The following is a 72,089-nucleotide window of genomic DNA, read 5'->3' on the forward strand; positions in this document are numbered from 1 at the left end:
TTTTATATACGTGTTAAAACTAATACATTTCACAAGGATAACCAACTTTTTAGTATACATCTTTTACATTACATTTCGGACCGGTAACCAACTTTTAGGAAAATATGGGATTTTCCTGGGAAACCAATTGTACATAACTAGAATCGTGTAACAAAACAGTAACTAAACTTTACATATAAGAAAATATGGGATTTTCTTGGGTCGTAACTTTTTCAGAAACCAAAAGGAAACATGTACACTTTCAGAAAACAAAACCGCTTATGAACTCACCAGCTCTATGCTGGTTTTTAAAATGCTTGTATTCTCAGGTCCGCATTAGACAGGTACCCGATGATCCTTTTGACGAAGACGGAGTGCGTTGAAGACACGTCTTAACTTTTGATCATATATACTTATATATAACACTTATACAACTTTACTTTTAAACAATTGTAAATTTCATATGTAATATAACGGTTGTTTACTTTGCTTACTATGTACATTGGTTATGATATTCAACATGAAGTTACCTCCGCCCCGGAACGTTTCCGCCTTGGGTTTCGGGGTGTGACAGATTGGTATCAGAGCCCTTGTTTATAGTGAATAGAGTATACCAAACCTTACATGGTATATGACTATAAACACTAAGGGGCCTAAGTGCTCTGAACTAAAAGTATACTTCAAATTATAAGTATTTTCAAAAGTATACAAGTATACCTAACCCCCGAGATCCGTAACTACAAGTAGAACAAAACATAAGTAAATGGGTGTTGTACGCTGCGGTTAAACCTGAGCAGTTATGTAGTCGTGTCTAGGATCAATATGGCCTAGACAACTATATTCATTCGAGACACGGCCAACATGTGCTTGGGAGTGATTGTGGTGTTCAGCATGCCTAGAAACTTACCTTAATACCACAAACATCGAACCATGGTTGTAGTAAATAATGAAATACTACGGGTATTTCTCGAGCCAATCCTTTGTAGAAATCCTCATACAGACGTTACTCCTTGAACATTCCTCTAGCGATAAATTGTCTGCTTTGATAACTTTTTCCTGCCTTATCGCTTATTCGGAATATATATATATATATATATATATATATATATATATATATATGTCATATCTCTTGATTCAATTTAGAGGACTTACGATCCTTTCTTTCCTGATCTTATTAGATCAAGATGCCTCCAAGAAAGAGACCCAGCTCAAAGACCAACAACCCTCCGCCATCACCTCCTCCTGAATTTGACCCTGTGATATTTCAGGCAGTTGTTACTGCCGTGGTGGTAGCTGCTATGTCTCAAAGGAACTCCGATGGTTCTGGTGGTTCGGGAGGTGGTACCCAAACCCAAAACCAAGAAGGCAGCCAGGGATACCGAAAGGAGGGTTCCTATAAAGATTTCATGAACGCAAAACCCACATCCTTTGATGGCACTGGAGGTGTCATTTCCCTCACCCGATGGTTCAAGAAAATCGAATCTATCTTTGAAATCTGTGCTTGTACGGAGTCCGACAAAGTAAAGTTTGTTGTCTGCAACTTTATCAATAAAGCGCTGACTTGGTGGAACGGCCGAGTCAAATCCTTGACTCTACCTGTAGCCAATGCTATGGGATGGGAAGCCATGAAAGAACTTCTTCTAGCTGAGTACTGCCCTCATGGCGAAATACAGAAATTAGAGCACGGGCTCTGGAACCTGAAGATGAAGGGTTCCGATATTGCCGCATACACCTCGATATTTGATGACCTGGCGCTGCTCTGTCCGGGATTGGTTACCCCGGAGAGTAAGAAGATAGAAAGATTTATTTGGGGGCTGACCCAACCGACAAAAGGAAATGTCTTATCTACGAGGCCGGATACATATGACAGTGCCAAAAGTTTATCCTAGACCCTGATTGACCACAGTGATGATGTTGAGGAAACAACCACCACTCCTAAACCGACCAAGAGGAGTGGTGAGAAAAGAAAGTTTTGGAAGAAGAAGAAATGTCAGCCTTCTCAAGGATCCTTAAAGAAATAGCAGACTGTAGCTGTCCATGCTGCTACTACCCCTGTTGCTGCTGCTTCTGCTGTGGGTAGGGGTGCAAACGAGCCGAGCCAAGCCCAAGCCTGGTAAGTTATATGAGGCTCGAGCTCGAGCTCGGCTCGATTCAAGCTTTCTTATACTGAGCTCGGCTCGAGCTTGTAAAGAGTTATACAAGCTCGACTCGGCTCGGGCTCGACTCGTTTTTATCGGGCGTGCCTAAATAAGCTTAAGCTCAGCTCGAGCTCGTTAAAAAGCTCGTTTACTATTTACCGAAATTCATAATTCCTCTAATATGTTTTTATTTTAATATATATAAATAATAATAAATAATATGATATAAAGGCTCGTTTAGGCTCGCAAGCCTAATCGAGCTTTGTGACATAGGCTTGAGCTCGAGCTCGTTTAATAAACAAGCTTAATATTAAGCTCGAGCTCCGCTCGAGCTTGTTTAAAATCGGTTTCGAGTCGAGCTTTTAACAATCCAATCTCGAGTAGCTTGGCTCGTTTGCACCCCTAGTTGTGGGATCCACAACCCAAGCACCTACTAGTAGGTATGCTGGTAACCTTCCTCCGTGTGAAAAGTGTAAATACCACCATAACCCCGACCCCTGCCGTGAGCTATCATGCACCAACTGTGGTAAAAAGGGGCATACGGTCCGATTCTGCAAAGCACCAGCCCAATCTGCAAATCAATCTTCTGGAGTAGGTGTTGGTCAAGCCTGCTATAATTGTGGAGAAGTTGAGCATTTCAAGAGGAACTGCCCCAAGAAGACGACAACTGATAATACCGGGGGAGTCCTAGCCATGGGACGGGAGGAGGCAGTCACAGATCCCACCGTTGTTTCGGGTACGTTCCTTCTCGACAACTCTTATGTTAGTATTCTTTTCGATTCGGGTGTTGAAAGAAGCTTTGTTAGTCATTCGTTCAAACATAATCTTAAACCTAATCCCCAACCATTAACCGAAATGTTTACCGTCGAGATGGCTAATGGCAAGAAAGAAAGCGCTCGCGATATATTCATAGGTTGTACTCTTACCCTGAACGATCATTCATTTCCCATCGATCTTATGCTAGTCTCCATAAAGAGCTTTGATGTTATCATTGGAATGGATTGGTTGAGTCCCAATCATGCTGATATCCTTTGCTACGAAAAAGCCATCCGTCTCAATCTTCCTGCGGGTCAAACTCTAATGATCTATGGCGATAAGCTTAGTTCCAACCTCCGCATCATTTCCTGCATCAAAGCTCAAAAGCTTCTGCGGAAGGAGTGCCAAGAATTCCTAGCCCATGTCATTAACGAGAAACAGGAAGTTAAAGACCTCGCGAGCATCCACGAAGTCTGCAACTTTCCTAATGTCTTTCTCGAAGAGCTCCCAAGAATTCCTGCCGAACATCAGGTCGAATTTCGCATTGACCTAATTCCTGGAGCTACCCCCATAGCCAAGTCTCCATATCGTTTAGCTCCATCAGAAATGCAGGAGTTATCTAGCCAACTCAATGAGATACTCAGCAAAGGGTTCATCAGACCGAGTTTCTCACCCTGGGGAGCTCCGGTTTTGTTTGTAAAGAAGAAATATGGATCCTTCCGGATGTGTATCGACTATCGTGAGCTGAACAAGTTAACCGTCAAAAACCGATATCCTCTTCCGCGAATAGATGACCTCTTCGATTAACTTCAAGGAGCCAACTATTTCTCGAAGATAAACCTTAGATCAGGGTACCATCAGCTACGAGTTCATGAGAGTGATGTTTCCAAAACAACTTTCAGGACTCGGTATGGACACTACGAATTCATAATGATGCCCTTCGGTCTAACCAATGCACCGGCAGTGTTCATGGACCTGATGAACCGGGTGTGTCGCCCTTTTCTGGATAAGTTCGTCATTGTGTTCATCGATGACATACTTGTTTACTCCATAAGCGAAGAAGATCATAAACAACACTTGAGGTCAGTGTTGGAAACCCTTAGATCTGAAAAGTTGTACGCAAAATTTTCCAAGTGTGAATTCTGGATCCGGAAGGTGACTTTCCTCAGTCACGTGGTAAGCGAGGAGGGTATTCATGTGGATCCTTCCAAGATTAAAGCGATAGAGAATTGGTCGGCACCAAAGACACCCACAGAAATCCGTCAATTCTTGGGTCTCGCCGGCTGTTATCGGAGATTCATCCAGAATTTTTCCAAAATCACCAAACCCCTAACCACTCTAATACAGAAAGGTGTACCCTTTTATTGGAGTGAAAAGCAAGAAGCAGCGTTCCAAACATTAAAGCAAGCTTTGTGCAGCGCGCCTGTTGTGTCTCTACCCGAAGGGACAGAAGACTTCGTTGTCTATTGTGATGCGTCTAATCAGGGCTTAGGCTGTGTGCTTATGCAAAGAGGAAAAGTAATTGCTTATGCCTCAAGACAGATGAAGGCACACGAGGTCAACTATACCACCCATGACTTGGAGTTAGGAGCCGTAGTCTTTGCATTGAAAATTTGGAGACATTATCTCTACGGAACCAAGTGTACGATATTCACTGACCATAAGAGTCTGCAGTACATCCTCAATCAGAAGGACTTAAACATGAGACAACAGCGATGGGTAGAGCTGCTCAGCGATTATGAGTGCGAGATTCGCTACCATCCCGGCAAGGCCAATGTGGTAGCAGATGCCCTTAGCGGAAAGGAAAGTTCAAGCCGTAAATTGAGGACACTGACGATGACTATCCATTCCCATTTATCCATGCAAATCCGAGACGCCCAGTTAAAAGCCCTCAAACCAGAGAACGTGTCAAGCGAAGCCTTGAGGGGAATGGATAAGAAACTTGAGATCAGAAGTGATGGGGTCTACTGTTTCATGGACCGAATCTGGATTCCAAAGTCCGGAGGATTCATGGAAATTGTCATGGAGGAAGCACACAAGACCAGCTACTCTGTTCACCCGGGTTTTGATAAGATGTACTTGGATCTCAAGAAACAATACTTGTGGCCCAACATGAAAGCCGTGATCACTACATTCATGGGTAAGTGCCTGACTTGCGCCAAGGTGAAAGTTGAGTACCAGAAACCCTTGGGTCTGCTTCAACAACCCGAGATACTCGAGTGGAAATGGGAGATGATTACCATGGATTTCATCACCAAGTTACCCAAGTATCCGAGTGGGTACGATACCATTTGGGTAATTGTCGATCGTTTGACCAAGTCCGCTCACTTCATCCCGATTAAAGAATCGTTCAAAATGGAAAGACTCGTGCGGATCTACATCCAGGAGGTAGTTCGACTGCACGGTGTACCTGCGTCCATTATCTCTGATCGAGATAGCAGGTTTACCTCCATATTTTGGCAGTCTCTTTAGAAGGCTCTTGGAACTAAACTAGACATGAGCACGACTATCATCCCCAGACCGACGGACAGAGTGAGAGAACTATCCAAACCTTGGAAGACATGTTTAGAGCATGTGTCATTGATTTCGGAAAATCGTGGGACACACATCTATCTTTGATAGAGCTCTCGTATAACAACAGTTACCACACCAGTATCAAGGCTGCTTCGTTTGAGGCCCTCTATGGTCGCAAGTGCAGATCCCCTCTGTGCTGGGCCGAGGTAGAGGACACACAACTAGCCAAGAATCGATTCCCCGACAGTGCTCTCACCGGTCCTAAAATTATCCGCCAAACTACCGAAAAGATCATCCAAATCCGGGAACAATTGAAAGCTTCACGAGATAGCCAAAAGAGTTACGCTGATATACGATGGAAACCTTTGGAGTTCCAGGTTGGAGACCGTGTCCTGTTGAAGGTCTCGCCCTGGAAAGGCATGGTACGTTTCGGAAAATGTAGGAAACTTAACCTGAGGTACATTGGACCTTTCGAGATCCTCGCCAGGATCTGTATGGTAGCCTATAAACTCCAATTACCTCAAGAGCTTAGTAACATCCACCCCGTCTTTCATATCTCGAACCTTAAAAAGTGTTTATTCAATGAAAACCTCGTGATCCCTCTAGACGAGATCAAGATCAATGAAAACCTAAACTTTGTGGAGGAACCGATCGAAATCATGGATCGAGAGATCAAACGCATGAAGCAAAGCCGCATCCCGATAGTGAAGGTTCGCTGGAATGCCAAACGGGGACTGGAATTCACTTGGGAGCGTGAAGACTTGATGAAATAGAAGTATCCACATCTATTTCCAGATCCATGATTTGTATCTTAATCTTGAATTTTGGGACGAAATTTCCTCTAATGGGGGGATAATGTGAAAACCCGAAATTCTTTCCGTTATTGTAACCCATTCCGTTAATAAATTCGTCGTTTTTGAATTCGTTTCCGTTTAGGTTATTAAATTAAGTCATAAATTTGAGATTTCTATTATGACTTAATGGGTGTCCAAACGTGTTTAGAACTCATAATAACACTCCATATCAATAATCAGAAATTTTTTAGAATCGACCATATCGGGTTACGACAACTTAATCGGGTGCAACCAAAAACCACGTCTAACGTCGGTATCGGGTAGAATTTCACTGTGTCCCGAAATTAGGACATATTTAAAGCCCAAAAGACTTCATTTTGAAGCTTTTGCACTCTCTCACTACTATCTCTCTAACCTCTCTCCTCAAATCCAAGCTTTAGGTCCAAAATCATCAAATTTAAGCTCCAAATCATCAAGGTAACTATCCTAGCTCCTAGTATAACATCTTAGGCCTTCAACTTCGTGGTCAAACTATGGAATAGGACCATTAACATGAGTTTACAGCCCTAGAACAGTCCTAGGCCGTGAACTCACATAAAATGGGTTTTGGAGCCCAAAAACCCTTCCAAACCACCTTTGGAGCTTAGATATGGCTAAATGGCTTAATGGAACGGACTTAGAACACCTTAAACTTAACTTTTGGGGAGTAAACATGAGTTTACTGCCCTAGAACATGCTTGGGCCGTAAACTCATTACCATGGGTAGTAAACTCAATTTCAAGTGTTTAAATGCCACTTAAACACACCAATAGCCTTGGATTAAAGTATAGAACCAACCACAATCGATTTAGGGGCCTTAAACATGATGAAAACCCTCCCTTTAGGAGTTCACAACCATAAACCCCCCATTAATGGGTTTCTGGGCCGTAAACTCACATACACAAGTCAAATGATGCCCTAAATTCATTCTAAGGCTTGTAAAATTTGTTTGAATCACATATGATTAATCTAGGGCCACCAAATCATTAAAACAAGGAGTGTATAGGAGCTTACGGCCATAAACTCCTAGTTCACGGCCGTAAACTCCCTTTGATGGTACTTTTGGTGGTTTAACTCATTCCTATGCCTTAGATTAAATCATATCAACCTTCCCCAAAGTTTTAATTGACCATTTAGCATCATAAAACCCTCATCCATGAATTCACGACCATCAACTCATGTGGAGTTGGTCATAGGGCCGAAAAATCCATAGGGAGTTTACTCTTGAAGAGTAAACACATTATCCAAAGCCCTATACGTCCGTAGATGTCACCCGAGTCACTCCAAACACTTGATTTGAAGTGTTTTCTCATATTAGAGTGTATAGTCATATATAATTAGTGATTTAAAGTCTAATTAGATACATTTGTACATCATTTACATTACATAGGAACCTCGCGTGTTATCAAGCCCCGAACTGACACTTATCATCCAAATCGTCACGTTTTCTCGTCTGGTGAGTTCATACCCCTACCCCTTTTCAATGTTTTTCACTGTTTTCAGGGGGAATACAAGCAAAGTACAAGGGATACTTGTACTCAAAACTTGTTTTATATGTGTTGTGTTTCATATTACATATGCTTTTAACACTGACAATCATAATAGATAACTGTTTGAACTTGCAGAACACATTATCATATTATTTGTGAAAAACATTATAAATTGTTGTACTTTATATTTTTCACAAATGGTTTTCCACATTATAATAGTTAAAAGCATAAAATTTGAACTTTGAACATGAAACTTAGTACATAGTTTTGTCCTCGGTAACACTCCTCAGAAATACGCGAGTGGAGGATCGTCATTTGTAATAGGATCTTTTTGTATAATTACTAGTAAATTTGTTATTCCTATAAATTGGAGACACGTCCTCGGAGAACACTCCACAGAGATACGCGAGTGGAGGATGACCACTATAACCATAATCTCTTAGATAGGGATTGTGACTTGAGTGTATAGATCTATACAGGGCTGACTACCCCACACCTGGCTGCTAGCTACAGCCGAACCAAAAGGTTCAAGGGTGACGCAAGTCATAAAGTGTGATGGACTACTTATTGCCATATCTAATCTATCGTATGGTTATGGAACTCGCAATTTGGATAACAGGGATTTACTTGTTAGTAATAATAGATTCAGTAACTAGTTTACTTTGAACTTATTAGTTTTATATACGTGTTAAAACTAATACATTTCACAAGGATAACCAGGTTTTCAGTATACATCTTTTACATTACATTTCGGATCGGTAACCAACTTTTAGGAAAACAATTGTACATAACTAGAATCGTGTAACAAAACAGTAACTAAACTTTACATATAAGAAAATATGGGATTTTCTTGGGTCGTAACTTTTTCAGAAACCGAAAGGAAACTTGTACACTTTCAGAAAACAAAACCGCTTATGAACTCACCAGCTTTATGTTGATTTTTAAATTGCTTGTATTCTCAGGTCCGCATTAGACAGGTACCCGATGATCCTTTTGACGAAGACGGAGTGCATTGAAGACACGTCTTAACTTTTGATCATATACACTTATGTATAACACTTGTACAACTTTACTTTTAAACAATTGTAAATTTCATATGTAATGTAATGGTTGTTTACTTTGCTTACTATAGACATTGGTTATGATATTCAACATGAAGTCACCTCCGCCCCGGAACGTTTCCGCCTTGGGTTTATGGGTGTGACAAGTATCATCACAACGCCCTAACAATATACATAAATATAGCAAGTGCTTAAATCCTCACTCCTAGAGGAATGCTAAACATCTCATAATTGGCCTCCCGGCCTCTCACTACCCACCTAATCCATGAAACTTCCACCGACCCTGCAGCATTAGTGTATACTAGCCACACATAATGTTGGACCCGATAGACTTTCGAATATCCAATTCTACCCAAGGGTTGAATCACACATTCTCAGGATATAAGATCTTGATTATGCACATCCGTGATGCATACACTAAACAACTACAGTAAGGATGTCAATTTCATATAAGGAAAACCCTAGGCTAATAGGCATCATGAAATCAGGCAATTCTATCATGCAATTCCTGAAGATCCCTAGCCTAGTACTAGCATGTTGTTCTAACATATCACATAATCAAATAACTTGTGTGATATTTTGGTGTCTATATACTGGCTCCGGCTGATTGTACCCTCTCTGTCCTCTTTTACTTATTTTGAAAACCATTTGAAAACCACTTTTGAAAATCTCTCCTTGATTTGAGGCTGGATTCACACAAATGTTCCTCCAATTCGCTCAAACCAAGGCTCTGATACCAACTTGTAATGACCATAAAATTCGAGCCAAATTAAAGCATTTAATTCATTCAAAACCATTAAGTTCATACATTTGTTTTCAAAATAGTTTAAATGTCAGAGTATTTCCCCACAACCATATCACATAGTTCATAAAACATGAGGAGCGGTACGATCACGCCTTCACCTTGCCATGATCTCCTGAATCACCTGAAACAATAAACCACAACTGTAAGCCCGAAAGCTTAGTGAGTTACCCCCAAAATACCAACCACATATAACCATACTCATATCATATCACAATACAGAACAACCATGCACATCGGGTCTACTATGTGACTGGTCCGCCCGCACCAGGCCTTCAGTCCACCTGGTCCACCCTCCGAGTCTACAGTATGACTGGACCGCCTGCACCGGGCCTTCATTCTATCTGGATCTATCTGATCCTTCGATATGACTCGACCGCCACACGGGCCTACAATCTGTCCAGACTGCTCGTAGGGTATGTTGGCCTTCAGCACAAAGCAGGACCACCTCAACCCAAACATCAAGCAAATAACCATGTGTACATATAACAGGTAATCACATAACAGTCCATAGGAAAACATATCGATCTAACATATCATAAAGCATAGCAACATCCTAACCAGGATATCGACCTAACCGGCCACTGACATAGCATCAACCTATATACCAGGATACCGACCTAAACCAGGTCACTTTACATAATATTGTCCTATATACCAGGATGCCAATCTAAACAGATCAATAAGCATATCAAACAGTACACGTACAAATATCAGATATAACTATCTCACGAATTCCTCGATCATAGTAATCTCTCATAACCAAAACACCGACCTAACCAGGTCACTAACATACCAATTCTAACGGATCATAAGAGCATGACAACATACTGCCTATCCGGATACCGATCTAACATATCATAACCACATGTAGCATACTGTAACCATGATAACAACTAAAAGGGCCGCCCTTGGTGCCTTAGACCCTATTAATATAGTGAGGATAACTCACCTATAATTGTCGACCGAAGAGATAAGACTGAGCTGCTTCGACCACCGACACGAACTTCACCACAGAACACTACCAAAGAACCAATTCCATAAATACCAAAATTACCAAAATACCCTTGGAAGTCAAACTGGTCAATTCTTGGTCAAAGTCAAGGTCCTCAGTCAAAGTCAACCTTCCTGGTTGATTCTACTCGTCGAGGCAACCCGTCGACTCGTCGAGTCCCTATACTCAGAAACTTCCATAACACGACTCAACTCGCCGAGTCGCCCCAAGACTCGTCGAGTCCAACGATCTCGGAATTCCATCCTGACCAACTCACTGAGTCGGCAACCGACTCACTAATCCAAATCTTTAACCAAAAGGGGTTGGGTTCTACGATCAGACTTGCCGAGTCCAAGGCAATCTTCAACTGACTCGCTGAGTTGTTCTTCCAACTCGCCGAGTCCATGTTTATGTTCATACAACTCGCCGAGTACACCCATGTGACTCGCCGAGTCTCTTCAGTTCCTAATCCATACAGTGGCTTTTCGAGCCATGCAGGGGCTCAAATCCCTAGATCCATTCCTCTAGAGACTAACCCCCACATAAAGTGGCAAACTTTACGTGTAACCAAGGAGTTATAAGCCCAAAACACACTAGGGCTTGGGTTTTGGACAAAAGGGCTTCACCTACAATTCAATAACTAATGCTTTATGACTTTTTGGACCAATACAAATCTAGATCTGAAGTAGCAACCTCAGATCTGGACTCCAAACCCGAAGTGGATCCCAATCATACCAAAATGGCCCCAAATCTCATTCAAGAATAAATCTAGGAGCAACAAAGGAAAGGTAACAACTCATTACCTCCAAGATGTGCCCAACACTGTAGTAGATTCTGGATCTACACTATTTTGTTGATGCAAACCCTTTTGATCTTCAAGTTTCTTCCACTAAAACACCTCTCAAAGCTTCAATCTCCCTCCAATGGCCTTATACACACGAGCTAGGGTTTACTGGATCTCAAAGGGGGCTAAGGGAGCTGAGGGGAGGACATTAAGTCCTTTAAATAGGGTGCAAACCCTAAGATTAGGGTTTTTCTCATCCCAACACCAACTCATCGAGTCCAGCTTCCGATTCGGCAAGTTGGTCACTTAATTCGCGACCCAAACCCGCTCCGACTCAGCGAGTAAGCATACCTACTCGTCGAGTCCCTTCTTCAAAATTACACTTTAAACTCTTAAGTCGTACTCCTGAAACTCGGGATGTTACAGCTAAACCCTTTTGTGTGTGTACATTAGCAACTAGACGCTCTACAAAAATTCCTATAGACATAAAATAGTTATTAAATGCTTGTTAAGTAAATTCACAAACATTATCAAGTCTAACTCTTTTGTTAGTATAATCAGGGAAATGTGCCCTTAATTTAATAATTCGAGCAAGAAGCTTTGCAAATGTCGTATTACGAGTTGATAATAGGAAAACATGAGACCATTTGTTGGATGCATCCATTAGGACTATAAAGTATCTAAATGATCTAAATGGTGAATCAGTCCACATATATCACTTGAATTCTTCCAAGAAATCTAGGCGATTCTCTTTCAACTTTCATTGTAGAATGTTTTATAATTAACTTTCCAAGGGGACAATATGTACATGGTCATATGTTACTATATTGATGGAAATTCTGGTCCTTCAATGGATGCCCATGCGTATTCTCAAATAACTTCTATAATACATTACTTATGAATAAAGAAATAGACACATGCCACTTGATCATTGGTTCCAGCATACGTTGCCATAGTTATGCATTTTATATTTAACCTACTTATATATATATATATATATATATATATATATATATATATATATATATATATATATGGTGTCTGTGTGTGTGTGTGTTTGTGTCTGTGTGTGATATATAGACCAAAATCGCATGTTGGTAGTTTTTCTAGGACATGGTTTTCATTTGTTTATAATATACATATATTTCTTATATTCAATGGTCACAGTTTTTATGTCATGTCATTTGAAATATATGTCAATCCTTTGAAATATATGTCATTGAAACTCAATAAGTTTATATTAGACTTTGGAGAAAATAATGTATTTTTCTATACAAAAGCTTGTACCATTTGGTAATGTAAAACGATCTTTCCCAATTCACTCTATCAAGTCTCTAGGACCTGATATTATGTGTATGACTGTTTTTATTGGTACTAATTTTGAAAAATATTTCTTCGATTTCAGACTAGTGTGTATAGTGCCACTATTTACTATACAAAGATCTTTAATATTTTGTGCTCCAATTGGACACATATTAAACTTTACATATGAAAGAAATAATGAGCCTATAAATATAATCATAATAATTATTATGAAGAAAGTTCATTTATTGTAGGAAAGATATTACATGAAAAAAAAAAGAATGAAAAAAAAGGTTACATGAAAACAACAGAAGTCTTTAGTTTATGTCTTCCATATCATTGCAGAAATCATCAATAGTTAGTGGGATGATTTAAACTATATCAAATAGGTTTGCTTATTTTCCCTTTTCTTTAATGGACTCTTGATAAAGTTAAGAAAATTGTGCAGGTGTGCGATAGGCCCTTGACCAATGGTTTGTGCTGCAACATCTATAACATGAACCATCCACTTTTTGTGATGTCCAAACATCATGCCTTTTTTGCTTTTGCCTTGTCTTATGGTTAGACATTGTTTCTTTGCGAGAACGGTAATTATTCATTTTCTGGCTATGACCTCGATTATTACCTTGTCCGCGACCATAATTATGGTTCTGATTATGGCTTTGGTTTCAATTAAAAATAGCGACGTCTTCTTCCCCAATCACAACCACATCCTCGTCCACACGTATTGTTTCGATAACCATCAATATTGGTAGCATTTGCTTCAGGAAGTGCTATTGAGCTTGTTGACGAGATATCATGGTTTTTCATCAAGAGCTCATTATTTTGTTATGCAACAAGCTGACTTGCATTAATTCAAAATATTTTGTGAAATTTTGCAATCGATATTGTTGCATCAATGTAATGTTTGTTACATGAAACGTAGAGTAAGTTTTCTCTAACATATCATCATCAGTAACTTAATGTCCATAATACTTGAGTTGTGAATATATTCTGAACAAATTTGAGTTGTATTCATTTACTTTCTTGAAGTATTGAAATCTCAGTTTTCTTCATTCATCTCTAGCATTTGAAAGTATAACTTTCTTTTAATTATCAAATCTTTCTTTCAAGCAATTCCATAGAAGGCTTGTATCAATAATATTTATATATTCAAATCTCAACATTTCATTAATATGCTTACGAAGGAATACTTGTGCTTTCGTTTTTTCTTGTGTCGAGCACTCATTAAATTCATATATAACATTTAGGATTCTCATGGACTCAAGATGCATTTTTACATCTATCATCCATGGAATATCGTTTTTCCTACTAATTTCAAGTGTTTTAAAATCGAGCTTTACAATGATACGTGCTATAGTTAATATAGTTGGGAGAACTAAAACTGGATGAATTATTTTGATCTTGATAACCTTCAAAAGTGAGAGAAGTTATTTGGTGGTAGAAAGAAATATGATAATGGTGTCATTTATAGTAGAAAATATAGCTGTTATTTTTACCGTTAATAATTGTTATATATTCATAGATGTTGTGTGTGTACACACACACACACACACACACATATATATATATATATATATATATATATATATATATATATATATATATATTACACACACATATATGTATACGTATTTTGTAAATCATTCATATAATGTATAATCTTTATCTTTATAAATCTCATAAAGAGGTTATTCAAATCAATAAAATTCAAGATAAATCATCTATCGTTAACCATATTAATTTGAAACTCCCATATAAGAATATTATTTCATCTTTGGTTACTCACAATAAAAGAAAGAGTTTGAATGATGAAATATGTAGAGAGAAGTAATGCAAATATGATAATCAAGCTTTTGAAAGCGTAAAATGTATTTGGATGATTTTCTAGGTTTCAATTTATATTCACATATTTTTCGTTATACTTTATTTACATTTCAAGAAAATATTTATGGTTGTATATTTGGAGCCAAAAGAAAAAGATGGGGGTATCTTTTCAAGGACAAAAGAACTTTTGGGAAAAGTTCCAAAAAGTCACGTTTCCGTGACTTTTCTAAAAAGTCAGTTTTCCTTCTTAAAAAAATCCAAAAGAAGCTTTTAAGGAGCTTTTTCCAAACATCTTTTCTCTATTATCTTTTTCCAAAAGTCATTTTGTCCTCTCAAAAGATATCCCAAACACCCCTTAAATTTATATGCTACACTTAATTGAAGATGTATTCTCTTAGTTTCCAAAATCTTATATTTTTTTATTCGGTTCCATCGTCATATATGTACCTAATATAATTATAAAAGTGTAATTATATTATCAATGAATATTTACTCGAATGTATATGATTAGAAAATTTTGACAACATGAGGAGTTATTCAATATCAATGTAAAAATCGCAAAAAAATGAATATAAATTTTAGTTATATCCTTATTACTTTGTATTTTTTTTGTTATTTTTTAAGCATTTGTTATTAATATAAGTATGCATGATTCATATTTTGATGACGACTTATGTAAATAAGGGAAGATGCAAGCTATTTACAATGTCAAAACTTATATAACAAAACAAAAAGAGCATAAACTTAAAAATAGTGTATAACAAAAAAACACAACTGATGTGTATATATAACAACTTAAAATTTGTATTTCTCAAGTACTTTGAATCATAAACAAACAAAAACTTTTCATGAATATGTTAATCTAAATCAATAACAAATACTCCCGTACCATAATTATTGTCCATCTTTGATTTTTAAAATCTTTATTTATCAATTTTGATCTTAAATATTTTATTTGTGTTATGTATTACTTGACGAAACTTATAATGAAAAAACATTTTAAACACATTTTATTCATATATTTTGCATCAAGTATTATGTATTTAAAACAAAAATATTTAAAATCAAAGTTGAAGAGTAAAGACTTTAAAAATTAAAAGTAGACAATAAATATGCGACGGAGATAATAAATATACACTTATAAATATCATAACTATGACTATAATGATGGATTTTTAGTTTTTTGATGTAATCTTTTGATTTTATGCTTATTTAAAAATTATATAATATTTTCAAAATTTTGTTGATGTGTTAATACTACTAAATAAGGATAAACATTTTTCCTACAATGAAATACATTAAACACTCACCAATTGCCTATGTTCAAATCACTTTTCATCGATTCATTAAATTTTATATTTCTAAAACACATAAAGACTATATGAAATCAAATATACAAAAATAAGTAGTAACTAAAAATACAAAATGATATAAATAACATATCATTAATTTTCTTGATGTAAGAAATGATTCATTATCACATAATACTAATACTAGACATTGAATGTTCATGTCATTCATTTAAATAACTAACCACGTCTAAAAACTTAAATTCTATTTGTATATATATTTGTGTGAATGAATGAAAAAAATATGATAACATACAAGGCATAAAATTTCAATATAATAAAAAGACAATGAAAAAAATAAGTGATTTTTAAAAGTTTTATGTAAATTAAATCTTTAATAATGATAATAGAATTTTGAAAGTAGTTAACAATAATAATAATGTATAACCACATAAAATTATAAATTATATTATATTACATTAAAATCAATAGTTGATATTTTATATAATCATGGTGTTCGAAATTAAATGATCAACCAAATAATATTTAAATTTATTAATCATAGCACTATTGTTAATATCAGTAACATTAAAATCAATAGTTGATATATATATATACATATATATATATATATATATATATATATATATATATATATATATATATATATATATATATATATATATATATATATATATATATATATATTCATCTTTTATAAACTACACTTGGATATATATAAAACTTGACCAACTAAATTTGACACATGAACACTATTTTGATGTGAAAGAATGTCATAATATTTCAATTAGTAATATAATATTTTGTAAGTTGTACACCTTTTTGATGCGAAAGAATTGTATAACTTCAAATTTGGTATTATAATATTTCAATACATCAAAATAATAGTAAGATATAATATTTCAATACATCAAAATAATAGTAAGATATAATATTTCAATACATCAAAATAATAGTAAGAAATAAAGTGGAGTTGGAGATGCATATTAAAAATACCTATGAATAAAAGAATTTGTTCATGTGTCAACTTAAGGGATTGTTTCCTTATATTACAATACATATACTTAACCACGCACTCAGGGGATGTTTGGTTTTAGAGCATTTTAAAAGATTTTAATGGATTGGAATTTAAAACGATATAAAATGCATCTGTTGGTTTACAAGATTGATAGGTTTATAAAATCCGTAGTCATTAAATAATACCATATTTATCAGATTTTAAAACCCTCTTATTTCCTATCTTTTTAAAATCCAAATACTTTGGGATAGAGATCAGATTTGTATTTTACTTTGTTGCCCTTACATATATAATATATCACGTCCGCCTTCTGCCTCTCTACGTCTCACGATCCAAGCTCTTTTTCTCAGCCTTCAAGCCTGTGAGCATGTTTTATTTCTTTCTTCTTCTTCTGTTTTGCCGGCTACAAAGGTGATGAGGGAAGGTGTTATTGCTTCTGCGTTTTGTTTCTTTTGCGATGATAGTGTTTCATCGATGTGTTAGTGTGAGAGAGAGAGAGAGAGAGAGAGAGAGAGAGAGAGAGACTCTGTTTTATTTCATGCAACCTGTCTTTTTCTCGACTGTAGATGAGAGCAAAGAGGAAAATTTTGGATCGTATATATATACACACATGTGTAGGTTGTATGTGTTTTTTTGTTTGCTTTGATTGTTAGACTTTAATTTAAATAAAGTTTAAATCATTTTTATAATTATTTGTAAACTATTAATATAAAGTATATAATTACTTTTAAGAAAACAATCTAAGGTCATTTATGTCACTTAACATAGATACACTATCTAAATTCTTTGCAAAACAAACAAGATTGTAACATATATATATTATAATCTCAACCAAACATATATACAATAGCACTTAAATCCTGCAAAATCAAAATTTATCTAAATCCAAATCATTCGACACATTCCAAATTATAAAAGAATCCAACAAGAAAATTACAAACATCCTCAAGGGATACATTTTATTAAGATACAACATCCTGAAGGAAACAAGTTTATAAAGATACAACATCTTGAAGGAAACACAATACTTTTGCACCAAAAGTACATAACACGATAAAGAAACTGCAAACAACATCCCGAAGGGAACACATTATTAAGATACAACATGAGCAAATTACTCCTCAACAGAAACCTACAAACCAACTCATGTTATTACAAACAGTAAGTGTTTGTTTCAACTTAAAGCTCAAGCTTTAAGAGAAGGTTACGCCATCTTGGAGTTTCTTCATCGAAAATGTAGGTCAAAGGGGACACCAAAACTCCACTGCCTCCAATCTACACAGTTTTCCAATAAGCTATGTATCAGTGTCTCCCTTTTACTAATTGATACAAAAAACAAAACTTATGAAGGAATTAAGGAAAAGCAAAGTTTCACTTTAAGATCAAACTTTTCACAAATTTTCCTTTTTACTTTTTTATGACCTTTATTTTCTCAAATATCTTTTAAACAATATTTATGGAGACAACATGTCTTTATCAAATTATAATTGTTCATAACAATAAAAAAGATATGCATATAAAAATACGTGGAACAAGATTAGGGTTACTTACAGCTCTTAGCTGCTGAACTGATTTGTACAGCAAATTTTTGGGTACACAAATGACTATAGCATAATAATTTGTGTACCCAAAAACCGGACTTATAGTTGGACCCTGAAAATATACAAAAAACACATTTGTTTGTAAGTTTGTTAGCTAATGCAAGAATCAGCAGCAACTTTCATTGATTTGTTTATTATCACATCCTACTTTTATTTCCTCATGTCACAACATTGTACTTTGAAAAATCACCCGATTATAGCAATATCCAAATAAAAAGTAATTTTCACTGAAGTAGAATGTGCTAACAAAAATTTTTAACAGTACAATGCTATAATCCAGTTGGTTTTCTGAGTACAATGCTTTAATATGAAAAAGAAAATTGAGTACAATGTTGTAATAAAAAAAAAATGAATGTAGGATGCTATAATGTATAGATAATGAAATTAGTACATTAGTATTTCTTGCATTTAGTATACTTAAAACATTCGAGGAGAAAATTTTACCTGAAGGCCAGATAATAATGGTAGAGTCAGAAGTCTCTCAGCTATTTCCTTTTCGTTGTATCCCCTCATGTTAGCCACTACCTGAGATGTATTATATTTAATGGACATGTGGAAAGTAAAGTAGCAATGTACACTTCCCTACCCCAAAAAAATACTAGCTACCTCTATCTAAAAAAATTGCAACTTTTAATTTGTCATATGATCTAATAATGTATCTGACTATTGATTAATGGTTCAAATGGCCCTTAATATATAAGGTTAAAAAAAATTCGAGGACCACAATCAAAGTTGCTGATTTCAAGTAACAATTACAAGGAGATAAAAAAAAAAGAAAAATAAAGCAGGTTTTAGAGACTTGCCAAAAACGGAAATGTAGGGTTTTTCAGAGATAACCCAAAATCATAAGTATATAAGGATTTCAAGTAATAATTACTAGGGAGGAAAAAGTAATGAATTTTTAGAAACTTACCATAAAATGGAAATGTAGGGTTTAATTTCCAGACACAAGCAATAATTACAAGGAGATAAAAAAGTAAAACAGTAGGGTTTTTCAAAAACACTGGAGTATTGCATTGATTTCAAATCTAGGGTTTTTCCAAAACAACCCAAAATCATAAGTACTCATTTTTTTGTGAAGGATGAATATTTAAACTTTGTTTGATTGTATGGAATGCAACAAGGATGATCTTGAAATTGTAATGTAATAAACAAGGTAATGGAATAGTGACATAATTATATTATATATATATATATATATATATATATATATATATATATATATATATATATATATATATATATATATATATATATATATAATTATAGCAAAATAAAATTTTATTTATTAAAAGCAAAAAAATTCAGCATCATATGAGATCATTAACCCCAAATACTTACATTAAAAAATATATTTTCTAATTACTTCTAAAATTCAAATTTAATTAATATTGTGAATATATAGAAAAAATTGTGTCATCAAAATTAACAAAATGGAGGGAATAGTGACATAATTATATTTTATATAAATATAATTATAACAAAATAAGATTTTATTTATTGAAAGCAAAAAAACTTCAGCATCATATGAGATCATTAACCCCAAATAATTACAATAAATATATTTTCTAATTACTTCTAAAATTCAAATTTAATTAATAATATTGTGAATATATAGTAAAAATTGTGTCATCAAAATTAACAAAATGGAGGGAATCACATTCCTTCAAATATGATTCACATTCCATTCCATTAGGAAAAACAAACACTTTTTTTATTCCATTCCAACACCTCTACCACACAATTCCATCATACCAAACCATACCTTTCACTTTTGAGTTAATACTCTTCACTTACATAAAAATGGCAATTTTAAAATTTGTACACCATAAATTTTCTATATTATAATATAAGCTAAAATGTCAATATTTGTGTGTTTGTATGTGTATTGTGGTGATGGTGGGGGAGGGGGGAGGATTCTCAACTATTTAAATAATACTTACCAATTTCAAATTCAAAAATATTTATTATAAAAGACAATAAACAAACACATATATACTTACTGTATATTGATCAAGCGCGCTTATATGAGCCTCAAATCTTTCAAGCATTTCATGGGTTATGTCTAGCAAACCTTTACGCTGAAGCAACGACCTCTTGCTAGCAACCATAACCGCCTGAAAAATATGTTATTCAGGTAAATCAGAAAATTCAAAAAGATATGAAAAGCTTATAATTTTGGAGTGAAAACTTCACCTGACTTCTTAATAGCACCCCCCCTTCAATTTCTTTCATGTTGTTTTCCTTCAATGTGGTTCCACTACTAACAAGATCCACAATGACATCCGAAATTCCCATCTAAGCAAATGAAAATGCATGGACATTAGAACAATACAATGTGTACTATAGCAGCCTACATTCATTTCCTTCTATTACATCATTATATTTTCATTTTTTTCATGGTTTTTTAACTTCAAGAACCGAATTAACGCAAAAGAAGGTCAAATTTAATATATACATGTTTTTTTCAATCTTTTTTTTCATGTTAAAGCATTACTTTAAAAAATTTACCCAATTATAACATGATTACACTTTAACTTTTTTTTAGTAGGACATGATACTTTGAAACATCTACCCAGTGTTATGCATGTGAAAATTGCTTTGTCTTTGGATGACATTGCTATAAGTGGGTAAAATTTTCAAAGTACAATGTTGTAATAAGAAGGAATGAAAGTAGGATACTATAATAACCAAATCAGCCAAGCTTCTTTATGATTTCTTCCAATTAACCCTAAATCCATGGGAGTAACCCTTGACAGAAGTCAGAGTTAGGAAGACTCACGGCAGGAGCTGCCTCCAGTGCTCCATCAGCAGTTGAAAAGGAGACATGGTGAATACCATTTTCTTTCAGAAATTTTGGACTTAACTGCCAAGAGAAAAAAAAAATAACAATTAATTAATGCAAATAACAACTTGAACTTTTAACTAGGTGAAACTACTAAAAAGACAACTTCAGTATTACATGAGTAAAACCAGTAGCAACTCGTAGAGGCTTCTCAGCAGTCCAATTAGGCATTTGTGCTAGCTCCTCAATAGAATTGATGTCCTTGAAGATCCCATGTTTTGGAACCTAAAAAATGAAGAAAAGATGTCAAAAATTATAGTTTTGAAATTTAAATGATCAGTTAATGTTATTAAGGCACTTTATTATATATAGAAAAGCCGACTTACAGCAAGAGATAAACGGCATTCTCCGTATGCGAGTGCATCATGAACAACGATTAGATCTTCATTACCCTGTAAAACAATCAAAACACTTAGACCTTAAGATACATTTATTAATCAGAGATTGCATGTAGTAACTATGTGTTCCTTTTTTACTTGGGGTCACTTTAGTGTTTCTTTTTTACATAATGAGCATAATATGTGAAGATCCGATCATATATGAGTGTTTCTTTTTTTACTTAATAAATAAAACTTGGCTTAATGAGCCAATTGGGAAAGGTTGTCTTCTTAACTCGACTACCCTTTACCCTAAATTTCAAATCTATAACACAACTTAACGTCCTATATCGTATCGTATCGTTTCTCTCCAAATTTTGAAGATCTTATTTGTTGCATGTTTTCTACTTCTCAAGGTACTTTCTCCATTTTTTGAAGATCTCATTTGTTGCATGTTTTCTCCTTGTCAAGGTAATTTGTTAATTGTTTCGTCCTCTTCATGAATTACCAACCTACTAATATTACTTTATAAATCTACAAAATATTATTATATAAACTTTTTCAATATTATGTTCAATTTAAGTTACTAATCATGCATGTTGTTATTATTATTTTTTGTAATGTGGTCATTTAGAATTTTATTATTATTTTTTGTAATGTGGTCATTTACTAATCATGCATGTTGTTATTATTATTTTTTGTAATGTGGTCATTTACTAATCATGCATGTTGTTATTATTATTTTTTGTAATGTGGTCATTTAGAATTTTAATTTAAAATGGTTCTAGAATAAAGAGTCATTTGTTTTTGAAATCATTTGTTATTTATCAGTTATAAACAAGAGGGTAAATGGTCATATACACAGTTTATGTGTTTCAAAAAAGAATGGTCTTTATATATAAAAAACTATATATGGACATAGATCTATACCGTTCTACCACTTTAACCATACCTCATAGTTGCAAAAAACTCCACAGTCCAAAAATGAACCAAGATTATGTGAAATTTCAAATGCATGTTTGTGTTTTTAACATTAAGTTATAGTATATTACAATTTTAGTGACTTATATGTTAATTAAGCTACTGAAATAGTAGCTATGATGAATTGTGCAGATGCATTACTATTATATTACAATGATTTTACAGATCTGAAGGTAGTTCATTTAAAATTGTTTTTTAAGTATCAATTAAAACTGTCCAGAACAAGTGCAAAATTAGATGTATCACATAGTTAAACAGAAATAAATAAAGAAAATAGGCTGCATGTTGTTCCTTTTAAGGTTACAGTGTGTTATATATATACCTCTCCATATTCGCTTACTGTGTCAAGACCAACAATGCCGATGTCTAGATCTCCTGAAACCAGCTTTCGTACAATGTCTTTTGGACGCTGAAACCAGACCTCTAAATTTGCGAGCTGCAAATCGACATTGTAAAATTATTTAAATCGAAAAGTTCTTGAAGAAAATTAACTAGATTGTACTAATGCAAGCTTCAATAGACATTGTAACCTGAGTTATAGCAGCTACGTATTGCCTAGGGTTTGGATGTCTCACGGGTAATTGACAGTTCTGCAAAAAAAAACACAAAAAAACTTACATGCAGACAGAAAAAACACTAAATCCAAAAAAAAAAAAAAAACATAATTTATGAAGAGATTGAGAGTATACGTTAAGGAGATTCAGCGTATCAGTTGCCATTCGACCTTTACTCGGCAAACCTAGCCTAATCTCACTCCTCTCGGTAGATGTCGTATCAGCATTTCCGTTAACATGGGTCATCGGAGATGGGAGGGTGCAACATGAGATATGGAATTTGACGGAAACTTTAGTAGAAGAAAGAAATGACGATTGAGTGAAACCACCACCGATGATGGGGCATTGTTGGAGAGATGTTGGGAAGAGAGACATGGTTGAGTTCTCCGTTGAATATTAGTCGGCGACGAGATTTCAGGTGGAGGAAGGAGGGGAATGCAACGCCGCCGTGAAGGAAATGGTGTGGAGGGAGGATCCCTTTGGGGGTTTATATATACACGCGGCGGAGAAAAGCAAGTATCTGGTGGTCCCGGTATCTTATACGGATAATCTTGTGTTGTTATCAGAATACATGTAAATATGTTCGTAATGAATGAATATTACAAACATAAATTGTGCCATCTAATTTTAACCTGAAGTAAATCTAATAATTAGATGGGTAAATTACAAATTTATCCCCTTGTTTTGGTGTAATTTTGCATGAAGGGTATAATGCCAAGTTGATCCTCTTTTGGGTTTTGAACGTCCACGACATCAAAAGTATTGTTTCTAATGGTTTCGTTACCCATTTGGCTTTAACGTTTGGAGTACAATTAAATTATATATATATATATATATATATATATATATATATATATATATATATATATATATATATATATATAGGGAAAAGTGAATATACCTAACAACCTTATATAAGCTTAGGTACCTAACTCCATAATACCACATCGGTTTGTATGATATTTATATTGTAATTGCCTAAGGTTCTTAAACTTCAACCCCATAACTTAATTGCTTCCAAAATCTTTGGACTTTCACCAATATTTTTCTTTTACATCACGTCTTTCTATCGAATACCATCTGATGGGCTTTATATCCTATCGCTACAAACGAAAGGATGCAGGAGAAATATAATGATGAATTTCCAATTCTTTTTGAAGTAAATCAAGTTTAGGGATGAAGTTTAAGAACCTTGGATGATTGCAATGAAAATTTAATGCAAAATGACGTAGTTTGATGAGGTTAGGTACCTAAGCTTATATAAGGTTGTTAGGTATATTCACTTTACCCATATATATATATATAAAAGAAATAATTATTTGGAAAACAAAAAAACCCTAAAAATCATAAAAAATGTATAAAAAAAATACCAAGACATTACAAAACTGTTTTTTGTAATTTTTTTTTATCAAAAAATCGCAGTATTTTTTTACAATTTCGCTGAAAAAAAATAAAAAATCAAAATTTTTTTATAAAAAAAACATAATAAATCAATTTTTTTTATAAAAAAAAATTCAAAAATTTCTTTCAGCAATTTTGTTCTAAAAGTTGCGATTTTTTGATAAAAAAATTCAAAAAAAAGTTTTGTGATATTTAAGTAAATTTTTATGCATTTTAATGATTTTTAGGGTTTTTTGTTTTCCATAGAACCTAACCTTTTATATATATATATATATATATATATATATATATATATATATATATATATATATATATATATATATATATATATATATATATATATATCCAGGTTTTAGTGTTTTTATGGATTTTAATATTGGAAATTTGTTGTTAGAAAAATAAAAGTTAAAAAAATATATTGTAGTATGTAGGTATTATCTAAGTTATCTCCATGTTTTGGTGTTTTTATGATTTAGTGTATCCCCTTCTTAGTATGAAATGTTCATGTCTAGGAAAGAAATATCGTTGTGGTACGTAGTATTGTTGTGGCACCGTTACACTTAACATTTAGAGTACCAATAAGTCATATATATGGATAATGTCTTCAAAATATGACTTAGCATGCCATTTTACAAGATATATTGTAGTATTTAACTTATGCAATATAGCAACTTGAAATATACCGTATAAAATTTTTAATTACTACCAAATTTGTGTTGATGTTTTAGTGTATTAAATGGGGTTTTCTACATGAATATAATGTTAAATTATGGAGCTTTACTAATGGTAAATCACTCAATACGTAGTAAAGGTTAAAAAATATATTGGTAAAATAATGAAAAATATATATTTAAAATGGTTATGTTATTGATATTAATTTTGATATAATATTTTGAACAATATTTTATCCACTGATATTAACTCACATTCCTCATTAATAAAATTACATATAATTATATATTTAATATTATTTTTAACAATTGTTATGATTGATTAATTAAAATTTTTACTTATGCGATTATTTTTTAATTTCAATAATGATGTTTATTTAAAATACAATTTATTTGTTGCTAACATTATGTATTTAATAAATTGATGTTATTATTATTTAAAATTATTGTTCTTTAGTTTTAAACCACTTATTATTATTATTAATAAGTTAAATACGACTTTTAAGAAACACTTAATATTACTATTAAAATGTGAAACATACATTAAATAATAAATTGGTAAGATATACAATTTGCATTCAAAAGATACTTGGATAGATAATATGATATATCCATGATTTCTATAATTGGATTTTATTATTTATAATTATTGTTCATTAATATTAAAATCACTTATTATTATTAATAAATGAAAGAAAACTTTTAAAAGACAATTGTTAAACATATACTAAAATATAAAGTGATAAGATAGACAATTTTTAATTTTAAAGAGACTTACATGGATACTATGGATAATTTTATATATTCATGATTTTTAATTAATTATTACTTTGAAGCAACACAAACATACAAACATATATACAATGTTTAATTAAATGTTATTTATATCACTTTCCATAACATATGATTAATAACATGAATATAATCTTATTTACATTAAAGTTTCAACCACAACATACAATGATTGTCTTAAAAGTATACTTAAACCAAGAAAAATAAAAAATAAAAAAAGAATTAGTATATAAGAAACTTACAAATTAAAAACTTTAATATAATAACATAGCTCGAATAATGGTCAAAAGCCCTCAAACCAACACAAAACCTTTAAACTTGTTTTCTTTGTGAATTTTGTATGTGTATATATATGTCTACTCAAAGATATTGATATTTTTATAGTAGACTATCATTAATTGCTTATTAAACATATTATATAAGTTATAAAACATTTCATGATGTGTGATTAATTATTCTGAAGGTGAAAATGTGTGGGGGTTTCAAATGCATTAGGTGCTTAAAACTTTGTATCAAATGCATGAGATGATAGAAAAAATGTCTCATTTATAAGTATAGTATGATGATTGGTGGATTAAATATTCAAATGTATTAGAACAAGGTTTCTAATAATAAATGTACATTCAATTGGAAAAAATCTATAAAGATAACACAATTGATTGAGTTGAAGTTAAGATTGTAGTTAATGTAGTTTTAAGAACCTAATTAAACATTAAATTCATGATTATATGTTTATGACGGAGGACTTAAATGGTCATGTATGAAGTATAAGTGGGAATTAGTTAAGAAATAAGGATTTGAAGTTGTTTTTACAAAAAAAAATGTTGACTTTTGCATTTACATAGTTTTGTAATATGCAATACACATTTACATAATCCATGTAAACCCTACTACGTTTGAGACGGGTACATATATCATTTGTGTTAAGTTTTAACTATTTTTAGAGAGTTGACTCTCGTAAAAAGTTTTGTATATGAGACTTGTCATGAGTAACTGTTTTTTTTTGATGTTTTGAATATGTTACGTTGATTGAGTTTAACTTACATTAATTACATGTAGGATTTAGGAGTCTAGTATTTTATGAACACTTAAATTAGACAGTCTAGTATTCTATGAACACTTAAATTAGATATCATTTGTGAGTACGGGTCAAGCATTTATAAATATGACATAAGTAGAACAAATACATGTAGAATTAATAATAAACACCATTTATAAATATGATATAAGTAGAACGAATACAGTAAACTTATAACCATTTCCCAAGTCAACTCACCACTAATTCTCACTACTTATTTATCATGTGATACATCATTAATGTCTATCTATAATTAGTGCAAAGCCTATTATACATTACTTCTTATTTATGCATTTTAATAGGGTATGGTATCATCACATGTACCATACACGAGGTAGCGATCCTACATAAACAATAGAGTGTAAATCTAGAATACCATCATTAAGACAATGGTCTTTTATCAGTTTCTTCATTTTAGTAGATGTACAACTTCATGAGGAAAAATATTTCCAAAATATCATAGTCATTAAATCATAATCAAAATACTTCCCAAAATATCATATTCGTGAATGTAATGGTATTTTATCATTGGTCGCCAATTCCTTCATTTTACCATGGATTTTATTGGACATTCAAGTCCTCACCCAACCTAAGTGGATAGATAACTTCATGAGAAAAATGTTTCCAAAATATCATAGTCATTTAATCATAATCAAATAAATTTCAGAATATCATTTTTTCCAATATACATAGATAAAAATATAGTATTCAAATCAAATATAAGATATGCAAATATCATTGATAGTTCAAATCATAAAAATCATCTATAGTTATATAAGAGACTTGTATTCGGTAGTTACTTGACATAATGCTTACGAACAAATCAAATATAAGATATGCACATAATAATCATTTATAATGAATAATTAATTGTTTATTAACACTTAAAACCATCTAAAAACATCTATTCTAGCCCTAAATATCTTATTCTAATTAGTTCCTAACATTTGAAAAGTACTAAGAAAAAAAATCATCAGTGTCCCACATAACATCATGGGACTCTAATCAGCGTATCACGGAGCATACTAAACATTTGGCATTCATATAAGAGTGAATAGACCAGAAACATTTGGAAGGTCCACCACTTAGGACTCTTGATCAATGTCATGGGACATTGGTATGTGCATTTTTTTGGACCACTAAACCTCACTTTATTAAATCTCAAACATGTCCAAATAATTTTGAATTGATGTTATATTATAAAATAAGACTTAACCACTTCTAATCATACTCAATTTACTCTTATTTCATTTATATCTTAGTACTTAAAAACATGGTTGTGAAAATCGCTCAGCAGTAGCTCGGCGGCCGACTACCATTAAGCTATTAGTTGAACTCAGCAGGGATTAATCGGCGATTATGTAACACCCAAAAATTCAAGCCAATTTAAAACTTTTTAAAAAACCTAAAAACCATTAGTTATTACAAACTTGTTTTCAAAATGTAGAATATCAGAGTATCCCAGAAACATAGTCATAAAAAGTGAGGAGTTGTACGATCACGCCTGTGCCTTGCCACGATCCCCGAACTATGCTCATTTTATGCATCCCTCCAAATCCATCATCAGAAACATTCACCCACTCACCCCGAACTATGCTTATTTTATGCATCCCTCCGAATCCATCCTCAGAAAACCTCTTAACCTCAAGGTATTTTTGGTTGAGCAACCCAAGCATACATAATCTAGATAATTACAATTTATGATACCACATTGGAGCTCTTTGGAATTCATAACTTCTTTGACATTTGATCTTTGATCTCTTTGAATTCACCACCTTATTGTGTGGTTTTTGGTATCTTCACTTTTTGAATTTCTTTGGAATTTTTGATCTTCATATTTGATATTTGACTTTAACGCTCCAAAAATTCTTCAACTTTTCTTTTAATTCTCTCTCTGTTTTTTTTACATGTTCCTCACTTTTTTCACTCAAATCCCTACATGCTTAAGCAGGGACGCTCAACTTCAACCTTTATTGGTTAACGATAATAATTTTCCTGGATACATTTCTGGTACATGATGCTAAACATATTGCATCCCTCAGGCTGAGCGAGGTCGTGTTTTTGTCCCATGATTTCACTGGAATAAGGAACCCACAAATGCACTAGAACGTATATAGGCTCAACTAAACATTTAGGTTTTCATGCAATTATCAACACAATTCTAACATGGAACCCTAATTGCTTTTACCAAAATTTTCTAAATTGATTCCTAAGTAATATTTTCGGTGTGCAACAAGTTTTTTTTTTTTTTTTTTTTTTTTTTTTTTTTTTTTTTTAAATTAGCCTAAATTAAGATTTTAAATTTTCTAATATGTGACCAACCCCCTACCCCACACTTATTTTATGCAATGCCCGCATTACATATCATGTAAAAAATAAAAATGCAACTATAGAGAGAATTGGAACAAACTCCCCTGGGGTAGCAGTCGATAGGTTGATACTCTTTCCTTCAGTTCCATCTTCAATTGACTTTAGACATAGGAACAACCCATCCATGTCTTGGGTGTCATGCATCTCATGTGGTTGAGAGCTCGAAAATATCAAGGAACAAGCTTCTTAGAAAATCCCCAATAACAACTCTTCACGAAAAATGGATAAATGCTGCAGTGAAAGTGCTCAAAATAGCTCTGGAACTCGAAAATTGCTAGTCTACTCGGCGAGTAGTGTCGTGTACTCGACGAGTAGCTCTTAACTTGCAGCTATAACGTGTAATACCCCATGTACTCGTCGAGTAGAATTTGTGAACTCGACGAGTAAGAACTGTATTGCCAAAACTGATCCAACTCGTGTTCCTTTTGACTCAGGTTTTGAAATTGGAAATCTCACTGACCCTTTCTCTAAACCCTTCAGCATCAACACCCTCCATTACTCTCGACTCTAATGGACTCAATCCTAAGGACAAGACTTCGTACTTTCTCTTGAACATCTCTCATTCCTTACTAGACCCTCGACACTTTATTATGCTTCCTAACCTTCCATCCCTGAAAAATAAGCAACTAAAAGTGAAAGCAATAAAAATCCTTAAAAAAATCCAAGTTTAACAATTGTTCAAAACAAAACACCATAAAAACACAAAACATAAAAATAAAGTCCTCAATCTTCTTCTTCCATATCGGCTCCTCCAGCTCCGCTTCCTCCTCCTTCATTACCCCGCATCATTCTTTCTTCCCAACTCATGATGTAGGGGTATCCCGGACCGGGTCTCGGCGCGATGTTCATTTGCTCGAAGAGGTACTTGAATGATTGGTTATTATAATTAACCCCTCGTCCAATATCATCCAAATAGCATCGGTACTCCACTTGATTCCACCCATCATTGTCCTCCTCCACCGGAATAACCGGTGGGTATTCTCGTACCCGCTCGCCACGTTGCCTTACCCGTCTTCCCGGCTCCTCGGGGATTGTCGGCTCGTCAGCATGTGGAATGGAAAAGGAATCACCAAACTTCTCCACGATCCGTGCCCTCCTGTATAATGCAGTGTTAAACGGGGGAGGATAAATGAACATGAGCGCCCTTGCTTCTTGCAAATCTAAGACCCCAAACAACCTGGCAAGCCTTGTCACAAACATGCCTCCATTAATCTTGGAGTTCACCTTTTCCTTAACCGCCCCTTCAGCAAGAAATTTGGCGATGCAATAGGGGAGATTGCAGAAAGCATCGGGAGTAATAATACTCCAAAGATAGAAGATATCAAGGGTTGGAACCTTGTCCCAATCATTCCGCATGTTGATAGTGCTGGTCACTAAGCGGTGAATAAGATGATGGATTGGCGAGCGAATATGACCCTCCTGATCGGTAGAAGGAATATACACTCGGTTGGCAATATTATTCCACCAGGTAGAGGCAACTACTGCCTCAGGAAGATCCTTGTGGCAATTCTCCAGAACGGCTTCACAATCCTCAGTCAGCATAGTGCTTTGATCATAAATCCCCATCCTCCAGGAAAATTCAGCCATGCTGCATTGTCGCAGCTCACCACCAAGAGAATAAGAAATTATGTTGGAATTGTAGTACTCACTACCACCTCGGAATGAGATTGTAGCAAAAAAATCCTAGCACAATTTAGCATAAACCAGTTCTTGTATCCTGAACAATTGTAACCAACCATCACATATGACGGTGGTATCCCCCAAGTTGCACTCCTTTACCAAATATGGGGTGAGCTCCTCTTCCAAGCCCACTTTTCCCAACCAATCCCAGTCAACAGCACAGTTCAGCACTCCTTCTGTTTCAACGCCTCTAATTTGTTTTTGGCTTGAGCTTGGGATGATTTGGACGTGATTTGTCGAAATGAGAGCCACAGGATATCACCTTGGCTTCCCCCTCTTGAAGATTTCCCTCTTCTGAACATGGTATCTGCATAACAACATAAAGAAAACACAAACAAACAAAACCCAAAAATTAAAATCAAATAAACAAGGCTGCATAAACTCCTACTCGCCGAGTCCATATCATCTACTCGGCGAGTAGAATGAACTTCAGGACAGAAAGCCTGTCGATCATATATAGGGTGTCCAAAACTCCTAATTTTTCATAGGGGTTTGTTGTATTAAGTCAAATAACCATAAATCCAAAAGAAATTTCTCCTAACATTACCTAATTCATGGCAAAATTAGAACCCTAGAATTTGAGGAAACCCCCAAATCCGAATTTAAGCAAAATAGGGGCAAATCAATGATAAAGCTTGAACCTTTGATGAGTTTTAAGTGTAAAGATCTTACCTTTTCCTTTGAAAGACGAAGACTAAGTGGAAAACTGAAGAAATCGCAGAGAGTGCTTGAAGGATGTTGTGCACGACGAGTGTATGGGTTAAATGGGTGAAAACCCTTATTTTACAGATTATAAACCACCTGTGTAAGTTAGCTACTCGCCGAGTAGAACTGCTGTTACGCATTTATTGGGTTATTTGGGCAGGTACTCGCCGAGTACACGTACCTACTCGGAGAGTAATCCTTGCAGTTTGAAAAAAAAAATATTTTTGAAAAATTAATGTATTTTCTCATTTTTAACCATCCACTCCACACTCTAGGCATTGCTTACCCTCAAGCAATTATATTCTTAGAAGAAGACTAATGAAAAAGATAAAATAATAAAAATAAAGTAAAGGAAAGAAAATGCAAACTTGAAACTCGGGTTGCCTCCCGAGAAGCGCTTCTTTTTAAGGAGTCATTAGCTGGACTCCTCCGCTTCTACGTGGTTGCAACCCCTTCCAGCAACAACAATTCTTCCATACCTTCATTCCTAGGGACTCCTTCTTCATACTTTTTGACCCTATGTCCATTGACTTTGAAAGGTGTTCCATCTCTTGACAATATATCTATAGCACCATGTGGAAACACCGTCTTCACCAGAAAAGGACCATCCCATATTGACTTGGGTTTTCCCGAGAAAAGCTTTAGCCGTGAATTAAAGAGCAACACTTTTTGGCCTTCATAAAATTCTTTATTTTCTTTTATCCTCTTGTCATGCCACATCTTGGTCTTCTCTTTATAGATCAAATAACTAGAGTATGCATCATTTCGCATTCATTTGCATTAACCGGTTGCTCTTGAGTTCCTCCATGTTGAAGTTGCACATCTTTAAAGCCCAAAACGCTTTATGCTCTATCTCCATCGGCAAATGGCATTGCTTTCCATAAACTAACCTATATGGTGTAGTACCAATAGGCGTTTTGAAAGTTGTACGAAAGGCCCAAAGTGCATCGTCTAGCTTATCCGATCATTCTTTGCGATTTCTCCCCACCGATTTCTCCAAGATTCGCTTTAAAGCTCGATTTGTCACTTCAGTTTGTCCACTAGTTTGTGGATAGTAGGATGTAGAAAATTTATGGGTTACCCCATATTTCCTTATCACCTTCTCTAGTTGATCATTGGCAAAATGAGTGCCTCGATCACTTATAAGAGCTTTCGGGACTCCAAATCGTGAAAATAACTTCTTTAAAAACTGCACCACTACCCGACCGTCATTAGTTGGTAACGCTTGTGCCTCTACCCATTTGGATACATAATCCACCGCCACCAATATGTATTTGTTGCCTTTAGACATGGGAAATGGTCCCATGAAGTCGATCCCCCACACATCAAATACTTCGCACACTTTAATACTATGTTGTGGCATTTCATTTCGAGATGAATTGTTTCCCATTCTTTGACAAGCATCACACTCTTTGACAAATTGGGCTGCATCTTTAAAAATTGTGGGCCAATAGAACCCAATGTCAAAGATCTTCTTTGCAGTGTAATGTGCTCCATGATGTCCACCCGTGGGCCCGGTATGACAATGCTCTAATATTTTCCAGCTTTCATTCCCGAACACGCATCTTCGTATGATTTAATCCGCGCAGCTTCGGAAAAGATATGGTTCATCCCAAAAGTAATATTTTATCTCGGAAAAGAATTTCTTCTTTTGTTGACTTGTGAGATCTTTTGGGATGTAATTGCTAGCTAAATAGTTAGCTATATTTTCAAACCATGGTTCTTCTCCCATGGTCACCATAATATACTCGTCCGGGAAATCATCTCCAACTCTATCTTCGTGCAATTGCAGGTTTTCAAGCCTTGACAAGTGGTCAGTTGCTACATTCTCCATTCCCTTTTTGTCTCGTATCTCTATGTCAAACTCTTGAAGAAGTAGCACCCATCGTATCAGTCTTGGCTTGGCATCCTATTTGGCAAACAAATACTTGATAGTAGAGTGGTCAGTAAAAACAGTTGTTTTAGATAAAACTAAATAAGGACGAAATTTATCAAAAGCATACACCACAACTAATAATTCTTTTTTCGTGGTGGTGGAATTTTCTTGGGCTGGATTTAGAGTCTTGCTAGCATAATATATGGGTCGAAAGTGCTTATCAACCCTTTAACCAAGGACAGCTCCTAATGCAAAGTCACTAGCATCACACATAATTTGAAAGGGTAAACTCCAATTTGGTGCAACAATGATTGGGGCATTAGTTAATTTTTCATTTAAAAATTCAAATGCCTCTAAACACTCTTTAGTAAAATTAAATGGTGCATCTTTTAATAGTAATTGTGTTAGAGGTCTAGTTATTTTAGAAAAATCTTTTATAAAATGTCGGTAAAAACCCGCGTGATGACAATTGTGCATCTTTTCATTTTCTTTTGAAAATCCCCCTTTTTATGTTATTATTTGAAAACAATTTCTACCATTCCTTAGTTTGAGTCCCGACACACTCAAGAGTGTGCCTGAATCCCTCAAACCAATGCTCTGATACCAACTTGTAACGACCCAAATTTCCAAGAAAATTTTTCATTTAATTTAATAAACACATTTGCATAAAACCAGGAGATCCCACATTTAGTTTAAGAAGCATCATCCATTACATTATATAAATCATCAGAGTGTCGCCAAACATATTATTGAAAAAGAGATAGAGTGCACGCCGCGCCATCACGCCTTGCCCTTGCCATTGGGATCCAATGTACCTGAAACAATTCAACGACCTGTAAGAGAAACGCTTAGTGAGTTCCCCAGAGCACACCACACACCAGACATACATATATCCTAGTAGCTAATCAAGCTACACACATATCACATAAGCCATGCATACATAAAACCAGCAAGAATGCCATGGGCAACCCCACATGGTCTTTACCTAGGACTGCCATGGGCTGCCCTACATGGTCTTATATCCAATGTCATGGGCTACCCCAGGAAGTCTTTACCTAGGACTGCCATGGGCTACCCCACATGGTTTTACATCCAATGTTACGGGCTCTCCCCGAGGTCTTCATGCAAAACACACAATCACATATCATATCAAATCACAGAGTGACTACACATATACCATAAACACATAATGGCCAGCCTTGGTGCTGTAGACCCATGGGTATGGTGAGAAGACTCACCTCAGTCTATTGAACACACAAGCTGCTCTCCTAACAGCCTGCAACCTCTCAAACTGAACAATTTATATTAATAAATGTTAGGATCTTAAATTAATCCAGGAAAACCCAAACCCACATCCTTCCATGAGGCCCAAAATAGCCTTTCTTTGATTATGGGCCCAAAGTCCTAGTCTAAGGTCATTAATGGGCCTTTTGGCCCAATAAGACCTACCCAAACTCCATGGCCCAAATCTAGAGTCATAGTCCATATTTCACAAAGTGCAGTCGACCCAATAACCAAGTTGAGGCCCAAAAGTTCGCCAGCCCAAAACAGAAACAACCCATCTGTCATGCGTACGCTCAATGTACATTTCTGGTACGCGGAGCATACTGGGTTTTCAAGGCTACGTGCATCGTACACTGAGTACGCCTGACGTACGTCTGAGTTAAGCACTTTCACCATTAAGTGCTTAATATCCCATTCTTTTACGTCCAAAAGCGAGATCTGAGTTGCTTAAGACGTCCTAAGACATAAAGTTGCTAACTTTATGTCTTTGCATTTCCCTTATTCCTCCAAAACCATCATTAGGACCTTGTCATGGTCCCTAGCTCATGCACAAGACCAATACTTCCACCAAGATCCAATTTTTATGCTTTTATATGACTAAGGGACTCTAGATCTGACTTTCTTAAAAAAAAATGCGGGGTGCAACTCGACCAAAAGAGGTTCAAAGTTCATCAAAAGGGATCAACTTCAAAACCCTAGCTAGATCTAAAGAATAAAAAGGAAAGATGTATGTGTATAGTAGTTTTATTACTTAAAATAAAACCAAAGGTTGTGTCCCTGGAATACCCTCCAGTAAGTAGATAAGTAGTTTTATTAATTGAAATAAAACTATAGAATAAAGAAATCCTATAAACAAAGGTTAGTTTATACTTATTGTGAGTCGTATAACCATACTATTATGACCGGTGACCTCCTTGACGTTTCTTCAGGCATCGTACAATTTCAAAATTTGTCACACCAGGCATGCCCGCCTAATTGTAGCTAACAGTTTAGGTGTGGGATTGTCGGTCCCGAATAGATCTATTCACAAATTTCACGCTCTCCCTCCAGGAGACTCTGGTTATACTACCGGTGAGTATTTATTGGTACCCCGAGGGGCATAACGAAGATAAGTCTCACAATCTTGTAATAACTAGTTTACGTGTTGTTCGGTTATTCTCGAGTTTGAAATCGTTTGTAACGGTGTCGAGTATGAATAATTATACATAAATAATTATTTAGCAAGATACTATAGGTTTGTATTCGTAGTAATGGATAAACTAAATCTGACATAGTTTATATGTTTGACTTTGCATGAAGTTTGTATCTGTAAGACTGGTAATGAAATCCCAAACTATACCTATTATAGTTAGAATGTTTAGTTACGTTCATGTACTGTTTTGAAAAACTATGCAATTATAATTAGAAAACATCCCTTATGCTTCGCATATTACAAAAGGGATAAATATATCTAAATGTTTGATAGAAAACCGTTGTAATTGCATCAGTTTTTAAGTTATGAAAACTTTCATGTTTGGATTGTATTCTCCCCCTAAAAACCTGGAAAAAAACTTGTAAAAACGTAGGGGTTTGAACTCACTGTTGGTTGTATGCAGAGGATTGAACTGGACGATCCTGGAGTTGCTATATGTTGCACTTAACGGAATCCTGATATCAAATGAATACATATGTGTATTTAAATTAGCGATTTCGTTAGATAAGTGTTATATAAACACTTGGTTTCGGTTAAGGAATGATATCGGGAATTGTTTGAATCGAGGAAGATAGACTTTTTCCCACGAAAGAGCTGTTTACGGCTCTAAAGGGAGTTTACAGCCGTGAACTAGGTTTGCGACCCACGGGTTTACGGCCGTAAACACTTCGACAAGGAGTGTGATTTTTGGTGTTTTAGTGTCCTTTCTAGCCTCTCGGTGTAACACCGTAAAATTAAAAACAAATTTTCGCATTTTTAAACACATTTTTCCGAACACATTTATTAACAAAATCCCATGGCATCATAACTTTGTTTCACAAAATATTTCCCAAGATCAAAATACATAAAAACCCATGCGTGTGTACGAATCATGCCGGCGCCTTCCCGCGATCATCACTGGAACCTGAAACACATAACACTGTAAGCATAAAGCTTAGTGAGTTCCCCAAAATACCATACATAACACATACTAGCCACTCGAGCTATAACTCTGTGGGCCTGTGGGCCCTAACTCTGTGGACCCTCTGGTCCTAGCTCTGTTAACATTCTGATTCTAACTCTGATATACTCTAATATACACATGGCATAAATCACATACACATAATTCAGTGCAACACAATCACATAATAGCATATAGTAACTCTATCACATGACTCTAATCACTAATCAAGGTAAAGTATAGTGAGAAGACTCACCTCAGATGTCTCGGTAAATCTCTGACTCAGTAGAAATACGATCTAGCCTCCACCTAATCACATAAAGTATTACTCTCATAAATATAACTCTCAGGACTAGACTTTACCCTCTCTAGGCACCCTCAGAAGGGTAAAAGACCATTTTATCCCTCCTTTGGCTCAAAGGCCCTCATTGTTGACCAAACCCTAAAAGTCAACCAAAGTCAACAATCAAAATTTGACCCAACTCATCGAGTGCACATGGGCAACTCGGAGAGTCCACACGTGTCCACTAACTCCCTAGTCTTGCTTTGGCATGTCGAGTCCCTCCCCTTGCTCGACGAGTCACACCTGGCATGAATCACGTGCCCACCCCGAATCAACTCGCTGAGTCTCAAGATCAACTCGGCAAGTTCCATCTTGAACTCCAGTCCTCTAATCCCTTTCTAACTCACTGAGTTATTTCCCCAACTCGGTGAGTCTACTCACTGAGTGATTTACGGGAAACCCTAACCCTACTCGCCGAGTCTGATCTTTGGACTCGGCGAGTTCATGCCATGCAAAAACTCCATTAACCTCCTAAGGTCAAATCTATTCCTTAAACTCATAGACCTGACCTTCCCAAGCATGATATGTTGGAATAGTGTCTAAGGCTATAACTATATTCGGTTGTGCATGGTCCTTTTGGGTTGCCTTCACCATAGCAACTTGAAGGATGATTTGTTAAGAGAGAGTAAATATTATAAGGAATAATATTTGACTATTTGATTAATATAAGTCATAGATTAATTTGTATTAATTGGTGACTTAAAGAGATTAATTAAATAAGAGGGTATAAACTGTCAATTGTTTGATAGTTACACTTTAGACTATAAATCCATTAGGATACACCTTGGACGGATTCTAAGAGCTTTAGGATAGCTCAAAATCGTCCATAGGGTTATCTATGGAATGGATTTGGATAGCCTTAAGAGAAGATTATCCAATTAGGGTTTAGGGTGAAACCCTTAAGGAGTCTACAAGTATAAATAGATCCTATGGGTGAGGGAATTCTACACACAACCTTAAGCAAGGATACTCTGGCCGAATTCGTCCCTCTCCTCTCTCCTAAATTATCTTGCTTGCTATTGGTGTTTGTAAGCCATTAGAGGAGTGACAATTGTGACTCTAGAAGCTCCAAGACAAACAAGATCAACAAGAGATTCAAAGGTATGATTCTAGATCTGTTTCATCATTGTTATTTAACCTAATTAGCTATTAGAAGTCTTGGATTCAAAAGCATGTTTATTAGAAAGCCTAGATCCAAGCAATAGGGTTTTGCATGCGCACATAGGAAAGTTCTTATGGCAAAAACCCAACAGTGGTATCAGAGCCTAGATTGGTTTTCTTTAAATTGTTGCTTGATTAACTGAAACAAACCTGCAAAATTCGATTTTTTGGGTTTTGAGTCACTGACTCGTCGAGTTCCAAGGTGGACTCGTCGAGTAGGCCTGACTCGGTGAGTCCCCTTGTGCACTCGGCGAGTCCAGGCGTCAGGAATGGCCAGATTCGGGATTTTTCATAATTATCTTATGGAAACTTACCTTAATCATATTAGATCAATGTAAATCCGATTTTTTTGATAAATATGACCATTATCTTGATCTAATTAAAGATATTTATCATCTAATAAAATATTTAATTTCCTTATATGATAATAATTAATTACTTTGGTAATTATCTTCAAAGAAATCAAGATAAATCAAATAAAGATAATTAGAATATTAATTGTTAATTGGAATTATTTGTTATTTGATCCTCTATGTTTTTAAATGTTTAAAACCTACCCTTAAGTTTTGAAATTTATATTTGTGATTAAAGTTTTAATTTAGACAACTTAAATTTCAAACCCTAGATTTTGAAAAGTTTAAAATGCAACCCTATACTTATATTATATTACTAGAATAATATATATATATATATATATATATATATATATATATATATATATATATGTATAACTAAATGCTAGTCTTACCGCTAGTAGGCCTCATTCACGAAGCCAATCTATAAGGTGGGTATAAGGTTGCGGCCTATAAAATGGCGCTTAATGGGTGTACACTCACACCTACCGCTTGCTTGATTGGTGGAGGGTCGTTAGCCGAACGGGTAGGATAGGGCAACCTCATCCTCTCATTAAAAGTATAATAAGAAATACGAAGTAACTATACTTTCTTTTAAAATTTCCCAATCTTAGTTACTTTAGGAAAAGTGAATTGATGCAATCCCATGAAATTACACTTTGCACCTTGCTAAGATGTTAGTGGAGCGTGTGTGGTTTACTGGCACACTAATTGGTTCTAAGAGAAGGTGGCAAAGGGTGATTCATTGTTCATCATAGTTCGATGGAGCGTGTGTGGTTTACCGGCACATCGAATAGGTGATCGTTACAATGAAGGCACCATGTGAATTTGCATGGTAATTCACACCCGCTTTGTGATCCTCGGCATCCCAGTCACAAACAAGAGGGGCATATCGAGATTTAAACATGCCATTGAATAGTTCAATGAATCTCATCCGAATCTAGGAATTCTCAAAAACACTTAGGACTAAAAGTTTAAGTTTTGTGATGGAGAATTAGTGAATCGTCATTCACTTACCTTCAATTTATTTGCATGTTGGATTACGGCATCCCTTTTCTAGTATGTAAATGTTATTGTTGTATCCTAGCCCTAATTTTTCTTATTGGGTGATAATTAGGGATTCTTGTTCTAATCTATCTTTGTCCTTTCTATAGATGTCAAACGCAAACAACGCTGCTGCTAGTTCTTTCACGTTGATGAGCCTTTGCCAAAAGGTCACCTTCGATGGAACGAACTTTGGCGAATGGATAAGATACATTCGCACCATTGCTCGCTATGAGGATAAAGAGTATGTCCTCGATGAGAAGCTCGAGAAAATCAACCCCGAAGTTGCTACTCCCGCCGAAATCACCGCCTTTGAAACCCATGAGCGAGATGCAACGAAAGTACATTGCATCATGATCGCCACCATGAACTCCGAATTTCAAAAGTCCTACGAGGACATATATCCATACGAGATGCATCAAGACTTGTTGGAGAGGTACCACCAAAACGCGAGACAAGAGCGTTACGAGATCTTCACTAACATGATTTCCGCCAAGATGGGTCATGGAGAATCTCTTACCGTGCACCTGCAAAAGATGCAAAGGTATGTCGACCACCTTCGCAAGTTAAATGTTGACTTCGGCGAAGACTTGGCGATCGACATGGTGCTTCACTCTTTGCCTCCGATGTACAACCAATTTAGGATGACCTACCACATGAACAAAGAGGAGGTCACCCTAAGCAAACTCCAAGGTCTCTTGAGGGTTGCTGAGAGCAACTTCAAGGACATGTCTGTTGCACCAACTCCCAATCGATCCGCTGCTCCTGTCTTGGCTATTGGTCAAGGGAAGGGAAAGAAGAGGAAAGCTTCTTCAAATAACTATCGAAAGGTGAAAGCCCGAGATGGTTCCTCTTCTAGTGGGACCAAAGTTGATCCCTCTAAGCCCTGCTCTAACCCGAAGGAGGCAGAGTGCCACCACTGCCACAAGATAGGACATTGGAAGAGAAGCTGCTCGGATTACCTGCAAGCCATTAAGGAAGGAAAGATCAAGCCATCTTTCGCAGGTATATATGCAATCAAATCTAACGATTCTAATCATGCTATTTCTTGGGTTCTTGACACCGGTTGTGGTTATCACATTTGTTCTAATGTGCAGGGACTAAGAAGAAGTAGGGATGTGGAGCAAGGAAGGATCAATCTAATCATGGGGAACAGAAGATCGTCGCCTGTGACCAAGATTGGAGTGTATTCTTTAGTGCTTAAGAATAGTTTAGTTTTAGATTTGAACAATTGTTGCTATTCGCCAGAAATGGCTAGAAACATCATTTCATTTCATGGTTTATATAGACAAGGATTTAGATTTTCTTTTAATAATGAGAATGGTTCTATTTTGGCTTATCTAAATGGTGTCTTTTACTTTGAAGCTATACCATGTAATGGAATATATGAAACTGTTTTGATTGTTGATAACTTAGGAAATGATGTTTTGAATATTGATTCTTCCACTAGTATGGATAAAGCATCCTTGTGGCATTGTCGTCTTGGACATGTCAACAAGAAACGCATAGCCCAACTCCAAAAGGATGGAGTGTTGGAGTCATTCGACCTTAGGGAAGATGACACATGCGAGTCTTGTTTATTTGGAAAGATGACTAAGTCACCCTTCACGAGTACTTGTGAAAGGGGTGAGGGACTATTAGACCTAATACATACCGATGTATGTGGACCTTTTAGATCAACCACGAAGGATGGGAACCGCTTCTATGTGACTTTTACCGACGATTATAGTAGATATGGGTATATCTATTTAATCAAGCAAAAGTCAGAAACCTTTGAAAAGTTCAAAGAGTTCAAGAATGAAGTGGAGAATCAATTGGGCAGGAAAATCAAGATGCTTCGATCCGATCGAGGAGGAGAGTACCTAAGTCTTGAATTCCACGATTATCTCAAGGAGTGTGGAATAGTTTCGCAATTGACGCCTCCTAGGACACCGCAGTTGAATGGTGTGGCAGAAAGGCGTAATCGAACCTTATTGGATATGGTTCGCTCTATGATGAGTCGTGCTTCACTACCTATCTTCTTTTGGGGGTATGCCTTAGAGACTGCCGCCCATATCCTTAACCGAGTCCCTACTAAGAAGGTTGCCAAAACACCTCACGAGATGTGGACGGGGAAAGCTCCCTCGTTGGCACATATCAAGGTTTGGGGTTGCGAGGCTTTCGTAAGACGAGATACTCACGACAAGCTTGAACCTCGAAGTGAGCGATGTATTTTCATCGGCTACCCGCAAACTTCCTTTGGATATCTCTTCTATAGACCGAAAGATAATGTTATCTTTGTTGCGAGAAGAGGAGTTTTCCGAGAGCGAGAACTCATAAGCCAAGGAGACAGTGGGAGGCAAATCAAACTTGAAGAGATTCAAGAGTCGATAGATGAAGGAACCTTTACCGCTGGCATTCAACCCGAGGAGGAAACTCCGGTTGAACCGATTGACGAATCCTTAACTCTTAGACGTTCCGATAGAGTTAGAGTTCATCCCCAGTTTTATGGTTTTCATATTACTACCGAAGGGGACACTTATATTAGTGATGGTACACTAGTAAATCTTGATGAACCTAATAGCTATAAGGAAGCCATGGCAGGCCCGGAGTCTGCGAAATGGAAAGAGGCGATGGATAGCGAGATCCAATCCATGTACGATAACCAAGTTTGGAATTTGGTTGATTACGTGCCCGAACGTAAGACCGTAGGGTGCAAGTGGATCTTCAAGAAGAAGACCGACGTGGATGGGAACGTACACACATATAAAGCGCGATTGGTTGCGAAGGGCTTTACTCAAACTCCCGGAGTTGACTATGATGAGACCTTCTCACCAGTTGCGAAGATTAAATCTATTAGAGTGATGCTAGCAATTGCCGCATTTCATGATTATGAGATTTGGCAAATGGATGTCAAGACCGCTTTCCTTAACGGAAAGTTGGCTGAGGATGTTTACATGGCTCAGCCAGAGGGGTTTGTGGATCCGAAGCATCCGAATAGAGTGTGTAAGCTTGAGAAGTCCATTTATGGACTTAAGCAAGCGTCTCGCAGATGGAATCTTTGCTTCGATGAGAAAGTCAAAGAGTTTGGATTTGTACGAAGCAAAGACGAATCTTGTGTATATGTCAAAGCCAGTGGGAGTGTAGTAAGCTTCCTTGTTCTATATGTCGATGACATATTACTCATAGGAAACGACATCCCGACTCTGCAGGAGGTTAAGTCCTGGCTCGGGAAGTGCTTCGCTATGAAGGACCTCGGAGAGGCTTCTTACATTTTGGGAATAAGGATAGTAAGAGAAAGAAGTAAGAGACTAATTGGACTTAGTCAGAATACTTACTTGGAGAAGGTACTAAAACGTTTTAGTATGGAAAACTCAAAGAAGGGAGAACTACCGATACAAGGAAATGCCAAGTTGAGTAAGACTCAAAGTCCGAGTACCGAAGCTGAGATAGCAGAAATGAGCTGAGTACCATACACTTCCGCAGTTGGCTCAATCATGTACACTATGACTTGTACTCGCCCTGATGTAGCCTTCGCTTTGAGCATGGTTAGCAGATATCAAGGGAACCCTGGCAAAGCACATTGGATTGCGGTGAAGAACATCCTTAAGTACCTTCGGAGGACGAAAGAATGGTTCTTAGTCCTTGGAGGGAGTGATGACTTGAAGGTGCAAGGGTATAGTGATGCCAGCTTTCAGACCGACAGGGACAACTACCGTTCGCAGTCGGGCTGGGTCTTTACCCTAAATGGAGGAGCAGTGACTTGGAAGAGTTCCAAGCAAGAAACCATAGCTGATTCAACGTGCGAATTAGAGTACATCGCAGCGAGCGAAGCGTCGAAGGAGGCAATATGGCTGAAGAACTTCATCGGTGATCTTGGAGTTGTGCCGGCCATAAAGGAGCCCATGGAGATTTTCTGTGATAACGAAGGTGCGGTTGCCTTGACCAAGGAACCGAGGGATCATGATAGATCTCGACATATCGACAGAAAATATCACTTCATTAGACATCGTGTAGAAGAAGGACAACTCGTAGTGAAGAGGATATCATCAGAAGCTAACCCAGCAGATCCGCTTACGAAGGGACTGAGTAGGGTTAAGAACTTGCAGCATGCTAGGAGTATTGGGCTGAAGGATGATATTAGCATAGATTAGACAGTATTAGAAACGTATAATAGATAAATGTAATTGACATTTGATGATTAAATAAAGAAGTTTTATTTATGAGTAAAGTTACTATCACATGTTAATTGTTTAACTATTGTTTCACTTTGCATGTTTTGACTTCCAGAATAATTGAGTTTATTAGGAATAATCGAATTATTCAAATGGTCCACAATCGTTCATATGTTGGGAGTAGATATGAATGAAGATTGTCATGAATTGGTGTGTAGAGTGTCTAAATAGTGTTAGACATAGCAAGGGTTGTTGCAACGTTCATGAGTGCTTATGAACTGGTTTTGAGCATTGGAATAAACCCGCGCTTGCTGGAATCACCTTATGGAATACGATATAAAAAGGTGATCGCAAGACGATAATATCATATGGTCTTAAAACCTAGATATATGGTTTATTATTTGTTAATTGATTGTACATTGATAATGCGAAAACGCATCAGTAACTTGATGTTATAAAACGCATTGTTGTGTATAGTTGGTTAATGAATAAGTAAATGCATATAAGTCGAAGTTTATCTGTAGATTTTATCCTAAGAGGATAGAAGAGATATCTTGGCCACTCGATGATTTGATTTGACTTATGTGCCGGGCCCGGTCAGAACTGAATTGATGTGTTCGATTAAGTTCTATGTCAAATAAATCAGAGATCGAGAAATCTAAATGCTAGACTAACCATTCCATAGGATTGTCAGCATGATATCTAACAGAGGACTGTACGATCCCGTATCTAAAGGACAAGATTGATTAGATCAGAGTTGACAGCGTCTTTGAGAGCTATGATTGCAAACCGTATTGTACTTGTATAGTTACTAGACTTATCCAAGTGGGAGACTGTTGGAATAGTGTCTAAGGCTATAACTATATTCGGTTGTGCATGGTCCTTTTGGGTTGCCTTCACCATAGCAACTTGAAGGATGATTTGTTAAGAGAGAGTAAATATTATAAGGAATAATATTTGACTATTTGATTAATATAAGTCATAGATTAATTTGTATTAATTGGTGACTTAAAGAGATTAATTAAATAAGAGGGTATAAACTGTCAATTGTTTGATAGTTACACTTTAGACTATAAATCCATTAGGATACACCTTGGACGGATTCTAAGAGCTTTAGGATAGCTCAAAATCGTCCATAGGGTTATCTATGGAATGGATTTGGATAGCCTTAAGAGAAGATTATCCAATTAGGGTTTAGGGTGAAACCCTTAAGGAGTCTACAAGTATAAATAGATCCTATGGGTGAGGGAATTCTACACACAACCTTAAGCAAGGATACTCTGGCCGAATTCGTCCCTCTCCTCTCTCCTAAATTATCTTGCTTGCTATTGGTGTTTGTAAGCCATTAGAGGAGTGACAATTGTGACTCTAGAAGCTCCAAGACAAACAAGATCAACAAGAGATTCAAAGGTATGATTCTAGATCTGTTTCATCATTGTTATTTAACCTAATTAGCTATTAGAAGTCTTGGATTCAAAAGCATGTTTATTAGAAAGCCTAGATCCAAGCAATAGGGTTTTGCATGCGCACATAGGAAAGTTCTTATGGCAAAAACCCAACATGATAATCACGTAAAGTCCAGACCTTGACACTCATATAACATCTAGATGGTCCTACTTGGTGATTTAGCCCCAAAAATAAACTCCTAAGTTCATGGCTCCCAAAATAACCCATAAAGCTCCAAGGGTTAAGGTCTCTGGACCTCTTTGAGTCCAGATCCAAAGTATAAACTCAAGAAGGGACCAATTCCTCCACATATCCATTCTCTAAAGGGGTTAGAAAACCCTAACTTTAAGAATCAACACCAAAACTGAATAAGGTATGAATAAATACCTCAAGATGAAGTCTCTAAACTCTGAAACCACCAGATCCGCTCCTCCTTCAGCCTCCTCTTGCCTTAGTCACCTCTTTTTGCAATCACACCAACAAAATTATCAAAAGTGGCCTCTCCTCCCTCACAAACGCTCTAGATCTCTTAGGGTCTCTCTCTAGGATTTGGTAGCCATAAATGATGGCCCTAAGGGCCTTTAAATAGGTGCCAAACCCGGGAAATTTGGGTTTCATTAAACAGCATGGACTCACCGAGTCCGATCATGAACCGGATGAGAATCCGCGACCCTACTTGGCGAGTCTAAGCACCAACTCGCTGAGTCCCTCTACAAACTTCAAAATAAATGAATAAAACAATATACCTGGGAATTCGGATGTTACAATAGGAATTATTCTAAGTCTTGTGCAAAGCTCAAGGTAGAGTTTAAAGGCCAATAATCGACCTAAAATGGAGTTTACGACCATTGAAGGGTGTACGACCATACACATGGGTTTACGATCGTAAACCCATTTCGAGTTCATGATTTAGGTCGATTTTTAGGTGATAAACTAATGATTTCTAGTGGATATCAAACATAGATGGAATTTACTTAATGAATGAGGCTTGGAATGAAGTTTTTGTTGGAATAGTGTCTAAGGCTGCAACTATATTAGGCAAGTATTTGACCCGATTGTGCATGGTCCTTTTGGGTTGCCTTCACCATAGCAACTTGACAGGATGATTTATTATGAGAGAATAGATATTATTAATATATTATGAGAATAATATAAGAAATAATAATATTGTTATTTGATTAATATAAGTCATAGATTAATTAGTATTAATTTGGTGACTTAAAGCGATTAATTAAATAAGAGGGTATAAACTGTCAATTGTTTGATAGTTACACTTTGGGCTATATATCCTTTAAGGATAAGAGGGTGGACGAATTCTAGGGCTTGGGATAGCCTCAAATTTGTCCAAGGCTTATCTTGGAAAGGATTTGGATTGCTTTGAGTAATATTTATCCAATTAGGGTTTAGGGGTGAAACCCTAGGAGCCTTACAAGTATAAATAGACCTCTTGGGGTGGGGAAATCGACACCTGTGTCTTTGGAAGAACCCTGGCCGATTTTTTCCTCTCTTTTCTCTCTCAAATCATCCTCCTTGCTAGTTGGTGTTTGTAAGCCATTAGAGGAGTGACATTTGTGACTCTAGAGCTCCAAGAACAAGAAGATCAAACAAGTGTTTCAAGGTAAGCTTCTAACTCTGATTTTGTATTGTTCTTATACCTTATTAGTCATTAGAAGTCTTGGATTCAATGCATGTTTAATTATAGAAACCTAGATCCAAGCATTAGGGTTTGCATGTGCACATAGGAATGTTCATATAGTAGAAAACCCATCAGTGGTATCAGAGCCTAGATTGGTTTCTATTAAATTGTTGCATGATTGTTTGAATCTTACCTGCAAAATACGAATTTTGTGTTTCTGAGTCATGGACTCGGTGATTCCCATAGTGGACTCGGTGAATGCAGAGTGGGTACTCGGCGAGTCCGAGCGTCAGGAAGAGCTAAAATCGGGATTTTTTGATATTTATCTTATGGAAACTTACCTTTATCATATTAGATCAACCTAAATCCAATTTTATGATATATAAGACTATATTTTTGAACTAGTTGAAGATATTTATCAATTAATAAAATATTTAATTTCCTTATGTGATAATTATTAATTATTTTGATTAAATTGGTAAATTATTTTTCAGGAAATCATAAACATATCAAATATGGATAATTATGTGATTAGTTGTTAATTTAAATTATTTGTTATTTGATCCTTTATGTTTTAAAAGGTTTAAAACTTGCCATCAAGTTTTGAAATTTATGTTTTGTGATTAAAAGTTTAATTTAGACAACTTAAATTTCAATCCCTAGAGTTTTTACAAGTTTAAAATCCAACCCTATACTAATATAATATTACAAGATTAATATCTATATATGTATAACTTAAATGATAGTCTTACCATTAGTAGGCCTCATTCACAAAGCCGATCTATAAGGTGGGTATAAGATTGCAGCCTATAAAATGGCGCTTAATGGGGGTACACTCACACCCACCGCTTGCTTGATCGGTGGAGGGTCGTTAGCCGAATGAGTAGGATAGGGCAACCTCATCATCTCATTAAAAGTATAATATGAAATACAAAGTAACTACATGTTTTTCTTAAAATTTCCCAATCTTAGTTACTTTAGGAAAAGTGAATTGATGCAAGCCCATGAAATTACACTTTGCACCTTGCTAATAAGTTAGTGGAGCGTGTGTGGTTTACCGGCACACTAATTGGTTCTAAGCGAAGGTGGAAAAGGGTGATTCATTGTTTATCATAGTTTGATGGAGCGTGTGTGGTTTACCAACACATCGAATAGGTGATCGTTACAATGAAGGCACCATGTGAATTTGCATGGTAATTCACACCCGCTTTGTGATCCTCGGTATCCCAGTCACAAACAAGAGGCGCATATCAAGATTTAAACATGCCATTGAAAAGTTTCAATGAATCTCATCCAAACCTAGGAATTCTCAATACATTTGGGACTTAAAGTTATGTTTTGTGGTGGAGAATTAGTGAATCGTCATTCACTTACCTTCAAATTGTTTGGATGTTGGATTACGACATCCCTTTTCTAATATGTAAATATTGTTGTTGGATCCTAGCCCTAATTTTCTTATTGGGTGATAATTAGGGATTCATATTCTAATATATCTTTGTCCTTTCTATTTGTAGATATCGAACGCTAACAACGCTGCTGCTAGTTCATTCACATTGATGAGCCTTTGTCAAAAGGTCACCTTCAATGGAACGAACTTTAGCGAATGGATAAGATACATTCGCACGATTGCTCGATATGAGGATAAGGAGTATGTCCTCGATGAGAAGCTCAAGAAAATCAACCCTGAAATTGCTACTCCGGCTGAAATGACCGCTTTTGAAACTCATGATCGTGATGCAACGAAGGTTCATTGCATCATGATAGCCACTATGAACTCCAAATTCCAAAAGTCCTACGAGGACATGTATCCGTACGAAATGCACCAAGACTTGTTGGAGAGATACCACCAAAACGCGAGACAAGACCGTTATGAGATTTTCACTAACATGATTTCCGCTAAGATGGGTCATGGAGAGTCTCTTACCGTGCACCTGCAAAAGATGCAAATGTATGTTGACCGTCTTCGCAAGTTGAATGTTGACTTTGGGGAAGACTTGGCGATCGACATGGTGCTTCACTCTTTACCTCCAAGTTACAATCAATTTAGGATGACCTACCACATGAACAAAGAAGAGGTCACCCTAAGCAAGCTCCAAGGTCTCTTGAGGGTCGCTGAAAGCAACTTCAAGGACAAGTCTGTTGCACCAACTCCCAATCCACCCGTTGCTCCTGTGTTGGATATTGGACAAGGAAGGGGAAAGAAGAGGAAGGCTTCATCTAAGAAACATCGCAAGGTTAAGCCCCGAGATGTTGCCTCTTCTAGTGGGACCAAAGTTGATCCTGCTAAACCCTGCCCTAACCCAAAGGAGGCAGAGTGCCACCACTGCCACAAGATAGGATACTGGAAGAGAAGCTGCCCAGAGTACCTGCAAGCCATCAAGGAAGGAAAGATCAAGCCGTCTTTCGCAGGTATATACACAATTAAATCTAACGATTCATCTCATGCTATTTCTTGGGTTCTTGATACCGGTTGTGGTTATCACATTTGTTCTGATGTGCAGGGACTAAGAAGAAATAGGGATGTGGAACATGGAAGGATAAGTCTAATCATGGGGAACAGAAGATCGTCGCCTGTGACCAAGATTGGAGTGTATTCTTTAGTGCTTAGGAATGGTCTATGTTTAGATTTGAACAATTGTTGCTATTCGGCGGAAATGGCTAGAAACATCATTTCATTTCATGGTTTGTTTAGACAAGGTTTTAGATTTTCTTTTAATAATGAGAGTGGTTCTATTTTGGCTTATCTAAATGGTGTCTTTTATTTTGAAGCAATACCGTGTAATGGAATTTATGAAATTGTTATGATTATTGATAATTAGGAAATGATGTTTTATGCATGGATTCTTCCATTAGTATGGATAAGCCATCCTTGTGGCATTGTAGTCTTGGACATGTCAACAAGAAACGCATAGCCCAACTCGAAAAGGATGGAGTGTTGGAGTCATTCGACCTTAGGGAAGATGACACATGCGAGTCTTGTTTACTTGGAAAGATGACTAAGTCACCCTTTGTCGGTACGTGCAAAAGGGGTGAGGGTCTATTAGACCTCATACATACCGATGTGTGTGGACCGTTTAGATCTACCATGAAGGATGGAAACCGCTTCTATGTGACTTTTACCGATGACTATATTAGATATGGGTATATCTACTTAATCATGCAAAAGTCAGAAACTTTTGAAAAGTTCAAAGAATTCAAGAATGAAGTGGAGAATCAATTGGGCAGGAAAATCAAGATGCTTCGATCCGATTGAGGAGGAGAGTACCTAAGTCTTGAATTCCACAATTATCTCAAGGAGTGTGGAATAGTTTCACAATTGACGCCACCTAGGACACCGCAGTTGAATGGTGTGGCAGAAAGGCGTAATCGAACCTTGTTGGACATGGTTCGCTCTATGATGAGTCGTGCTTCGCTATCTATCTCTTTTTGGGGGTATGCCTTAGAGACTATCGCCCATATCCTTAACCTAGTCCCTACTAAGAAGGTTGCCAAAACACCTCACGAGATGTGGACGGGGAAAGCTCCTTCGTTAGCACATATCAAGGTTTGGGGTTGCGAGGCTTTCGTAAGACGAGATACTCACGAAAAGCTCGAACCTCGTAGTGAGCGATGTATTTTCATCGGCTACCCGCAGAAATCCTTTGGATATCTCTTCTATAGACTGAAGGACAATGTTGTCTTTGTTGCGAGGAGAGGAGTTTTTCGAGAGCAAGAACTCATAGGCCAAGGAGACAGTGGGAGGCAAATCGAGCTTGAAGAGATTCAAGAGTCGATAGATGAAGGAACCTCTACCATTGCACTGAACCCGAGGATGAAACTCCGGTTGAACCGATTGACATATCATTACCTCTTAGATGTTCCGAAAGAGTTAGAGTTCAACCCCAGTTATATGGTTTTCATATTACTACTGAAGGGGACACGTATATTAGTGATAGTACACTAATAAACCTTGATGAACCTAATAGCTATAAGGAAGTCATGGCAGGCCTGGAGTCTGTGAAATGGAAAGAGGCAATGGACAACGAGATCCAATCCATATATGATAACCAAGTTTGGAATTTGGTTGATAATGTATCCGGACGTAAGACTGTTGGGTGCAAATGGATCTTCAAGAAGAAGACCGACGTGGATGGAAACGTACACACGTATAAGGCACGATTGGTTGCGAAGAGATTTACTCAAACTCCCGGAGTTGACTATGATGAGACCTTCTCACCAGTTGTGAAGATAAAGTTTATTAGAGTGATTCTAGCAATTGCCGCATTTTATGATTATGAGATTTGGCAGATGGATGTCAAGACCGCTTTCCTTAACGGGAAGTTGGCTAAGGATGTTTACATGGCTCAGCCAGAGGGGTTTGTGGATCCGAAGCATCCGAATAGAGTGTGTAAGCTTGAGAAGTCCATATATGGACTTAAGCAAGCGTTTCGCAGATGGAATCTTTGCTTCGATGAGAAAGTCAAAGAGTTTGGATTTGTACGAAGCAAAGATGAATCGTGTGTATATGTCAAAGCCAGTGGGAGTATAGTTAGCTTTCTCGTTTTGTATGTGGATGACATACTGCTCATAGGAAACGACATACTGACACTGCACGAGATTAAATCCTAGCTCGGGAAGTGCTTCGCTATGAAGGACCTCGGAGAGGCTTCCTATATTTTGGGAATAAGGATAGTAAGAGAAAGAAGTAAGAGACTAATAGGACTTAGTCAGAACACTTACTTAGAGAAGGTACTAAAACGTTTTAGTATGGAAAACTCAAAGAAGGGAGAATTACCGATACAAAGTAATGCCAAGTTGAGTAAGACTCAAAGTCCGAGTATCGAAGCTGAGATAGCAGAAATGAGCCGAGTTCCATACGCTTCCGCAGTTGGCTCAATCATGTACGCTATGACTTGTACTCGCCCTGATGTAGCCTTTGCTTTGAGCATGGTTAGTAGATATCAAGGGAATCCTGGAAGAGCCTATTGGATTGCGGTGAAGAATATCCTTAAGTACCTTAGGAGGACGAAGGAATGGTTTTTAGTCCTTGGAGGGAGTGATGACTTAAAGGTGAGAGGGTATAGTGACGCCAGCTTTCAAACCGACAGGGACAACTACCGTTCGCAGTCGGGCTGGGTCTTTACCCTAAATGGAGGAGCAGTAACTTGGAAAAGTTCCAAGCAGGAAACCATAGCTGATTCAACGTGCGAATCAGAGTACATTGCAGCGAGCGAAGCTTCGAAGGAGGCAATATGGTTGAAGAACTTCATCGGTGACCTTGGAGTTGTACCTACCATAAAGGAGCCCATGGAGATTTTATGTGATAATGAAGGAGCGGTTGCCTTGACCAAGGAACCGAGGGATCATGGTAGATCTCGGCATATCGATAGAAAATATCACTTGTAGAAGGACAACTCGTAGTGAATAGGATATGATCAGAAGATAACCCAACAGATCCGCTTACGAAGGGACTGAGTAGGGTTAAGCACTTGCAGCATGCTAGGAGTATTGGGCTGAAGGATGATATTAGCATAGATTAGATAGTATTAGAAACGTGTAATAGATAAATGTAATTAACATATGATGATTAAACAAAGGAGGTTTATTTATAAGTAATGTTACTATCTTATGTTAATTCTTTAACTATTGTTTCACTTTGCATGTTTTGACTTCCAGAATAATTGAGTTTATTAAGAATAATCGAATTATTCAAATTGTCCACAATCGTTCCTATGTCTGAAGTAGATATGAATGAAGATTGTCATGAATTGGTGTGTAGAATGTCTAAATGGTATTAGACATAGCAAAAGATTGTTGCAACATTCATGAGTGCTAATGAACTAGTTTTGAGCATTGGAACAAACCCGTGCTTGCTGGAATCACCTTATGGAATGTGATAAAAAGGGTGATCGCAAGACGATAATATCATATAGTCTTAAAACCTAGATATATGGTTTGTTATTTGTTAATTGATTGTACATTGATAATGCGAAAACGTATCAGTAACTCGGTGTTATAAAATGCATTGTTGTGTATAGTTGATTAATGAATAAGTAAATGCATATAAGTTGAAGTTTATCTGTAACTTTTATCCTAAGAGGATAAAAGCGATATCTCAGCCGCTCGATGATTTGATTTGACTTATGTGCCGAGCCCGGTCAGAACTGAATTGATGTGTTCGATTAAGTTCTATGTCAAATAAATCGGAGATCGAGAAACCAAATACTAGACTAATTATTCCATAGAATTGTCAGCATGATATCTAACAGAGGACTGTACGATCCCTTATCTAAAGGACAAGATTGATTAGATCAGAGTTTGACAACATCTTTGAGAGCTACAATTGCAAATCAGATTGTACTTGTGCATATAGTTACTAGACTTATCCTAGTGGGAGACTATTGGAATAGTGTCTAAGGCTGCAACTATATTAGGCAAGTATTTGACCAGATTGTGCATGGTCCTTTTGGGTTGCCTTCACCATAGCAACTTGATAGGATGATTTATTATGAGAGAATATATATTATTAATATATTATGAGAATAATATAATAAATAATAATAATGTTATTTGATTAATATAAGTCATAGATTAATTAGTATTAATTTGGTGACTTAAAAAGATTAATTAAATAAGAGGGTATAAACTGTAAATTGTTTGATAGTTACACCTTGGGCTATATATCCTTTAAGGATAAGAGTGTGGACGAACTCTAGGGATTGGGATAGCCTCAAATTCGTCCAAGGCTTATCTTGGAAAGGATTTGGATTGCTTTGAGTAATAGTTATCCAATTAGGGTTTCAGGGTGAAACCCTAGGAGCCTTACAAGTATAAATAGACCTCTTGGGGTGGGGAAATCGACACCTGTGTCTTTGGAAGAACCCTGGCCGATTTTGTCCTCTCTTTTCTCTCTCAAATCATCCTCCTTGCTAGTTGGTGTTTGTAAGCCATTAGAGGAGTGACATTTGTGACTCTAGAGCCCCAAGAACAAGAAGATCAAACAAGTGTTTCAAGGTAAGATTCTAACTCTGATTTTGTATTGTTCTTATACCTTATTAGTCATTAGAAGTCTTGGATTCAATGCATGTTTAATTAGAGAAACCTAGATCCCAGCATTAGGGTTTGCATGTGCACATAGGAATGTTCATATGGTAGAAAACCCATCAGTTTTAGCCACCAAACACTAGTGTGTGTTCATGGTGTTCTTGGTGAGAGAGAATATCTAGCAAAGATGAAATTATATGGAATGAAACATGGATTCATCACTTAGAAGGGATTAAAACACAAGAAAGGTGAAGAATCACTAACATTCTTGAGGGTTCTTGATCAAACTCGAAATTGTAGAGAGAGAGGGAGAGAGAGAAAGAGAGAGTAGAGAGAGAAAGATTCTTAGAGTGTGAAAAGGCTGAAATTGAGGCCACTCATCCCTTATATAGGGTGAGTTTACGGCCAGGGGTGGGGGTCCACCTTGCACTGACCGCAAACAGAGTTTACGACCATAACTCGCATTAGCCGTGAACTCCTCGTTTTTCAAGGGAATTGAGAGTTTATCGCACGACTTTTTGTTTTCTGACACGTATGTAATTATGAAAATAACCCTAGTTGATTTACTTAACCCAAGAAGTTTACTGGAAAATTTAATAAAAATTAAATTTTATTAACAGAAGTGGGTTACAATAACGGAATAAATTTCGGGTTGTCACATCATCCCCCGTTAGAGGGAATTTCATCCCGAAATTCAAAAATAGAATAAAAATCATGGATTTGGAAAGAGATGTGGATACTTCTGTTTCATTTGATCTTCGCGTTCCTAAGTGAATTCGGGTCCCCGCTAGGCATACCAGCGAACCTTCACTGTCGGGATGCGACTTTGCTTTGTTCGTTTGACCTCCCGATCCATGATTTCGATCGGTTCTTCTAAGAAATTAAGGTTCTCATTGATCTCAATCTCATCGAGAGGGATTACAAGGGTTTCATCGGATAAGCACTTTTTAAGATTTGAAACATGGAAGTTAGGATGAATGTTACTAAGCTCTTGAGGTAAACGGAGTTTGTAGGCTACGGGACTAATCCTAGCAAGGATTTCGAATGGTCCTATGTACCTCGGATTTAGTTTCCCACGCTTTCCAAAGCGTATCATGCCCTTCCAGGGGAGAACTTCCACAGAACACAGTCTCCGACCTGGAACTCCAAGGGTTTTCGTCGTGTATCGACGTAGCTCTTTTGTTAATCTCGTGAAGCTTTTAGTCGTTCCTGTATTTGTATGATCTTTTCGGTGGTTTTGCGGATGATTTCTGGACCAGTGAGAGTGTTGTCGGGGAGTTGTCCCTTGGCTAGCTGTGTGCCGGCCACCTCAGCCTAGCACAGAGGGGATCTTCGCTTACAGCCATAGAGGGCTTCGAAAGGCGCAACCTTGATACTAGTATGATAAATGTTGTTGTCGGAGAATTCAACCAAGGGCAGATGGGTGTCCCACGATTTACCAAAATCGATGACACATGCTGTGACAATCATCAATCTTGAGTCAAGTCAAGTCATCAAGTCTAGCCGGTCAACTCGATTAAACCTTGTGCATTAGGGTTTGTGTTATGTTCATACTGTATAACTTGCTATATTAATGGGAAAACATCACTTGAGAAAAGTCTTGTGTTAAAATTTCCTAAGCCCTAGTGCTAATCAATGAACTAAACTGATAAAAACCATGTTGCATACTCATTGAGAGTGTGTGGGATCCTTAATCATGACTTAACGGGGCTCAAGAAACTTGCATTGCGGAGCCAAACACTCACAAATGCCACACTTGAAATCTCTCTCAAATATCTCTTTGTATGAGAAATCTCTCCAAGAATGTCAAATCTCTCCCAAATCTCTCCAAGTATGTGAAATCTCTCTCAAATATCTCCTTGTATGAGAAATCTCTCCAAGAATGTCAAATCTCTCCCAAATCTCTCCAAGTATGAGAAATCTCTCTCAAATATCTCTTTGTATGAGAAATCTCTCCAAGAATGTCAAATCTCTCCCAAATCTCTCCAAGTATGTGAAATCTCTCTCAAATATCTCTTTGTATGAGAAATCTCTCCAAGAATGTCAAATCTCTCCCAAATCTCTCCAAGTAGGTGAAATCTCTCCCAAATCTCTCCCAAAATCTCTCTCAAAAGTTCCCGTAACTTTTTGGAATCATTCGGGTCATACCGACCCTTAACCGGGTCAAAAACGGCTTAAAACGGGTCGAAAACGAAAAAAATAGGCTTTAGGAACCGAAACCGGGAAGAGAGGCCTCTTAGGACCAGAACCGAGCCTCTGGTGGCTGAGGCATGCGAGACCGAGCCTCGGTCTCTACCTCTCTCGGTCTCTCTTCTGGTCGCTCGGTCTCTGCCTTCTCACGCTCTGCCTCTCTCGGTCTCTCTTCTGGTCGCTCGGTCTCTGCCTTCTCACTCTCTGCCTCTCTCGGTCTCTTCTGGTCGCTCGGTCTCTGCCTTCTCACTCTCTGCCTCTCTCGGTCTCTTCTGGTCGCTCGGTCTCTGCTCCTTCTCTCCTCTCTGTCTCTTCGCGCCCCTCTGTTCTCTCCTCCCCCCTCTCGGTTCCTACCCTCTCTCTTCTCCCCTCTCGGTTCCTACCCTCTCTCTTCTCCCCTCTCGGTTTCTACCCTTCCTCCTCTCGGTTTCAGCATCAGAAGGCCGAACCTCGGCCAGATTTCGGAAATTTGTCACTTTTAGCCCATTTTTGATATTTTTAACATTTTGAGCCCGTTTTTCGTGATTTTAAAGCGGGATTTTCTCCAGAAATTATATTTTAACATAATAAAATCTAAATATTCATAATTTAAACATATTTTTATGAAAATCATTATCTAAATAATAAAGATCTAATGGGGGATTTATTTAAGGTGGAGTGTTGACTTTGCCTTAACTTATGACACAAGCAACCACCCCATACCTACTCTATGACCAGCCATACCTCCCCACCTTATCTATGTCATTTCAATGTCCCTTACACTCAAATTACACTCACTCCCATGTTTTTTTTGAGCTGGAACAAACACCCACACTCCTCATTTTCTCTCATTGCTTTCATTCCACTAAGTAACAAACACCACTTTTCTCTCAAACTTTTTCTACACAAATTTTCGAGATTCAAGGCTGATTTCAAGTGTTCTTCCACTCTTAGTAAGTAAAGATTCATCCTCCCTATTATTATTTCACTTCATTCTACTCAAATATTTGATTGCTTACACAAACTCCATAACTATAATGTTAGATTCTCGAAAATCTTCAAGGCATCTCCAAGTGTTCTTGAATTAAACACTTCCATTCTTCAACAATCATCTACTGAAATCACTTAAGGTGAGTCCATACCCCTACATTCTCATGTTTTCTCAAGTTTTCAGGGGGGGGGGGGGGAATACAAGTTAAAACACTAAGAACATAACTAAAATTTTCTAACAGCCTTCATCAGAAAAGTTCAACTCCATTCACGGACTGTTTTGGGCATCTTAAACATTTTTTTTTTCAAACCTGTACAAGGTGAAAATAGTTCAAGTTTTTAGCTTTAAAATGACTACTTGCACATCTCCATACGATTTTTCTACAATTTATGGTGAATTTTACAAAATTGCCTATCATTTCAAACAACAATCCGGACCAGTCTGTGATTATGGACTTTTTCACCCAAGTTGGAGGTCATTAAAAATCGTGATAAAAATTATGAGTAAACTAGACACATTTTGTGAACTCTCAGAATTTACGGATCTAGTTTTCGACTTTGTATGATTTTTTTATGATTTTTCCAAAACAGGGCCGAATGGCTAAAGTTAGCCAACAGCATGTAAATATCATAACACTTTGTATTATGTTGAGCAAAGTGTATAATCATAAGTTCTAATTATTGAATGTGTTTCCTTGTTAGTTTATCATCATGAACTGAAACTAATTCATTCATAATAAATATTATTCATTCATTTTAGAACACGTATATTAAACTATAAAAAGTATAGTTTGATAAATTCATAACACTAATACATTTCCATAAAAGAATTCATACATATTACATACATTTTAGATAAACTATAATAGGTATAGTTTATGATACATCACTCAACACACTCGTACAAAAAGGGTACATTCATACAAGAAAGATTTATATTCACACACATTTCACGTAAACTTGTTAACCTATATTGTGAGACTCTCTCTCTCTCTCTCTCTCTCTCTCTCTCTCCCCGTACGTCCGAGTGCGGGATATAATTCCTGGTAGTTATAATCAGAATCTCCTTGAGGGAGAACTTGATACTTGTATATAGATCTATATTGGGTTTGACACCCCACACCTTGCTGCTAGCTACAGTGGGACCTGCAGGTCTACGGGTGACAAATGTCATTTCATTTTCGCGACGCCTGAGAAACGTTGTGGCAGGTTCACATAGTCACAGTATGATTATAGCGACTCACCTAGGGAGATAACAATTCATAAAGTTTACGGGATTTCATAAAACCGAAGTAGGTTTTAGGTTGATTAAAAATTTACTTTCCATATCATTTTAAACTCACGACATTTCTACTAAGTAATGATGATTTCTTATACATTTTGGTCTTTGGTTATAAGGCTACATTTTACGGATTTCAAGGAAAATATCGGATTTTTCTGAAACAAACGCGACATTTACATGTGAAAGACTTCTACTAAGTTTTATAATAAAAGCTTATGAACTCACCAACCTTTGTGTTGACACTTTTCAAAAAACTTGTATTCTCAGGAAAACACTAAACAGGTAATCAAGTGCTTTTGAGGATGGGACGTTAAGGCGTCAAACTTTTCATATTTTGTCAACATATTGTAATTGATTTTGAACCATGAAATTCATACAAGTGATGTAACTTTTTCAATTATATATATGTTGGTTGTGTTTGCTTAAATTACTATTGAAATTGTGGTTATGATACTAGATGAAGTCCTCCACCCCCGGACGTTTCCACCATCCTTGGTTTGGGGGTGTGACAGATTGGTATCAGAGCGCGGTTTATAGTGAATTAAGTATGTCAAACCACATAAGATATACAAACTATAAACACATTTGGGACTAAAAGTCTCTGATTCTTAAAATGCTTTAACGAGTTGTACTTTTAGAAAACAAATAATATCTTGTTTTAAAGTATACTTACATGCATTCTATACTAGCATGGTGTCATATCTTAGGAGAACATAAATTGAAAGAGGAGGAGTCGAACATTATTAGTACGCCTTAGCATGTGTAATCAGTTCTGGGAGGGATATAGCCTGATCAACTATATCCGTCCAAGAAGTAACTTACGCACACTAAGGAATAGTCGTAATGAGCGACAAATCTGATAACCTAATTACACTCCATAAAGAACACGCTAAGAACCAAATATAAACATTTAAAAATACTATAGGAGTATTTGTACGTTTCTATAGCACCAGATTATTATTTTCCGATATGTGCTTCTTAACCCCGTTTCTCGTGCAGACGACATGGCAGGATTTCATATACCCGGGGACCCCTATTTTCCCAATCAGGGAAACGCGGGATGGATCGATGATGAGCCCGAGGAGGATCCCGAGGAGGAGCCCGAGGAGGAAGACGAACAAGAAGAAGAAGAGGAAGAAGAAGAGGAAGAAGAGGAAGGTGATGAGATAGTCATGTTTGGGAACGAAGCGGAGGAACCACCAGAAGTATTCAACCCTCCCTACATCGCGAGGGTACCCGCGCACCGTTTTGGATACAACGGACCTGAACCCCCTTGGGTAACAACGATCGAAAGATGGAGCCGACAACAACGCCAGCGGTCACCATATGGCTACCAACGAGGTTACTATGATCTCACTCATGGTGGACCGGCTGACAGAGCTCTCCCCATCACGATACAACGAATAGCAAGTATGGATGATCGTGGTAGGACGACGACCGATCAGGTCCGGGAGTTAAGCGCCATCGTACAGTCTACTACTGATCGCACCAGAGACCTGGAACGAGACTCCCACCACAGAGACCAACTCATTCAAGACCTTCTCGCAGCTTAAGCAGAAACAAGAGAGTATCGGGAAAGATACATGGCACTCAAAGAGAGAATGGTTGTAGCCGAACGCAGATTGGCGGAACTACAGGGCGCATCGACATCATCGCAGCCTCCGTCAAAGAAGGGTCGCAGTGATTAGAACTCATTACTATTCTCATGTCTTGGTAGTAAAATTTTATGAGTACGCGTTGGTGCTACTCTTTGTATGTAGGTCGACCCTGCGACTATGTGATTACACTATTCAAAGGGCTTTTGTAATGCCAAAACTATCTTTTGTAACGATGTAATGTAGACCCTTATGAGGTCAAACTTTTCCCTCTAAACGTTATGTACTAAAAGTTATCAATGAAATTTGGCATGTGTTTTATTTATTGAATGTTTGGCACTATACATCATAACCTGATCACACAAACAGTTTACGAATAATAAAGTTTTGATAAAATACAAGAGGGATGAAACCAGTAACACTCGACTCGTTATCACTATTGAAGTCTTACCGACTGGTCATTTTTTTTATGACAGAACCATGCCACCAAGGAAAAGACCAAGGCCTTCCAACAACACAGTGCCGCCTCCACCACCACCTCCGTAGTTTGATCCTGCGATGTTCCAGGCTGCAGTAACGGCAGCCGTGGCGGCAGCAATGTCGCAAATGGGAACCAATGGTTCTGGCAGTTCTGGATCCGGAGCTACCAATTCCATTCATGGGGACAGCACGGGGCGTACAAGGGAGTGCTCTTACAAAGACTTCACGAATGGCAAACCCGACCCTTTCAATGGAAGCGGGGGCGTTATCACGCTGGTGCAATGGTTCGAAAGGACCGAGGCAGTTTTCGAAATCTGCGCTTGTCCCGAAGCGAGCAAGGTCAAGTATGCGGCATTCACTTTCACTGGAAAAGCACTTACTTGGTGGAATGGCCGAGTTAAATCACTTACTCCTGCAGTAGCTAACGCAATCAGCTGGGAGGATTTGAAAGCCTTAATGTTAAAGGAATACTGCATGAGGGGCGAAATACAAAAACTTGAAGAAGAACTTTGGAACCTCAGAATGATAGGCACTGATCTTGAAACTTATACTGCCCGTTTCAACGACCTAGCACTTCTCTGTCCAACAATGGTCACTCCAGAAGAGAAGAAGGTGGAACGATATCTCTGGGGGTTGTCATCTCAGATTCAAGATAGTGTATTGGCCTCGAAACCCACTACCTTTGAAAGTGCCAAGGAATTGGCACAACAACTCATAGATCACAGGGCTAGCCGTGGTACCGTGATAACCACCACCGACCGAACAAAAGGAGGAAACAATAAGAGGAAGTTCTGGGGCAATAAAAAGAAACAACCAATGCAGGACCCCGCCAAAAAGCAACAGATTGTTGCTGTCCGTGCCGCCACTACTGCTGTCGCTCCAGCGCCGCCGAAACAGTATATGGGAACTCTTCCCAAGTGCAACAAGTGTAACTACCACCATAACGGTGCTTGTCGAGAGTTACACTGCAATAACTGCAACAAGAAGGGACACACCGCACGATTCTGTAGAGCGACTACCCAACCCGCCGCTCAAGTCGCTACGACCGCCAACACCGGAGCAAGCCAAACCTGCTATGGATGTGGTGAAACGGGACACTTCAGGAGGAACTGCCCCAAGGCACGAGCCCCTAATGCTGGAGGTGTAGGGAGAGTCCTAACTTTAGGGCAGGGAGAAGCAGTCAAGGATCCCTCTGTGGTTACCGGTACGTTCCTCCTCAATAACTCTTATGCATGCGTACTTTTTGATAGTGGGGCAGAAAGAAGTTTCATAAGTCACCAATTCAAACATATACTTAAGCAAAATTCTCAACCACTAGAAGATTCTTACATCGTAGAAATGGGAAATGGAAAGGTTGAGCGCGCTAATGATATTTACATAGGGTCTACTCTCACTCTAGACAACCATTTGTTCAAAATTGACCTTATGCCGGTCACCATAAAAAGTTTCGACATAATCATTGGTATGGATTGGTTAAGCCTTCTGTTGGATTAATGTCTAAGTCCATAACTATAATTGGTAAGACTTGACCCGACCCGACATGGTCCATTTGGGTTGCAAACCTTCATGCACTTGGATAGACTATAATGAGAGAAATAAGACACTTATGGTTATTAATATATTATAAGTTCTAGTATATTAATAATAAGAATAATAAGATTATTTAATTAGTATTGATCAAGAATTAATCTAGGATTAATTAAGTGATCAAAAGAAGACTAATTAAATATATGGGTTGATTGTGTAAATCATCCATACTTATATAGTGGGCTAATGCTCCATGGATAATCAAGTTGGGCTAAAACCCATATGATGCTCCATGGATGCTCCATGGTGTATTTGAACCCATGGATCCAAGGAAATGGAAAGCCATGACAATTAAGGATTAACCCTAATTGTAACACTATATAATGATATTATTCTTGACAAAAATCGGCCACTAGGATTATTCTAGAGAGGGCTAGCCGATTTCATGAAGTGTAGAACTCTCTCAAGTTATTCTAAGTGTTTTGATAACTGTGATTCCATTTGAGGCTTCCACACTATTGGGGCTAGGCACTCAAGCTTCATGAAGACTTTCTACATCAAAGAGGTATGTATTCTATCTTGTTATATTCATGTTTTGTATGATAGATTAGGATAATACCTTGGATATTCTTATTTGCATGTATAATAGAGAAAACATAGATCCAAGGTATTTAGGGTTGCATGTACACTTAGGAGTGTTAGAATGCTCAAAACCCAACAGTGGTATCAGAGCCTAGGCTTGTTTTCTTGTTATACTTGCAAATGGAGCTGAAAAATCGAGTTTTGATGCTGTCAGCCCAGCAGACTCGCCGAGTCCATGAAGGGACTCGACGAGTCCAAGGCAAAATGCATCCAACTCGCCGAGTTATGTTCATGCACTCGACGAGTTGGACCCCAGACATCATATTTTCGAGGTTTTTGGCTAGAAATGGACTAGGAACATTACCCTAAGTTGTTTTTGAACTTATAAACTTGTTTTTTTTTTTAATGTGGTAATGTTCATGCTAATCCATTTTCAAAGATAATTGTCAATAGATTCATGTTTTGTATTAGTTTAAGGTTTAGACTAATTACATGAAGAAGTTTGATATGAATTATCTTGTTCTTATGAGTTGCTTAGATTAATAGAAAAGTTAATTGAAATAGTTGTTTTCAATCCATTTTAATCTAAGAGTTGAGTATAAAATGTGTTTGTGTAACTTGTCCTCAAGTTACATGAAGAGTCACATTAAAGACTCATAAAACTCATAAAAGTTGGTAATGGTTACAAAATGAAGAGTCTTGTGTCATTGAATTTTTTTTTTATGACTCCATAACTTGTCCTCAAGTTATGGAAATTCAAGAGTCACTTCATTAATAAATAAATAAATAAATAAAGTGTAACCTTAATTAATTCCATAAGTTATAAAAAATAAAAAAAAGATTAATTCTTTTATTAGTTTAAAGTCTTCCATAAGTTATGGAACTTGAAGAGTTTTTTGGATTAAAACTACTTTAAACACATAAGTTATGGAATTAATTAGTTTTGAATAGTTTCAAAACTTGCCCTCAAGTTTTGGAATTTGAAAAGTTTTCTCTTATGAATACTTTAATTCCAAATTAGCCCTTAGAATTTTAAAAGAGTTAAAATTCAACACTTATACTATTTATAACATTAATGGTTAATTATTATATATATATGTATAAGAAAAAGTCGTTTTACCGTTAGTAGGCCTCATTCACGAAGCCGGTCTATAAGGTGGGTATAATGTTGTTGCCTATAAAATGGCGACTTAATGGGTGTATACTCTCACCCACCGCTTGCTTGATCGGTGGAGGGTCGTTAGCCGAACGGGTAGGACAATGACTTTAAATTCTCCCTTCATTAAAAGTATTAATGATAAATACTAAAGTAACTAAAATCTTAATAATTCCCAATCTTAGTTACTTTAGGAAAAATGTGAATTTGGTGCTAACCCATGGAATTCACACTTTGTACCTTACCAAGTCGTTGGTGGAGCGTGTGTGGTTAACCGGCACACTAACTTGGACTAGTAAGGACCACGAAGGGTGACTTAATGTTTGTCATAGATCAATGGAGCGTGTGTGGTTAACCGGCACATTGATTAGGTGATAATATTAAGGATACCAAGTGAATTGGTATGGTTATTCACACCTTGTTTTGTGATCCTCGGCATCCCAGTCACAAAATTTGAGAGGGCACACTCGAGATTGAAACATGCCATTGAAAAGTTCAATGAATCTCAAAAGATCTAGGAATTTCAAATCCAATTAAAACCTAATAAATTATTTCGTTTTTCATGGTGGAAATTGGTGAATCGTCATTCGCCTACCTTCAAATATTTTATAGCTTGGATTACGGCATCCCTCTTCTAAGTTATAAAATAGTTTGTTGGGTCCTAGCCTTAATATTTCATATTGGGTGTCATATTAAGGACTTTAAATCAACTATCTTGAATATCTCCCAAAACATGTCTGGTTTAGACATTTATGATCTTCCCAAATCTCTTGAAGATGATGTTCCTCAACATCATGCTTCACTTCCTTTATCTCCTCCAATTATTCTCCCTCACCCACAAGTTCTTGAAAAGTTTAAAGTCACTCAAGCCCTATTGGCAAGTTAAGGTCTTGGTGTGGTCACATCTTGGAGATGTAGTCACATATTGACAAGACGGGAGAGTTGGGTGTCAAAGTCTCGTGAAAGTTGGATGTTCAATCACTTTCTTAGTAACATAGCGGGTCACTTTGGGACTACTATGAGACAGACTATGACACGAGCCTTAATGATCTTATCTATTTGCTTTGTGCTGTGGAATCAGCAATGATTTGGAACACTAGTAAAGCAAATTTTGTTAGAAGATCAACTTCCCAAACCTTAAATGGACATTGGCAATGGTAGCATTGGATATCTAGAAAAACATTTCTCTTCCCAATGGAAAGGGATCGGCCATAGTCAACTCGGTTGACCAAATGGTAAAGAGAAAAACTAAGTCTGTGATAGTCCCGTGTACCATTATCAAAGGGTCCATATGTTTATATTGCCAAAGAAAGGGGCATTGGTTGCGAAGCTGCCCTATTTACTTGAAAAGTCGATAAGATTGATTCTACTTCAGGTAAAGTCCATTGTCTAACTCTATTAAGTTTCTATTCTGAGATTCTTGATACATGATGTGACTGGGTCACATGGTGATGTTTTAAGAATCAATGAAAAGGTAAAGAAACTTAAAGAAAGAATATGCTGAATCTGATCGCGTAGATGGATTTCTATCGCGTAGTTTGAAGATCGGATTCTTGAGCTACTTCTTAGGAGTTATAATATATTGCTTGTGAATAGATAACAACAAGGTTTTCATGTGGATTGTAAGGATAAGTTTTTCCGCAAAGTTTTAAAATAAAAGAAAAAAAGGGTTTTAATTTTATTTATTTTTAAAAATATCCTTACAATGGCATCTGTGGAAAATTGTTGCTTATATGTTTCCAGTAATAGCAATATTGGAAAGTGGATTAGATTCTTTCATTTGTGGTAGTGTCTGAATTTACCAAATGAAGAAAGTTTTTTCATCACCCAAGTTTCAATTGGACAGAAACTTCGAATCATACAAGTTGTATTGTATGATGAATGAGAATTTTCATCTTTGAAAAATTAAGACTAAATCTTTGATCACATGTATATGTGAGTCAATTGAAGGACTAAGGAATTAGGTACACTGGGTGTGCACTGGTCAAGGTCCACCACAAAGATTGATTTGTCATGATTTACTAAAGATTAGTAAATATGATTATACTTATAAGGTTAAGTATAATTTTGTAACATTGGAAAGGATACAATGTATGACAAAACGAATAAGAAGAATCAAATTAGGCAGAAAGATAAAAGTTTCTCAAATCTGAAAAGACGGGAGAGTACTTTAGTATCAGTTTTATGATCATCTTAATGATTTAGAAACCATATCACAAATTCATACTCCAAGGTTGTCTTAGTGCATTGTTATGGCTAAGAAGAGAAATCATGAATTGTTGGATTGGTTAAGATCAAGAAGATGAGTCATACTTCGTTCCAAAACAATTCTTAGAGTCATACTCCAAGATTGTAACATTGAGTGACATAAAGTAAGGTTTAAAACACTTATCAAATGTAAGAGTAAAATGTTTTCTACTCTTGTACATTTGAGATTGGTAAGTTGTGATGTCTTGGATGAGACAAAGACCAACTAAGACCAATTGTGTGAAGTGTTAGTCTTGATAAGAATCCGCACTATCCCTTGAATATTTGTTTTGTCAAGGAATGGCTCTTGACTAGAAAAAACTTATATGTCAAGAGGACAGTGGGAGCCTTAAAGATCCTGAAAGAGTTTCAAGATTTAATCAAGAGTGAAACCTGTAATTTATCACTAGCACACGACTTAAGGTTTGCAACCTATCGTGTTGACATAATTCTTATTTCTGTACCTACTTCAAATAAGTTGAATTTACATGTGAGTTATCAGAGTTCAACTTGGAAGCATTGGTGGGCCTTGTGTTACCAAGGTGACAAGAAACTAAGATTGAATAAGTTTAATCCATGTAGGGCTGAATTTGTCACTAACCTTATCTTGTGATTATGGTTTTGACAAATTCGCATGGATAGGAACTCATACACTATAAAATCTAAGTGTCATAAGGTTTCTCTCCGATTCATGAAAATGATGGTGAGGAAACGCTTTCACTAAATAGATTTTAAGTAGATATCAATTGTGTCATTTGCATTTTCAAAAGTCATTAGTGGAGCGCGTGTGGTTAACCGGCACACTAACATGGACTTGTGAGAAATGGCAAATGCCTAAGCAATTGAGACTATGATTACGGCATCCCTTTTCATAGTTCTGAAAATTGTTTAGACACACATGTGATTTATCTATGAAAGGGTGTATGAATCTAAATTTCAGAGGTCCAGCAGATTTCTGGAAATATGTCAAAGCTAGTGGGAGCATAAGTGTTATGATGATAATCATCATGTTAGTGGGAGCATGATTATTATGATTAGTATTGCAAGCTAGCAATGTTAATTATAGAAAACAAAGTTTCAATTCGTGAAGTTGCAGGGGTTGAAAAGTTGTTTTGCTATAATTAAGGGAGAGGAAATTATACTTCATTTCAATTCTAAAGCTTAGATTGAGATTTTAATCATCTTTAGTCAAGAATATATATATAAGAATTTTATGTCTGAATGGTTCGACTTAAGAAAATTCTATATATATTGTGTTTTCAAAATTCGATTATGATTACGGCATCCCTCTTCATAGTTAAATTTTGAAAACATGGCAAATGAAAAATATTGTAGCAAAAGACTGGTCTAGTGTCATGTCTTTATGTCAAACATCATGAATAGTATCCCATATGCTTCGGATATAGGATCGATTTCATGTGCTATAATATTCATCCTTTCTAAATTTTCCAAATGCTTAAGGCATTTAGAAGGGCAAAGTCTAGAACTGGATATGACTAAAGTGATTAAGCAATTGTCGAGGACAATCTGAGGTTCGCCAAAGATTGGTTGCTCAAGGACATTTGGAAGTATAGTGTTAATTTTAGCAGGACCTTATTGACATTTTCTGAAAAGAGGTAACTCTTGTTCATAAGTGATAGTCAAAATGGGACTATGGAAATGTCTCCATAGGTGGAAGTTATTCAATCTATGTAAGATTAGGAAACTTAATGCAAGAAGGATGTTCCCAAGGAGCTGATCTCCTTTGGAATGCTCTGTAATGGTTGATGTCAAGTCTTTCTGACTTCGTGCATAATCATTACAAGAGGATCAATGCATATAAGTTTAGAATCTAACAGATTTCAGTAAATGACATGAATTTGGAATTCTTGCATTTACAATAAGGATTTGGGATTGTGAAATGAGTATCATTGGAATCATGTTCAATTGATCTACATCACAATGTAAGGATCATAAACAAACATAGTGTGCATACTTGGGGTATGGCATAACTATTGTTTAGAAAAACAAAGTGTACATGCTAGGAGCATGGGACGACTATTGTTTTATTCGAGTCTTAAGTTGATTATTTGAAACATTGAATAATGTGTAATCAATATGGTGATAAATAAAAGGTGGTTTTATTTATATTCAAAAGGGTTCTGAGACCATATTAGATTCGATTATTATTGTGTTTCACTTTGCATGTTTTGACTTCCAAAATAGCTAGGTTATTCTTTTCGAATGACTAAGTTATTTAAACACTCCACAGTCGTTCATATGTTGGAAGTAGGTATGAATCAAGATTGTCATGAATCGGGTTTGTAGATGGCTAAATGGGTTTAGTCATGGCAATGGTTGCTACAACATTCATGAGTGCTCATAAGTTATGAGTATTGGAATAAACCCACGCTCACTTGTATCACTTCATGGAATTTATCTCGAGTGATCGTGAGACGATAATATCATATAAATCTTCAAACCTAGAGATATGAGTTGTTACATATGAGTTGGTTGTGCATTGATTGCACGTAAACGCATCAGTAACTTGATGTTATAAAACGTGCCTTTGTGTACAATTCAACAAGTAGTAGAACAAGCATATGAGTCGAAGTTTATCTGTTCCTTCTAGAAATAGAAGCGATATCTGGGCCCCTCGATGATTTTGTTGTGACCTATGTACCGGCTGGTCAGAACTGAATTGATGTGTTCGATTAAGTTCTTTGTCAAACAAATCGAAAATCGGGAAACAAACTGCTGGATAATAAGTACGACGTTGTTCCATGTATTTGTCCGGCTGATATCATGAGAACAGAGGATTATATGATCCCTTATCTAATGGACAAGTCATTGACAAGATCAGAGTTCATCTACAAGGTCAGAGTTCGACAGAAGCTTTTGAGAGCCACGATTGCTGGTTGGTTCCTGAAGTCATACGCAATAATAGTTTTAGACTTATCCAAGTGGGAGACTGTTGGATTAATGTCTAAGTCCATAACTATAATTGGTAAGACTTGACCCGACCCGGCATGGTCCATTTGGGTTGCAAACCTTCATGCACTTGGATAGACTATAATGAGAGAAATAAGACACTTATGGTTATTAATATATTATAAGTTCTAGTATATTAATAATAAGAATAATAAGATTATTTAATTAGTATTGATCAAGAATTAATCTAGGATTAATTAAGTGATCAAAAGAAGACTAATTAAATATATGGGTTGATTGTGTAAATCATCCATACTTATATAGTGGGCTAATGCTCCATGGATAATCAAGTTGGGCTAAAACCCATATGATGCTCCATGGATGCTCCATGGTGTATTTGAACCCATGGATCCAAGGAAATGGAAAGCCATGACAATTAAGGATTAACCCTAATTGTAACACTATATAATGATATTATTCTTGACAAAAATCGGCCACTAGGATTATTCTAGAGAGGGCTAGCCGATTTCATGAAGTGTAGAACTCTCTCAAGTTATTCTAAGTGTTTTGATAACTGTGATTCCATTTGAGGCTTCCACACTATTGGGGCTAGGCACTCAAGCTTCATGAAGACTTTCTACATCAAAGAGGTATGTATTCTATCTTGTTATATTCATGTTTTGTATGATAGATTAGGATAATACCTTGGATATTCTTATTTGCATGTATAATAGAGAAAACATAGATCCAAGGTATTTAGGGTTGCATGTACACTTAGGAGTGTTAGAATGCTCAAAACCCAACACCTTCATCGTGCCGACATTCTATGTTACGAAAGGGCCGTCCGCCTCAATCTGCCGAATGGCAACATTCTCACCGTTTATGGCAATAAACCTAGTGCGAACCTACAAATCATCTCTTGTGTTAAAACCCAAAAGTACCTCCGAAAGCAATACCATGCTTTCTTAGCCCACATCGTAGACAAGAAACAGGAGGTGAAGGACATCAAAGAAATTCCAGAAGTATGCAACTTCCCTGATGTATTCCTAGACGATCTGCCAGGTGTACCACTCACACGACAAGTCGAATTTCGGATCGACTTGATCCCAGGAGCTACCCCCGTCGCCAGGGCTCCATATCGCTTAGCACCGGCAGAAATGCAAGAACTATCCAGCCAGTTTAATGAACTATTGAGCAAAGGGTTCATCAGGCCAAGCTTCTCGCCCTGGGGAGCACCAGTCTTATTTGTAAAGAAGAAGGATGGGTCCTTTCGCATGTGCATAGACTACCGAGAACTAAACAAACTCACTATCAAGAACCGTTATCCCCTACCCCGAATCGATGACCTCTTCGACCAGCTCCAAGGAGCCAGCTACTTTTCAAAAATCGACCTGAGGTCGGGCTATCATCAACTACGAGTTCAGGAAGAGGATATCCCCAAGACGGCATTCAGAACTCGCTATGGGCACTATGAATTTGTAGTGATGCCATTCGGGTTAACAAACGCGCCTGCGGTGTTCATGGATTTGATGAATTGAGTGTGTCGACCCTTCTTGGATAAATTCGTCATCGTATTCATCGACGATATCTTGGTCTACTCGAGGAGCGAAGAAGAGCACAGACAACACCTACGACTAGTTCTGGAGATTTTAAGAACCGAGAAGCTTTACGCCAAATTCTCAAAGTGTGAATTTTGGCTCCGTGAAGTAGGATTCCTTGGCCACGTAGTAAGCAAGGAAGGAATACATGTGGACCCCTCAAAGATCAAAGCAATCGAAGATTGGTCAACACCTACAACGCCAACAGAAATCCGACAGTTTTTGGGACTCGCAGGCTACTATCGAAGATTCATACAAAACTTCTCCAAGATCGCTAAGCCTCTCACCACCTTGACACAGAAAGGTGTGGTGTTTGAATGGGAAGATAAACAAGAAGCCGCCTTCCAGACACTAAAGCAAGCCCTATGCAGCGCACCAGTCTTGTCTCTTCCAGAAGGAACTGATGATTTTGTGGTGTATTGCGATGCTTCGAATCAAGGCCTCGGCTGTGTGCTCATGCAAAGGGGAAAAGTCATCGCTTATGCATCAAGGCAACTGAAGACACATGAAGTTAATTATACAACCCACGACCTTGAACTGGAAGCGGTGGTGTTCGCCCTGAAGATCTGGAGGCACTACCTCTACGGCACCAAGTGCACCATCTTCACTGATCACAAAAGTCTTCAGCACATTCTCAATCAGAAAGAACTTAACATGCACCAAAGAAGATGGGTAGAATTACTGAATGACTACGAATGTGAAATTCGCTACCACCCGGGCAAGGCCAATGTAGTAGCCGATGCCTTAAGCAGGAAAGAATACTCGGGTCGCCGAGTAAAATCCCTAGCCATGACCATCCACTCCCAACTGGCCACCCAGATCAAGGATGCCCAATTAGAAGCCTTGAAACAAGAAAACGTGGCAAGCGAAGAACTAAGGGGGATGGACAAGAACTTGGAAGTCAAAGGGGATGGAACTCGTTATCTCATGAATCGAATCTGGACACCGAAGTTCGGTGGGTACCGAGACATTGTAATGAATGAGGCCCACAAGACTCGATACTCCATTTACCCTGGGTCAGATAAGATGTATCTAGACCTCAAAAGGTTATACTGGTGGCCAAACATGAAGGTTGAAATTGCTACTTATGTGAGCAAGTGCCTCACGTGCGCCAAGGTCAAGGTGGAATATCAGAAGCCATCAGGACTACTTCAACAACCGGATATACCCAAGTGGAAGTGGGAGCGAATAACCATGGACTTCATAACCAAACTGCCTAAGGCATCAGGTGGGATGGATACCATATGGGTGGTTGTGGACAGATTGACCAAGTCCACGCACTTTCTGCCAATAAAGGA

General features: G+C 36.8%; 1 protein-coding gene across 1 annotated transcript; it reads right to left on the reverse strand.

Annotated features, from left to right (window-relative positions):
* Positions 1-17,837: 17,837 nt before the first annotated feature.
* On the reverse strand, positions 17,838-23,631 carry LOC145005905 (ATP phosphoribosyltransferase 1, chloroplastic-like). Its single transcript, XM_078965019.1, has 11 exons — positions 23,242-23,631; positions 23,083-23,142; positions 22,875-22,988; positions 21,581-21,646; positions 21,372-21,479; positions 21,192-21,275; positions 20,606-20,707; positions 20,413-20,526; positions 18,854-18,934; positions 18,360-18,461; positions 17,838-18,083 (listed from the first exon to the last, which is right to left on the reverse strand). Exons 1-11 carry the CDS (start codon positions 23,479-23,481, stop codon positions 17,988-17,990), a joined length of 1,167 nt encoding a protein of 388 aa, XP_078821145.1. The 5' UTR covers positions 23,482-23,631; the 3' UTR covers positions 17,838-17,987.
* Between the last annotated feature and the right edge of the window lie 48,458 nt (positions 23,632-72,089).

Source organism: Lactuca saligna, chromosome 7 (genome assembly GCF_052625555.1).
Source record: "Lactuca saligna cultivar CGN05327 chromosome 7, ASM5262555v1, whole genome shotgun sequence".
Taxonomy (NCBI): Eukaryota; Viridiplantae; Streptophyta; class Magnoliopsida; order Asterales; family Asteraceae; genus Lactuca; species Lactuca saligna.

Bases quoted from the DNA above. Each gene is read 5' to 3' on its own strand.
- LOC145005905 (XM_078965019.1), bottom strand. From the start codon at position 23,481: ATGTCTCTCTTCCCAACATCTCTCCAACAATGCCCCATCATCGGTGGT. The intron at 22,989-23,082 runs GTTACAATGTCT...GTCGATTTGCAG, and splicing joins ACGTAGCTGCTATAACTCAG to CTCGCAAATTTAGAGGTCTG. The intron at 21,480-21,580 runs GTAAGTCGGCTT...TTCATTTTTTAG, and splicing joins AATGCCGTTTATCTCTTGCT to GTTCCAAAACATGGGATCTT.